This window comes from Paramisgurnus dabryanus, chromosome 6, assembly GCF_030506205.2.
Source record: "Paramisgurnus dabryanus chromosome 6, PD_genome_1.1, whole genome shotgun sequence".
Classification (NCBI taxonomy): Eukaryota; Metazoa; Chordata; class Actinopteri; order Cypriniformes; family Cobitidae; genus Paramisgurnus; species Paramisgurnus dabryanus.
In genome coordinates this window covers 26,512,560-26,584,648 of record NC_133342.1, presented here as the reverse complement: position 1 = coordinate 26,584,648, position 72,089 = coordinate 26,512,560, and the positions used below count along the sequence as shown (strand labels likewise).

The following is a 72,089-nucleotide window of genomic DNA, read 5'->3' as shown; positions in this document are numbered from 1 at the left end:
GTTTGTTCAAAGTTAAATACATTTTAAATATTAACAAGTCTTTATCTTTACAGAATAAAACTATACAATAACAGCCTCATGCAAAGCATTCTGGGAACCAGAAATCATCATCAACCTTTTTCTGTTTTTTGCTTCAGATTTTCTTTCCCAGAATGTTTTGCTTGATGCTGTTTTTTTAGTTTTACTCTGTAAAGATAAAGACTTGTAAATGTTTAATGTTTATTTAACTTTGAACAAAATGTTGCCAGTAAATAACATAAATTTAAATCTATGGTAAGCTACCGGCAACACAGCTGCAATAACACTGTAATTTCTACGGAATGTTTTTACAGTGTACAAACATTCCATAATTTCAGGGTTGTATAGATGGAATTCAGTCATGTGACCTTTTACGTCATGCCGCTATCTTGAGGACCAGTAGGCTACTGACAAGCATTGGCTAGCTTGCAACGATTTACGAATTTCTTATCTTTTACTGTCTATGATCCTTACGGATACAGTAAAAGGCTACGAAAGCCCTTTGAAGCTGCATTGAAACTGTAAACTGTTGAGGTCCAATAAAGTTTATTAAAATGAGAAAAATCCTGGAATGTTTTTCTCAAAAAAATTTGTTTCTTCTTGACTGAACAAAGAAAGACATAAACATTTTGGAGGACATGGGGGTAAATTTTCTGGATTTTATAAGCATTTTCCAAACAAGCAGTGTTGTGCTGCTAATATATAAGCATTTTTGTTGTTCTTGTATAGTAAGATTGTTTAGGGCTTTGTTCATTGCTTGCTACAGCTGCAGTTTTTGTGGTTGTATTACAGAGATGTACCAAAGGAACGTACCAAGGCTATATGTTTTTTCTAGCTGGAATTACATGTGATCACCCCCCTTGTATTTCAGACACTCTTTCATCAGCGCTCGTCTGGTGCCGGCACTGCATCACTGTAAAAAGTGAAAATTGAATTAACTTAAAAAATTACTTCAATTGCTAACACCTGAAAAAAATTATTTTTGTCACTTTAAATTAAAAAATTAAGTGGAAAAAGCTTACATGTTTTTAGGTGTTTACAATTGAAGTCTTTTTTTTATAGATCTAACGTTCACTATTTGCTAACAAATGTAATTTTGTTACCTTCAGGAGTAGCCTATAAGAGCATATGGATGACCTCAAAACACATAAAAAAAGTATTAATGCTACAAATATTACATTTTGCATGGGTGTTTATGTTTTAAAGGCTAGAATTTTCGATTATTTTTACAGCCGGACCTGGATCCTTTATTTGCAAGAGGAAAGCATTTCACGAACCTAAAGGCTAATTGGCCTCATTCTGACCAAAAGAAGAGGCCACTGAGGCAGAGCGCTTCTTTGTGACATAAATAAATGCACACAATGCATACAATTAATGGCGGTTTAACCGTGAACAAGGACTAATTTTTGTCTTTTTCCTTCAACCGCATCTCAGAGACAAGAGAACTTTCTAGCAATTACACCGTTACCATGGTTATTATGAATATTTCCAGGTTATTTATGCACAAAGTGCCAGTCAGACAGAAGACTCACCCATTAATTATCTTAGCCAGGTTATTTTGCCTGACTGCAATGCGATTTAACCGCATGATTGTAATCACCACGCTTGTAGATCACTAAAATGGGTGATTTTTTGAGGTGACCGGAGACACGGTATCATCAAACAGACAGAGCCACAATAGACCTTTCTTCGGCAATGTCATTGACATTGTTTACCATTTCTAACGTTCAGTCACTGTGTGGCAAAGCTAATTTCGTCTGTTTCAAAGTGTAATCTCTGAGCGACAGATATTTCTTGCCATTATTCAGGAAGTAAACCTGTCAGTTTTATTACAGGTACACCTGGTGTGCGGCACCTGCTCTCAGAGGAGTGTTTCATATGACATCTTTGCCTTTCAAGATTTTCATTGTCTGAGCAGACAGAGTTGTGATTGTGTCGCCCAGGCTGCTGTCTGCACAGCCCGCCCTCCATTTATTACACAGCAATCTTCGGCTTTCGTGAGCTGTGAGTCCATCCGTTATTTTGTCTGCAGTGAAGCATTTTCGAGCAGACTTCCCCAGGATTCCCCAGTGCAATAAGACCTAGCAAATTGTTTCTTACGATGTTTACCTTGGCCAATCTTTATAATTAACCCATAAATTAGCCATTGTCTGATTTTAAGTCCCTTGGAGGTGTTCTGGAAATGAGCTGGTTAATTACCTCATCATACCTCTGGCTAGGAGCTACAAATTAGGAAAAAGGAAAGGTTTACACACTTTAAAGCATGGTAATAACATCTCCCACTTCCTAGTGAACTATGGAATTGCTTTGTGGATGATAAATGTTGGTGGGGGAATGTTTTTTTATTTTTTATTTATGCTCTTGTAAAGCTCTGTGTTAGCAGCACAAAAGGTAATGGGGTCTAAACCCAGGGAAAACACATGCTGGTGAAAAAATTGTAATTCACTGTAAGTCGCTTTGGATAAAAGTGTCTGCCAAATGCATAAAAGTCCAATATTTCGGATAACAAGCAAAATAAATAAGTAAATTACTGTAGTTTAAAACTTAAGCGTATCAACTACTATACTGAGATGATAGCTTCAGATCCTTCAATTCTTGCCTGGCTGCCAAAACTCTCTTCACGTGATCCACGTCTCTCCTCGTCTTTAGGAAACTGAATATTTTTTGTCTTCAACAAAGTATTTTGTTACCATCGGGCCATGCGCACAACTGTGAACCGCATTTGATGAAATCGTCTATAATTTCCAGAGACAACTATAAGTAAGCTATCGTAAAAGACACTTGGACACTTTGAAAACCTTGCTTTGTTTTATTTAGCATCTAAACCAGCTCAACACAGAAAAACAGGCTCAACTGATGAGGGTTTGAACTATGTGTGTCTAAACAATTGAAGACAGGGAATTGTTTACAAGTCTTCTGCCACTTAGCATCCTAAAAATAGTTTACTTTTTGAAGACAATGTATAAATCGTCCTATTTGAACAATTCCAATAATTGACAGCAGTGCAAACATACGCAAAAATATACAAACATAACATCAGTACTTAGGGTTGGACACCCCTCAATTGCTTTCAGCTTTTCAGAAAAAGTTTTCTTTGATAATTACAATATAAAAGACAACAGATAACATGATAAGAATGGCAAATTCAACAACACACTAAATGGCCCCATGCATAACAGCACAATATTTGTCCTGATTGTTCCAAAATGATTGTTCTCATTTGGCTATCAAGAACTCTTCACTCCGGTAAAGCAGCCCACAGCATGAACATTAAAGTAATGTTCTTTTCACTCTGCATGAAAACCAAAACAAATCAGGGGGCATTCAGATGGAGGCACACTTTAAAGATAAACCAATGACAGGTGAAGAATGGTTTGTTTTCAGTAATTGATGCGCTAGATGAAGGAACAAACACACAATACAACAGTAGTTAGTTACTGAGTTCAGCCTCCAGATATAGCGTACCTGCTCTGCTAGCCTTGCCGCTTGTAAAGTGGAAAAGGGCGCACTCACATTATCCCAACCAAACCGTGCCTGAGTTCAGTTGACTAGTGTGATCGCTCTGTACCGTGGCACGGTTGGGTTAATCGAGCTTGCAGTGGTGGGCTTGGGCGCTGTTTACTTGGGCTCAAGTGCGACCACTCACCTTCATCTGCCTTTATAAAAATCTTCTGATGCGTGCAGCAGGGTTGTGTGAATGTCTGAGTTGCACACGTGACAGATATGCAGATATTCCTAATGATGAAAGCATGCCCAAGTTAGGATCAGTGTGAGTGCGTGCTTCTGGAGCAGTAGAGATGAGGGACAATCGTGCTCGGGCACAGTTTGGTTGGGTTAGGTATGATATGAGTGCCTTTTTCGTGTCACGAATTTCTCGTGTTTTATGTCCGTTGCACGACTTTCTTTTTCGTGTCATTTTCTGTATTGTTTTCTCATTTTTTTCCTATTTTCTTACCATTGTCGCTTAGGATTGGAGTTAGAACATAGCCTGTAAAATAAAGATGGACGACCCCCGTTCGCTCTCTTCCATTGGTGAAAAGTGAAGCCGCCAGTGTCCCGATATGGCGCTGACATCTTGGGTCTTGAGTCTGCGCAGTAGCGATTTCAGGACCAGTCCTACGCAGTAGTGAGCAGGATGTAAACCCGCAAAAGCAAGGACCCGCCCTCGCTCTCGCAGAATGAACATATCACAGCTGTCAATCATGACGTGACACCACCGTTTTTATAGCATTAAATAACTAACTAAAAACAAACGTATTTTAAAAACAAACACTTGAATTTACATCAGCATTATAAAAACTACAGTAAATGACAGAAATCAGCTTCGGAAAAAAAATGAAATTAAATTGTTTAGTTGGTATCATGTCTCATTGAATAACATGGGGAGGTGGGGTTTATGACCTATACTGGGACCATGGGGGGCGATCGAGACGTTTTGCCTTCACTTTTCAGGGCTTGTGCGGCACGCTTGGGTTAGAATCACTTTCTGTAAAATTTTTAGACATCCTCCTAACCCAAGCCCCAACTCTTTCCCCAACTCCAGGCGAGAATAGTTGTAAAATTGGAAGAAAAACATGTAGAAATCAATACATAAAAGTACATCCTAACCCAAACCCCAAATCTAACCTCAACTCCATGCGAGAATAGTTTTAAAAGCTCAAGAAAAACATGTAGTAACCAATACATAAAAGTACATCCAAACCCCAAATCTAACCCCAACCCCAAGTGACAATGATTTAAAAATAGGAAAAAAAATAAAAAAATACATAAAATGACACGAAAAAAGTTGCACCGTGGACACGAAAAATCATTTATAGAAATTTGTGACACGAAAAGGCACGAAAAAAGCAGAATGGACACAAATAAATTATTACAAATTTTCTTTCCGTGAGATCATGTTGAAATTTTCACTGACAGCTGTGTTTGGACAGCTATTAGATGTCTTTTAAAAAGCACTAGCAATTGCTTGCTGTGTATGGCTATTTAATCAAATTTAAAATTGTTATGCCAATGTCCAGTTGTGCCTAAAACATAGAAATCTAAACATAAATGTGGTATTTTGACTTGTGGCCAGGTTATGTCCAAAATTCTTTGCTTGCACCTTATGTAATTTTTCATTCCTCACCACTGCTTTTAGTTTACTCTCTGGGTGATATTTTTGCATAACTTTTTGCATGTTTGGTTTTATTTTTGAAAATATTTTTGCATAATTTTCCTCAACCAAAATGACTTTTTTTGCTTTGCAACAATGCACCTTGGTCAAATCTATAGAAATAAAACAAAATGGCTGACAAAAACAGCACCATTTTGGTTAAAAAGGCACAGACATATAGCTAATGCTGAACTAACAAGTACACTTGGGCTCATTGAGAAAGGGGCCAGTCAGCAACATCGCTGCCTGTGAGAAATGCGGCTAGATAACATAAAAGAGAATAATGGAAAAGAGAAGTTTGAAGTATGATTGTAAGGTCTTTGAAATCTTCTAAAGGTCCATGATGAAATGAAAACACTCTTCCTTGCAACGTAAAATGTTAAGGAAGCAGAATTAAGGGTCGTTGTTTCTCCTAACAAAATGCAAAGTTTGGAATGCAAAACCTGATCCTCAACAAGACGCTCCAAAGAGCAGCCCTTATGTTTATACCCCAACATTTTCATCTCACTCTGCATGCTTCATATCAATGTCAGAAAGAGAGCTCAGACCGAGAGATCTGATATGGCCGCTCCCCCTCGCAATCTCTCTCAATCTCTTTTGCAAGTGCATCATAAAAATGGGGGTTTTGCTGGAGTAAATTAACAAGAGCCCTTGATATGCAGATCAGTGCCTATTAATCAAAGAAATGAGATTAGGATTTCAAATGGGGATGAAGAAAGCCTCCATTATCTTGCTGGAGTGTCATGTTTAATAACGTGGAACGGCGGCATAATTCACAGGCATGCCAGGCCCAGGAGCAGAGACCAACCCTCGGCAGGCCCTTGCTCTGCGTCAGGTGACCCGGGAAGCTCGCGCTGGGGTGAGGGGATGCACTCGATGTGGAGAGAGAGAGAGAGTATAGAGAATCAAAAGAGCATGCTCCTACGGGAAAGCAGAGGCCCCTGCTCATTTGGCTTTGATGTTAAAGTGTCTTGCCGCGCTCTGTGGGCTGGGTCTACGCACAACATAAATAATGGTTGTCTAAATGTAGAATCTGCTCACTCATGCATCTGTCGAACAGACATACGCGCTATGCCTGCATGCGCTTTTGCTTAACACGGCACGGCACGGCCTGGGGTTGAAAATCACGTATGCACATCCGCCATCTGATCGCACAGACGTATGCAGATGTTTGTGCAAATGTATACAAAACAACATTTGCCTGTAGACATCATTGCATTTGAGAGGGAAAGCCATAGTACCGCCATTTGTTCCTAAACACACAGAATATCTCGCTGCCCGGCACACAATTGATTTTGACAATCTTTTCGCCATTGGGAAAAACACATAATTCACTGATGACTGCAGGCCTGCACTGCTCAGCTCCTTGGGAGCCACAGAAATTATGCTAGCATTAATGTTTAATATTGCCTGGGACTCAGGAGATGCACATGTGTGCAAAGAGTCCTTTGTCTTTGTGTCAGGCAAAATGTGCTTCGAAGCAAAGCAAAATCATTTCAAGTAGAGCACAGAGAGAAAGAGAGAGCTTTCCCTTGGTCACCTCATGGTGAATTCAGTAGAAAGAGTCGAAAAGATGCCGACTGGGCCGGAAACAAACCAGTCAGGCCCCTGTAAGAGCTGACCTGCACAATTTCCTTACATCTGCCCAGTTTACTAAAAACAACATTTTGCAGTCTTTGAGCTGCTATTGTAAATGTTAGTTTGAACCTACGACTGTAATCATAAAGTAGAAGGTCAGATGAATGTATAGGTCTGATTGTAGCACGTATTGCGGTGAGCAAAGCTTTCATGAGACAGATTTTATGGACTGAGCACTGCAATGCAGCTTTTAACCCAAAACCGGGATTCAGATTATTATAAAAAAATAAATATTTGATCTCTTTAATGGTAGTTTGATTAACGTAGGTTCAAATGTTCATGGAATGGAGTCATTATGCTTTAAATGCATACTCAGGACTTTAGAGAGCCAGAATGTTATTAGTGCGTAATTTTAACGTTGTCTATTTTTTGCCATCTGTTTACTGACAAATAAATTGTCAAAACATTACATCATATGTTTTATTTATATTGGAATTCCTAATGGGGTATTAGGATGGTTTAATACTATCTTGGCGAAAATGTAGTTCACTTCCATACTGTACTTTATGTTCCTTAAAGTGCTCTATTTTCGCCCACTAATTTTGTACCTGATATACAAAAAATCTACTACCTCTTAAGATGTTCTTAAAGAAATATATTCTACTTTCATAAAAAAATCCTGAAAATTTATTCACCCCCATGTCATCCAAAATGTATATATCTTTCTTTGTTTAGTCAAGAAGAAATTAAGTTTGTTGAGGAAAACATTCCAGGATTTTTCTCAATTTAAACGATCCCAAACGAGGCAAAAGGGCCTTATCTAGTGAAACGATAAATAACGAAAAATAAAAAATATTCACTTTTAAACCACATCTTCTCGTCTTGCACTAGCCGTGTGATGTGCTAGCGTGACCTTATGTATTGCATGATCACGTCGAAAGGTCTGCGAACTACCGCTCAAGTGTTTACAAGTGTGGAGATAGCCTTAAAGGGATAGTTCGGCCAAAAACGATATTAAACCCATGATTTACTCACCCCCAAGCTGTCCGAGTTGCATATGTCCATCGTTTTTCAGACAAACACATTTTCGGATATTTTAGAAAATATTTTAGATCTTTCTGTTCATTAAATGTAATGTTACGGGGTCCAGCAATAGTCCACGACCTTCAAGTCCAAAAAAGTGCGTCCACCCTTCACAAATTAAATCCAAACGGCTTCAGGATGATAAACAAAGGTCTTCTGTGGGTAATCCGTGCGGTGTTGTTGTAGAAATATCCATATTTAAAATGTTATTAACGTTATAAACTACCTTCCGGTAGCGCCGCCATCTTAGACTCAGGAGAGAGTATTAGCGTAGTGTACGCACTTTTCTTAGTGACGTATGACAAATTCGGAGGGCGGGGGCACAGAGCAGCAGCAGAGAAACTCTGTACGCTGCGTAAGCTCTCATCCTGAATGCGCATCACTCCAAAATGGCGGCGCTACCGGAAGGTAGTTTATAACGTTAATAACATTTTAAATATGGATATTTCTACAACAACACCGCACGGATTACCCACAGAAGACCTTTGTTTATCATCCTGGAGCCGTTTGGATTTAATTTGTGAAGGATGGACGCACTTTTTTGGACTTGAAGGTCGTGGACTATTGCTGGACCCCGTAACATTACATTTAATGAACAGAAAGATCTAAAATATTTTCTAAAATATCCGAAAATGTGTTTGTCTGAAAAACGATGGACATATGCAACTCGGACAGCTTGGGGGTGAGTAAATCATGGGTTTAATATCGTTTTTGGCCGAACTATCCCTTTAAAGGGGACCTATTTCATTGCTAAAAACAACATTATTTTGTGTGTTTGGTATAATACAATGTGTTTGCGTGGTTTATGGTAAAAAACATTATTTTCCACATACTATTGGAATTTTTGTAGCTCCAGATTTCACTCTCTTTCTGAAATACATGGATTTTGTGCAAAACTCATTGATCTGCAAAGCTCTGTGTCCCTGATTGGTCAGCTAATCTGTATGTTGTGATTGGTCTGAATACCTCTGACGTCATCCGAAAATGTGATGCTCCTTACCATGTTTGAAAGATTCACTCACAATGCAATGCTAACAGGAGTTAACTTACAGGCTGTTAGTCCAAGTGGGAAGAATTATGATAATGTCGGTCTTTACTTATCACCAATCACAGGAAGTAAACTGTTGCCTACAATCCGTGTGTTTGTTGTAGTCTAGGAAAGGATATTTATGTTGGAGACGATAACTCGTGTCATCGTTTACTTTGGGGTTTGTACCTTTTGCATATCATAACATCACACACCAAAGAAATGTAAAATCGTGAATCAGACGATAGGTGCCCTTTAATTAACAAACAGAGCCCATGTGTTTAGCTTTTCTAAATGCTAGGTCATCTATGCTATGTGTTCAGCTGTGGCCAAAAGTTTTGGGAATGAAACTCTGTCCCTTCTTGACACTATCCTTCAAAACTCTTTGCCTCACTGTGCATGCAGATGAACTTAAAACTTCCTGCTGCCATTCCTAAGCAAGCTCTGCACTGATGGTGCACCGATCCCACAGGTGAATCAGCCATAAATACAGAATGGTACAAAAACATCCCCCAAAAGTAACCTTTCACAGCTATCCAAGAACAATTTGGTGATGAACAATGCATTTCCAGCATGATGGAGCGCCTTACCTTAAAGGAATAGTCTACTCATTTTCAATATTAAAATATGTTATTACCTTAACTAAGAACTGTTGAATCATCCCTCTATCATCTGTGTGTGTGCACGTAAGCGCTGGAGCGCGCTGCGACGCTACGATAGCATTTAGCTTAGCCCCATTCATTCAATGGTACCATTTAGAGATAAAGTTAGAAGTGACCAAACACATCAACGTTTTTCCTATTTAAGACGAGTAGTTATACGAGCAAGTTTGGTGGTACAAAATAAAAAGTAGCGCTTTTCTAAGCGGATTTAAAAGAGTAACTATATTTTATGGCGTAATAGCACTTTTGGGAGTACTTCGACTTGGCGCAGTAACACCCTCCCTCTCCCATTATGAGAGGGAGAAGGGGAGCGGACTTTTCAGGCGAGTCGAAGTACTCCCAAAAGTGCTATTACGCCATAAAATATAGTTCCTCTTTTAAATCCGCTTAGAAAAGCGCTACGTTTTATTTTGTACCACCAAACTTGCTCGTATAACTACTCGTCTTAAATAGGAAAAACGTTGATGTGTTTGGTCACTTCTAACTTTATCTCTAAATGGCAGCATTGAATGAATGGGGCTAAGCTAAATGCTATCGTAGCGTCGCAGCGCGCTCCAGCGCTTACGTGCACACACACAGATGATAGAGGGATGATTCAACAGTTCTTAGTTAAGGTAATAACATATTTTAATATTGAAAATGAGTAGACTATTCCTTTAATGCAAAATTTATAACTGTGTGGCTCGGGTAACAAAACATCAAAATTTTGGGTCCAGAAAACTCCCTAAACCTAAATCCCATCGAGAACATGTGGCCAATTCTCAAGACAAGTTGGACAAACAAAACTACAAGCATAAAGTATGCAAGAATAGGTTGCATTAATCATAAGTATGGATGTGGCCGAGTAGTTGATTGACAGCATGCCAGGGTGAATTGCAGAGGTCTTAAAGGGACAACCCTGCAAATATTGACTATTTTTATAAACTTAATGTAATTGTCAGCCTGACACTTAAGAAATGCTTGTAATAACTTTAGTATACCATAACATTTGACAAAAAAATCTAAAAAGTAACAGTAAAGCAGCAGACTTTGTGAAGATTCATATTTGTGTCATTCTCAAAACTTTTAGCCACGGCCGTACTGCTAACTAGCAGCATTCACTTGTAGCAGATACACAAAATTAAAATGTACAATCTTTCTATTTCAAGAAAACAGACAAAAAATATCACATGCTCTGTATTCTGCATATAGGCAATAGTTCACTGATTTTTCAGCTGTTTTGTGTGTGAGCAGCAGGGCTATAACAGGAGTAAATGTGAAGAGTCCTGATCTACATCCTGGTACAGCAGATTGGGGTCAATCTTCATGTGAAAAGCGGTAATACTGATTGGGCATTCAGACACTGATAGCACACCTAAAGACTGATTTCAGCCATCAAATTACAGTAAGAAAAGCCAGAAACCTTACAAAAAACACCGAATGTTAAAGCATACAAGCTTAACATTTGACATTTTTACATTACGCATTTGGAAGATGCTAACTTAAAGTGCATACAATACAAGTGAGATGTTAATAAATAAATAATATACATGGTTAACTGAGAAAGTAGTAATCAAATCAATCTATGTATTTTAAAGTGAGTCGACCCTAGTTATCAAGCTGGAACAGCAGGACGTTCATATTAGGTTGATGTAGGGGATGCACACAGATGGGGTCTCTCATTTTATTACTAAAGCACCAATCCTGAAGCACATATACCTCTTCTCTGATAATGTGAACAAACACAATTATGCCATGTTCTCACAAACCAAATTGTTATACGTTAAACAACAGTTAGTTCTTCAAAACTGATTGGACAATAGGCATAAGACATGTCACTGCTTTGTATCACTCTGCATTAGTAACTTGGAAATTATATTAAAGGGGACATATCATGAAAATCTGACTTTTTGGTAAACCATTCTCTGCAAGCTTGTGAAAAAATAGGTCATTGAAATTTGGCTTCCCTTGTGATGTCAGAAGGGGATAATACCGCCCTATAATCTGCACTATCCAATCACGGCACTGCCATTTAATGCAGATATCAACTCATTTGCATTTTAAAGGACACACCCAAAAATGGCACATTTTTGCACACACCTACAAAGTAGCATTTTTAACATGCTATAATAATAAATTATCTATATGGTATTTTGAGCTACAATTTAACATATGTACTCTGGGGACACCAAAGATTTATTTGACATCTTAAAAAAGTCTTGTGAAATGTCCCATTTAATGATACTATGGCAAAGTTATTCATTTTCTCAGCAGACAAATTACAGAAACTGAGCACTACTGTCATAGTTTACATTTATGTAGACAATTTTTTACAGAGTGACTTACAGTGCAAGATATACATTTTATCATTATGTACATTCCCTGGGGATAAACCCATGACCTTTACATTGCTAATGCAGTACTCCTGAGCTATAGGAATGTGAAAGTGAAGAAATGCACATAAAGTTAAAAGTGCGTGTGTATTGTGGGGACATTTTGAGGTCCCCATGAAAAATATAAATCAAACAAAAATTATGTTTCTTGAAAATGTGAAGTATGAAAAAAATGTTCTGTGATGGTTTGGGTTTGGGGAATAGAATAGAATATACAGTTTGTACATTATAAAAACCATTATGTCTTGTCCGCACAAAACATGGAAACCAGAATGTGTGTGTGCGCTCAGGTCAGTATGTCTCATCTATAAAAGCCTCACTCCAATCCTTAGCAGATCTTCCTGCTGTCCAAAACGAAACACAACACACATGATTACCTCACATTAGCCATCAACCTTACTGACACCTCATCCGGCAGGCCGCTCTGATCATGTGAGTGGCTGTGGGAGAGTTTCTCTAAGGGCTCAGAGGGGAAGCCGAGATATGCAATGGATGGGGATTGCTAACCTTTTTGTTAACCCTCTTTGTGTGAAAACCATGGCTATCGTAAAACATCATCATCAGCAGTTCATTTGCTGATATTCAGGGCATGTGTGATTACAGATAGGCAGCGGTGAGGATGTCTCAGACCCTCTCTGACTGATTACTAATTACACCTCAGACTATAAGAGAGGACAACGGCTTGTGCAGGAAACACGCTAAAGTTCACTGCAGAAAAAAAATATTATTGCCTTGTTTTTAATAAAAATGAAATTTAAAAGTATTTAAAATTGTGTCTTTGACTGTAAAATCCAGGCTAAAGTCTATCAATCTATTAATAAGATTTGGAGTATTACGATCATTGATTTGACTATAATTTCAATCTTTTAAATGGGCTTAGTTAAAGAGATACACCACATTTTTTTTATATTTTACAAAGTTCTTACCTCAGATTAATCTTTTATACAATGTGTGCACTTAATCTTTGTACAGCGCATCATGTATGTGTTAGCATTTAACCTAGCCCAATTCATTTTACCTCGTGTACAGTAATATTGACGGAAGTTTGTGCGAGAGGGGGAGTAGTCAGGATTGATGATATTACTGCGCGCCGAGGTCGAAGTGCTGCAAACTTAGTCCTCTTCTGCTATACAATATAGTTCTCAATTTTTATCCGCTAAGAAAATCGCTGCGATTTTTTTGTGCCACCATACTTACTTGTGTAACTACTTATGTACCAGTCTTTAAACAGGAAAAACAAGAATGTGTTTGGTGGCTTCTAAATTCATCCCTGTTAGGAATGAATGGGGCTAGGCTAACACATTCATGACGCGCTGTACAAAGATTAAATGTGCACGCATTGAAAAAAGATAGGCATGTATTCATTCGTCTAAGTAGAGGACGTCTAAGGCTATGTTTACATTGATGCGTTTATCCTTTAAAACGCGTAACTTTTGCTACGTTTATGCCTTTCATCTACACTACATCACCGTTTTTGACCCTCATAAACGGATTCGTTCGCAAACGCTGAAGACCCTGTTTTAGTTTGAGAACTCAGACGTTGCGCTGAGTGTAAATGAACGTAGACGGAGTCTTATGTAAACGAACAGCTGATGTTAACGTGACAGCGCATCATTTTCAAAGTAAAAATTATTTTATTCATGTAAATGGAGGTTTGCAAGTTGCAACGGAGGTTTTGGCAAAAATATCTACCAACCAGCTATTATAAACGCTATATCGGATTATTTTAACATGTATCCTTATAGATAATGTCTGTTTTATATTTATGTTTGAGTATTGTTGAGTTTGAATATTGTTGTAATTTTGTTTATGTTTTGTTTAAATTTAGTTAGCTAATTACGAAAGATAGACTGTAATTTTAAACGCCAAAGGGCGTTGTAAAGACCAATATGAAGGGAGAATTGTAATGGGTCAGACATTATTTTCGAGTTTAATTTAAGTTTTGCTTGCTACTTTAAAATGAATTTCGTTTCATATAATTTGTCTCTTAATTTTAATCGATGTTTTGTTGATACGTTTTGTGAATATAAATTAATAAAAACAATAAACTCAACGTCATTAATATTTAATGCTTGTTTAGCCGCTTGGCTTTTAGATATATCTGTGTTGCTAGCGGAGGACGTGCACGGACCTCGCACACTTTTAAAAATTAATGCAATAAGCATTTCTGTAGGGCCTATACTTATAGCTAAACTTCACCTCTTTCTATGTTTGATTGAAGTTTGCATTTGCTGAAATTTATTTTTGCTTCAAGTTCATTTAAGACTGTTCACTTGAATGCTTTCTTTTTAAATCATAAAGACCTTTCTGTTTAGTTATAAAATCAAAATTAACCTATTAATATGTTATAGGGGGGAGCTAGAACAGTATAAGACTTTCCCAAACACATTTTTATAGGTTCAAAAATAGTGTCTGTTGTAGTTGCCAGCAAAGGACCCATGTATGACTTTTTGTCAATATCGCACACCCCTAAATGCGCAAATGTAAGCTATAATTAGAGTAATAAGTTATTTTACACTTTTATGCGCATGCCCAGTTACGTGATTGGTCATGTTTCATGCGTTTATGGTGGTGTATAGTGTGGATGAAGATTCTTTTTAAAATGCTAGTATAAACAAGGATCGTTTTCATTTTAAAATGCCGTTTTAAAACGCAAATGCTCTAATGTAAACAGGGCATAAGAACTATAGTAAAATATTGAAAAACAGTGTTTCCTTTGATATTAAACATAACAATGTTATATTTTCCCAGACTGTTCTTTAAATTATGTAGAATGTTTTTATGTAGAAAACAGTAAATCCCAAAAAACTGACTTTAGCTGGGTTTTCATGCAGGGTCACATGTCTAAAAATGACAGGGACATGAAGACTTGCGTCACACGAGGCATCTTCCACTAACATGCTTTGCATAGTCGGAGAAATGTGTGAATATCAAATAGAAAACGAAACAAGGGAGGTAGATCTTCTTCAGCTCTTTACGAGCATTGCAATTTCTGTCAGCCTGCTCATCATGAACCACCACATAAAATGGGCAGAGAAAAGACCAATTGCAACTTACAGTGACAGCAACATTGAACGATGGCCTTCATCTGACATCTCACAACGAAAAATGACATTTAGTGAGCGCAGAAAAACTCTTGTCTTTTTACTGTAATGGACTATGGAATGCAAAGCGTCCATTTTTATAACGTTTCATTGTGGGAAATATACATCACATCATGTGAAATGTAACCTGGGGATATTCTGTCAAATGAGTGGCATGTTGGAAAGGATTTTGTGCTGCTTTTACTGAGACAGCAAAGAGCATTCAGGCATTCGTATGAGTGCAATCAATTCTTAGACCGCATTAAAACAGAGACTCGAGGCACAAATCCAAAGCCTGTTCTGTGTATTCAGGAAATATATTACTCAAAAGAGAAGCTATTTTTGAGAGGCTATCAATAGTACAAATATTAAAACTGCATTACATTTAAGATGTAATTTGGAAGAGCACTTCAGTTTTAAGTGCCTATAATGTTGCCTAATTTAATGCAGGAGTCTAGAATACACCAGTGCAAAATTGTCTGCAATTCCAAACCATTACCTTCTCCTGCATTGAAAGCACATTTTCACTGTTTTGACAGATGTCACTAAAGTGACAGAGTGCTTGCGATGTATTTTTGGAGTACAACTGCTATTCAATTCAGCACAGAGCTGGCCGGACCAATTTTTCTGAAGAAACCGTTGAGCTACACTGCCCATTCTCAGTGTTAAAACAACTAAAGTTGCTCAATAATCAACTGTGTTTTAATCGCAAAAAAAATACTATTTAATTTCAATAGTGATGGCTGAGAGAGGCCAATGCACTGCAAATAGAAAAAACACAAGCAAATAAAAACAGCTTCTTAAAAACGACAACACATGCTCTGCAAATACTAACAACATAACCAAATACAGAAGCGTCCTGTAAATAGTCAAAACACAATCAAATACAGAAATGTGCTGCAGATGACAAGTGTTTCAAGGGGACTGCAAAAAGTAATGCACCCAGCTGTGATATTTCTTAAGATGTTTTAATGTACCGTCACATAGGTACTGCCAGATTAAAAGGACACCTATGGTCCAATTTACAATTTTACATTTCCTTTGGTGTGTAAGTGTGTATTAGTAAATGTTAATGATATGCAAAAGGTACAAACCCCAAAGTAAACAATGACGCGAGTTATTGTCTCCAATGTAAATTTATAACAAACACACAGATGTAGGCAACAGTTTCCTTAGATTGGTGATGTAGACAAGACCGACATTATCATAATTCCTCCCGCATCGTACTCACAGCCTGTAAGTTATCTCCAGTTAGAGTTGCATTGTGACCGAATCTTTCAAACATGGTAAGGAGCGTCACATTTCCTGCTGATGTCAGAGCTATTCAGGCCAATCAAAACTTACACATTAGCTGACCAATCAGGGATACAGCACTTTTCAAATCAATGAGTTTTGTACCAAATCAGTGCATTTCAGGAAGAGAGAGAAGTCTGGAGCTACAAAAATATATGGAAAATAATGTGTTTTTGAACCATAAACCACACAAACACATTGGATTATACCAAATACACAAAATAACGTTGTTCTTAGCAATGAAATAGGTGCACGTTAAATCACATCACACACAGAGAGGGAGAGCAGGAGCAAGAGACAGAGAGAGAGAGAGAGAGAGAGACAGAGAGACAGAAAGACAGAAAGACAGAGAGAGAGACCTGCAACTGTAAAAAAAATGTACAGTGTTAGTTAAGCAAATGTCATTCATATTCACCCAAATAATTACTTAGTGTCCACATTATGCGTTTATTTTATATCACAAACACCCAACTACTTAAAAATACCTTTGTTAACCATTTGTATTTATCAAATACAAAGTAAAAAGATGGTTAAACAACGAATAAATAAATAAAAACTGTTTTTTGTTCAAGCTAACATGTATTAAATAGAGGACAGCTGTACTAAAGGCAGAGCCCTAAATAAGACCCTCCCCCAGCTGCGCTGTGATTGGTTGACCTGATCCAATGAGTGGTAAAACAAATGAAGTGTCACACTGGGAGATTAGATAAATAAGTGAGTGGGGAGCAGAAGGTGGACTCGGGTTTATTTCAATTTGGCCAGATCACTAGAGCATTGCAGGGTCTCAATCCCTAATGACCAATGGGGGAGGGGAGATTGTATGAACATTCGTTTGTTAAGAGAAGGGGAGAATATACAGACAAATGGTCCAGAGATAAAAAAAGAAGAATGATAAACAATCCTTGGGACCACCACATTTAAAAAAATCTATATTTTGTATATTTGTGTATGTACCATGTCCACAGTTATCATGTTCTCTCTGTCTTCTTGGTGACATAGCTTTGATAATAAAAGTTCAGACTAACAAAGTGATAAGTCTGAGGGAGTAGGAGTCGGGAAAGTCAGTCAGCAATAAGTTAATCACAGTCACAATAAAGAACTGCAGCTGAGGAGACAAATACAGCAAGTTCTATATCAGATAAATAATGAACAAAGTGACTGATTTTTGTGTGAATCAGTTCAATGTTTTAGTGTCCCTCCATTATCAAAAGGACTGTTTATTGATTTTTAGATTAATGATTGTTTTAGTGGTTTTGAAGTGTACACAATAAATGATATTAGACAAAACATTACAAGGAAGGCTTACCATACAACACTTTATTTTATACAATGTATAGGTTCCATTTACTATACATAAATGAACAATAAACATTTGCTAATCTAAGTAAGAAAAAACAACAAACAAAATATTAGTTCTATGAACTAATATTAACCAAGACTGATTGTTATTGTAAATGTGTGACTGTCAGCTCATGTCAACTAATCCAGTAATCAATTAACCCTAATGAATAAGACCTAATTGTGAAGGGTTAGGCTACCTATTTGATTTCAGGTCTCTATTCATCAAGAGGTCCTCGACTGAAGGTTGAAGAGCCCTGATTTGCACAATACATAAGACTTACCAACTGGAGAAAAGTGAGATAGCATTTCCACCGCAAGTATTTCTGCATTTGGGGTCCTAATGCAGCCAGAGCGTAGTACATATACATCGCCACATGATCAAATGTGTTAATGTGGCCAATAAAGAATGCTGGGGGTGAGAATAGGCAGGTTACACAATAGCGTATACAGTCTTAATGCAAACAAATTTAAAATATCAAATTGTATCCATGATAGGCTGTGCAATTCAATTGCCTTACATCAAGACTATCCATTTATAAAGCAAGACACCACGTAGTGGTGTGAGAATGCAACTGCAACAATATTAATCCTTAAATACAGTGATACAAACATAAATCTCTCTGAATAATTGCATAATGTATTTTGTTAGTTTTAAAACACCCAAATACCAAAACTTACTCTGCTTTATTCATAAACAGTTTGGTCCAGAATGAAAATAATTATATTTTATAAATGTTTGTATTACATATCATATATTCAGCATAACTGTGATCATTCAGAGTGATACATTAAACAGACGATACAAAATACATTTCAGTATTTCTTAGTATTTGGTGTGTTGCCCTTTTGCTATTATAAGCTATGGCACCTAAGCTGATGTTTGTATAAAAGCTGATGATCCTGAAGAGCAAGGGTTAAGAATTATCAATAAAGTACCTCATTTGTCTTAACGAAAGCAGTCAAATTAACATGAGTAAAAAATTAACATGGTCAGAGTCAAGTAGCCTACTTTACAGTTTGATTGGTGATCTAAAAACAGTACTGAATATGTCTTCATCATCATAATGTTTCTTTTTTTCATAATATTTCTTGGGACTAAACCAGATGATGAAAAGGTAACATAGGAAGATAAAACTGACAAGTATAGGAGAATAAACCAATAACCATCAAGCTGTCGTCTTATCTGTGAATACATGAAGTCTTTCATTAGTCTCTTAAACTCTTAGGGGTGGTTTCCCGGACAGAGATTATCTCAAACCAGGACTAGGCCTTAGTTTAATTAGGGAATATAACTAGTTTTAACAAACATGCCTTTACTAAAAACATTACTTGTGTACATTTTGAGGCAAAACAAAGGGCACTGATGTATTTTAAGATATGTCAGTGCAAGTTGTTTTCAGTTTGGACAGCTCTTACATTTATTTTAGTCTAGGACTAGTCTAATCCCTGTCCGGGAAACCGCCCCTTAGTGTACTTGTTAAAGTAGATAATAAGTCTAAGCATTTTATAAGTACCAATTAGTCAAATATGTGTTGATTTAAATGTGAAAAACGAAACTATTTCCTTAAGTTAAATATACTGTAGCTTGTATAAATATTTCATGAAATATTGAAACAGTACATTGAAAAGATATGAAAGTTTGTGAAATACCTCCGTTCTCTAAAATCCCTTGGACCTTGGTCCAGTACTCTTTACCTTGCTGATGGCGATACGGACACCTGATACACAGCAATGCACATCAACATAGGTCCTCATTCATTTATAGACATAACCTACTTTAAAAACAAATGAACACACACGCACAGACAAACAAACCAACAAAAACAATTTATGAAATACTTGAATTCGCGTAAAATATATAGGAAATTAAACGAATTACCATTGCGCTTGCTATGCTCTTGAAGAGTGTTGAAATAGCGCCATCTATCGGGGAACAGTGCTACAACTCGTTACGGGGCGTAACTGTGTAATAATGAAACAATGCCAATTATGAGAGCTATTTATGTTTCGAAAGAGAGAGAGAAAGAGAGAGGGAGAGAGAGAGGGACAGAGCGAGAGAGATAGATGTTTTAGTTTTTTAACATATTTTATTCATTTTTATATATTTTATTTTATATTTTGTCTCGCATTTTAATTTCCAACCTATTGTTTGTTATTGTGTTATTTTCTTGTTTAATGTAATGTTTTGGCAATATTGTAAGTGCAAACAAACATGCCAATGAAGTACCTTTAAACTAAAATTGACAAATTCTGTATTTTTATTTTTTTTAACATTTCTTCAAACCTTTATTTTAACATGTATTTGTTTATAATAAATATGCATACTGTTTCTTTCCAAAAAACCCTTTTACCGTGCCAATAAAGCTATTTGAATGTGAATCTGAGCGCAATGGGCCATAATGGGTCACTGATAACTTAAGCAGTTTACACCTCCTTTCTCTAAAGCAGATTACCCAAATCCCCAACTATTTTCAGCAGATGTGTAACAGTTTTGTAATAGTGTTTATATTTTGTCACTATAAATGTGTAGAAGGAAATGTATTCAGCTTTTGTATCACAAAATGACCACGAGGTCCAAACAAGAACATTCCACATGGTGATGGAATCTTATTTTAAAAAGGACATTACTCAGTAGATGTTGTATGTCATATGCTGATGTGAATTTATTTTGGAACTGGGTTGTGAACAATTGTGACACTCCCTTAGTTAATATTTCAGACATTAACAAATAAGCTGTTGTAAAATGACAATATTAATAAAGCTCTTTGTTTCAACAGACACAAAGAGTTTAGATATCCAAACATGAGGGAATACTGATATGTACTGTATAGTGTATAGCTGACCCCTCTGCTCAGCATCTGTATGCAGACCCCTGATCCAGGTTTAAAGTGCACACTTCATTAAAAGCATTGAGGAAAAACACTTGATATACTTGATTTCAAAACCCACAACCATCAGAATTCCCACATTTAAGTTAAATCCAAAGATTCAAGATCAGCTCTGTTATAAAAAAAAACATATTTTCATATTTAAAAAAATAACTATAGAAATGATTTAATAAATCCACAAAAACCCCCTATCAGCATATTCACATAGTCAGAAATTCTGTACTATTGTATAGGCCCTAACGCTGTGTGTTATACAAGCTATGTTTTTTATGAGAATGCTCTGTTGGTTCCTTTGGTTTACTTATTCTTTCATGAGTGTTATTGTGTGGATGATGATGATGATGATGATGCTCATGCTGGTGAGGATGAAGATTAGATGTTGGTTGTTCAACAGCAGGCTCTGTAAGTTCAACATGCCGACTATTGTCTCCTGTGGACGTAGTGCTATGGTTGTTTTCTGCTGACATAGTTGAATTAGCACTCAACTAAAACAGAATACAGAGTAATGAACATTTGTAAATATTTGGTTAATATGACAGAAAATCAGAGACTGTTATATACAGTAACCCCAAATAGCATTTGTATATTGAGGCCACCTTAAAGTGTATGAATTACATAAAATTAGATGCAAAATATTAAAAAGTGGCATCAGAAAAAAATAATTAATTGGTTTCTTATCAAATAAATCATGCACCTTTTCTACCAAGTTTTATTTCAGCATGCCCAACATTTTTATTAAACATTTAACAGTACAGCTGTTGTTGTTTAGGAAAAATAATAATTTTCTTATTCAAATCAGTGCTGTACAAACACTCAAGTTTTATAGTCACTAAATATTTCCGCATATAATGCACTCACTGAACAGTTGCATATGTCTTTGTGATATGTGGCTCTGATGGCAGCTTCTACATAAGGGTAGTGAAGAAAGCTGTATGGCAGTACAATATGGAAGGTCAAAAATCCACATCTGTAGAGAAGAGAAATACAAAGCAAGGTCCATAAATAGTAGACCTTATTTTTCTTCATAACAATTTAAATAAAAATTTAAATGAGTCATGTTACCCCAACTAGTCAAACTGGTCATATAGTGTGTATACAGAGGTTATATGTGTCTTTTGTTCATACCTATCATACACCAAAAAATCATCTTTGTCTCCCTCTAAGATCTCCCAGACATCTTTTTGCAGTGGGCCCTGCTGATATACAGGGATACCCTTGGCCACCCTTCTCTTAAGTTCCCAGTACATGGCTCTGGACATTGCGTCCTGCTCATTGACAATCAGAAACGCAATGTCAGTCAGATTGCCACGGGCCAACTTGTCACGCAGTTGTCCAACCCTTAAAAAAAAGGAAAACAAGTATGTTGAGTTGATCAACTTCAAATATAGATTGTAGCTGTAAAAATTTTGCACAGAAAATGAAATACTTGGCCACTTCTACAACAAGCACTGTAAAATTTTTTGTAATTTTAATGGAAAAATAAAATGTAAAAATGCAACGGTAATGCATTAATTGGTTAGTTTACTCTTAATATATATATATATATATATATATATATATATATATATATATATATATATATATATATATATATATATATTTATACAGTTAAAAACTGTAATATATTTAACAATACAATTTTACAGTAAAATAAAGTTAAATGTATGTTTTTTAAAGTAATTGGTGTGAATTACGATTTTTTTTATAGTGAAAATCTCTATAATATTCAACGGGATTAAAAATGTGCTTTAACTGTAATTATTTTTTTAATTATGTTTTTAAAATAAGTTAAAAATAAGTCACTATAAAAAATGGTGAAAAAAGTAAAAGGACAATTCCCACAATTCTCAAAACTTTGCCATATAAAAATGCAGTAACAAATCGGGAAATATACAAAACTTTGCTGCAATAAAAAAGAAAATGCCACCATATTTTATTACAGTTTTTAACTGCAAAGTTGTTGACGTGTTTTGTATTTTTTACTGAGGATTTCTGCCAACCACAGCTGCCAGTTTTTTTTACGTCAAAAACTATGAATTTCTTTACAAAAATACAGTAGACACAGACAGATCTAGCTCTGACCTGGCGGCCTGCGTGAGACAGAAGTGTCAGGTTGCTTTAAGAAGAACCACAACGACTACATTTCCCAGAAGCAGTTTCATCGGAGCTTGGTTACTGATCTCCCAATGAGGGGCAGGTTTACAGATCCTGGAGCTTGTGTTTTCTTTCTCCACGAAAAGTGGTGAAGCATCCAGCAGACATAAAGAAGCAGACAACCACAGAGGCCAGAGAGCCTGCATTTTGCTTGCTTAACTTCACCCACTTCAAAACTAAAAAATAAAAAAATAAGCTCATCATTGCGTAACCTACAAATGTATATGTCCCAGAATCAATTATTTTGATGTCAGCATGTTAATTTATTTAAATATTTAATATATAATAAATGAAAGAGAAAAAGAAAAAAACGCACACAAACCTTAACTGATGTTCCTTGGCTTCCCCTGGATAAAATAAAGAAATAAGGGGAAGTTATTTGGTCCACACTTTTTAAGGTCTCGTTTTGGAGAAGTCCCCTCCCCCTCAACAAACAAAACAACCCAGTAAGAGATTGTGCTTGCACATACTAGAAAGTTGTCAGAGAGTTCTTTCGCGTATGTGAGTGATTCAAAGATAAGTATGACACACTACAGAAAAATTAAGTAGCATCTTCAGTGTAGGACAATATTATGGCATGGGCGAAGAATATTAAACATTTATTGATTAAAACACATGAAATCAGATGATAGCAATAGTTAAGGCAATATGCAGTTATATATAACACACAGTTTTATCCATATAATCAAAATATTTATAAAGGAGATTTTGCTTGTTCTGAATTCTCTAAAAAATATTTTACCAGATGAACAGCTCATAAACAAATGTTTTGGCATCCTAAAAATAAAATTTTAGTTGACATTTGGGGAAGATTTAAGTGAAGGCAAAACTATAGCTGGTTTATGAGTAACAAACTTTTATTTGGATTGTTTTTCTCTCCAAGTGCTACTGTTTGCTTGAGCTAAACATTTGTTGATCGCATCATGTGGAAATCAAGTATGTCTTCATAACTTGCTTTTCTGTTCAGATTAAAGGGAGTCAGATTAAATTCTGTCATCATTTTCTCACTCGCATGTTCTTACAAACCTATATAAATTTGTTTTGATGAACACAAAGGAAGATATTTTGAGAAATGTTCGTAACCAAAAACCGATAGGAAAAATAATACTATGGAAGTGAATGGGGCTTAGTAAGGTTTGGTTTCAAACATTCCTCAAAATATCTTCCTTCAGAAATGTATACAGTTTTATAACAACATGAGAGTGAGTAAATGACAGAATTTTCATTTTTAGGTAAACTATTCCTTTAAGATGTTCAAATAAATTTAGATTTTATTCTGTACAGTTCTCATACTGAAAAAAAAATGGCAAGTATATTTTTGATGTCAATAAAAAACCTGCCTATACAAATTTCCTAACAACCCATGTTAATAAGGGGTCCAAAAAAGTTCAAGCTAATTTACAAAATTTGATCTTGCACAATAACACGGACAGGGCAATTGATTTTTTTGTTGTTTGCAAACAACATTGGTTCACTGGTGAAATGATTGGGCCAAAGTACAGAAACTGATCCATGGAGCAACAACCTTTAGTACAGTAAAAAAAAAAAAAAAATCAAACCACACAAGGGATTGTTGACAATGCTTCCAAAGTATTTTTATTCCTTTTTAAATTCATAGAAACTATATTTTAATTATAGTTGCTCCTCCAAAAACCTAATTGATACGTTTTTTTTTTTGTACAAACTTAGTAATGAAGATTACGATTTAGATCTTTAGAGGGAGCACCACCTTAACAATTTTTAAGAAACAGTTGCGAAAGCAAACATTTTTCTGGAAATAATAATCTGATAAATGAAAAAAAAAAAAAAACTGTTCAGACAGGTGTGAAAATTCTAGTTTAAGAAAAAGATGTAGCCAGAAGTTCTGGTTTCCTAAAAGAGTTTAACTATTCAGAAATATACCCTCAGTGCCAGCTGCATTTGTCATGTGGCTCTATAAATAAGATGTGAAACTGTTAAAAGTCTTACACAAAATACCAGATACAGAATTACCCTTTAAATAGTGACTTCAAAGTAGTCATGCCAATTTTAACATTACCATTTGCCAACAACACCCTCTAATATAGGCATGGCCATGTTTCTTTAATATCTCTTAGCCAGTTGCAAAAGTCTTATATTTGGAATGATAACTTTGTTTCCACACCATGTATTGACTAAAAGGATTTTGACGGCAGCTAAAATATTACATATATAATATCAAGAATTTTCTAGCAAGACCGAAATAGTCCTTTTCTTGAAAACATGAAACAGTAACTCAGAAAATAGTGAACCAACTTCAAACTGTGCAGAATTTATACAAACGGTTTTAAAATGTAATAACCCAAAATAAATTAATCCGGTTTACAGTAATGTCCTCTGTGATTTTGACTATACAGCATGGCCTTTGGCGTATTTAACAGTCAGTTCAAGCATCAGTGCAAATTCTTACACAGAAAGTGTCTTATGTCATAATTCCAATGAGTCCTTCATCACTCGTTGTGTTGCCTTCTGGACTGTCACAAGCGGTTATGATGCCTAGGCCAAGCTCTGCTAGTTCATCCTGCATGCTTGTGGTCACCATCATTTTGGGCTCCAGGCGATTACACAGCGTCCTGTATGAAGGCAGGGGATAGCCCAGTTCCCTTAGGTATTCATAACCTTTAACTCCCACTGCGCAGCGAATTTTTCGGGCTGTCAGTAAAGTATCATGTGACCACACCGCCCTTCGAGAACGCTTGGCTAATGTTAGGGCGCGTATCTGATCCTCATACAGAAACACCTGCAGTCCTTTTTCAATTTTGCTCAGCTTGTAAAGACGCTTTTTCATCTCCTCTGCCTGTATGAAAAACAAACAAAAAATAAAACACACTGGAACAAATCCTACGTATCTATGAATGGACAAAGAACATGATTCATAGTTAAAGATAAAATCACCTCTCTCTGTAGTCGGACTGTGTGTTGCTGTTGCTGTTCCAGTTTGGTTTTGTAATGCTGACAGAGAGAGCAGGGTCTCTCCTCCTCTGACCTCTGAGCTCCATCCTCCTCTGAATCCACAAGGGGCTGTCGGCGGGCATAACCATGGTCTCCCATGTTCAAGTCCTTCTCCACTAAATAAATAAAATGATATATTAAGGTGCCAACAAAGTGACTATAAAATTAACAGTTCATGCAAAATGTTAATTCAGTCATTTTTTATTCACCCTCAATTTGTAAGAAATCATTCATTTGGTGTTGATATGGAAAATCAGGAGTGTGAGCAAATAATGAAATAATTTCAATTTAAGGGTGGACTGTTTTTTTTAAGTCATAATATCATTGACATTACATTTATTTCACTAAAAAGAAACCTTCCAAACACAAATATATGGCTGCACAATATTAAAGATAAATGCAATATGCTATAATTAATGCACTATATATATATATATATATATATATATATATAAAATGCAAATATGATAATGCAGTAAAAATAATTTTGTAGTCATACCAAATTCGTGTGCTTAGAATGTGTTCAGTAAAATGTTCTTTACCTGGCTCGTTTTTAACAGGTAACACCATTTGAGGGGTAACGGGAGAGGGAGGGTCGGGCACATTGAAAAGCGTTGGTATCGCATTGGGTTTGAGTTTCCTTCCCCCTGCTGGTGATCTAGCGATCTCTTCAAACTGGCTTTCTTCAAAGTGATCCTGCAAACCATTGAATAAACACTACTGTTAGATCAAGAGGATACCAGGAAGACTTAACATTTTTTTCGGATCCTGGTTTAATAGTGTTTAGGATACTTGTGATTACTTGCCTGGCACAGTCTCGAGCAGGGGGTCGGTACAAAATCACGCCGACAGTTTACAAGCCACTTTCTCATGCGTATCGGGTCTTTCGGAAAACGAAAGAGCTGCTTTCCTATAGATGTCGAGTTTGAGCAGTTTGGAGCGGAGCAGCCACCCATTTTTATTCACAGTAGCCAAATATGTAACTTATCATCTGGGCAAAACAACACTGACACGTAGAGGTCTGCTAGCAGAGGACTTAGCAGGTGTACTAATAAAAAAACTTTCCACTTCAGAAAAAGAGATTGTAGTTGTTTCAACGGACGTAAACAATGGGTCTACATGCGATCTATTTAATGCACCGAGTGTAGCGATACGACAAATAAAGACAAATATGTTTAACTAGTAAGTGAAATGCTGAGTTAGTTTGAGCCAAAATGGCGCCGGTTACTTCGATGGGCGAAATTGATGACGTGAAACCTGTGCGCTGACTTTACATATGCCTGCATACAATTCGTTCATTTTTACACTTTTTAAAAATTATTGTAAAAAGTTCTGCATTTAGAGCATACTTATGTTGTTCACAGTAGTAAGATCGTGACTTTGACGATAATAGTAGTATTTTATTCAGTTTTATATTTGAGATAAAAAACAATCGGCCAAAATGGGGTCCACCTTTGACCGTGACGTAAACTTTATCCGGAAAGAAAATAGATACACATGGTGCATGAAAGGACAATTTCGCAAACGTGATTTATAAAGAATTGAATATTAGTAAATTGAGAGAAGAGATCAAAGCAAACAGTTGTGTAATGAAACCGCAAACAATGTGCTTATACAATATAGTGTTTGATCGTTGATAAATTGCCGAAATTATCGTTTCGGCACATATACATCAGACGTCTATTTATACAAACAGAACATAATTGACAAAACCAGTGTTTTTTTTTTATTTTTTAAATGACGTCTTCAATGATAATCCCAGTAGTAGATGTGCAGGGTAACAATTTCACGGAGTTGTGGGCAGCAATGGTGTTGGCCATGAAAACATCATCATTCATTGCTATTGATACGGTAAGATCGGTCACAGCTTTGTTTATGAAAAAATAAATACTCTGTAATACACCAATACATTTATCATGTATGCATGCTGGTCTCTTTCAGGAGCTAAGTGGTCTTGGATCAAGGAAAGCTCTTCTAGCAGAGTAAGAAATTATTGTGACTTAGATTTTTCTACAATGTTATCTGACACCTTTCTCATCTGTGTTTTCATCTTCCCTTTAAAGATCCATTGAAGACAGATACAAAGCCATATGCCATGCAGCTCGCACCCGATCTGTACTTTCTTTGGGGATTGCATGTTATAAAGAACTTGACAATAAAGTAATTGTGCATTTAGCATATACTTTACCTCTTAGCAGACTTGTCATTACATTTATTCATTCATATGTTCTGTTTCTAGGCAGACAGCACATACCTGGTCCAGGTGTACAATCTAACCTTGCTTTGCACAGAGGAGTACATCATTGAACCTCAGTCAGTGCAGTTTCTTGTGCAACATGGATTTGACTTCAACAAACAATATGCTCAAGGCATTCCCTATCATAAGGGTAATGATAAAGTGAGTATATTTGAACATATTAATGTAAATTAATCATAACCTTTAATTAATCAACCTTTCCATGCTTGTTTCCTTTACAGGGAGGTGATGCCCATGGGGTAAACATGCGATCATTCTTTGTAGAGCTTCTTAGGGCAAACAAGCCTTTGGTGGTCCACAATGGGTTAATAGACATGGTCTTCTTGTACCAGTGCTTCTATGCCCATTTACCTGACCGACTTGGCACCTTCACAGCAGATCTCTCCCAAATGTTTCCCTCTGGCATCTACGACACAAAGTATGCAACGGAGTATGAGCTGCGGTTTACAGCTTCATACCTGGAATACGCTTATAAGAAGTGGTAAGTCTCTATATGCATGTGTTATACAGAAGTGAAGTTATAGGTAATGCGTATATGGGTGATTCTCACGAAATTCAGATTTAGACGGTGTCCAGCATCAGAATTTAAAAAAAAACCTTGAAGCCAATTTTTTTGCACATATAAGATTAAGGTCTGAACTTGCTGTAACCATTATTTTTAAAGGATTTAAAAATAATTCCTATAGAATTATTTAAATTTTTAAGATTATCATTACCAAAAATGATAATTACCGCAACATGATATTACATTAAATATATGCATTTACAAACGCATGTTTCAGTAACTAAAAGGATGACTAGATACTATGACAAACAAGATTTCAACTTTTATCTGGAGAGAAAAAACAATAACTGCTTACCTGGTAGCCATCTTGAGTGTCACAGTCAATTATGTCCCTTCCCTTCCAACTATTTTTTTTTAAATGTTAGTTCCCTGAGGGCTTAAACAATGATTGAAAAATTTTGCGGAGGATGAGAAAATTGCTCTTGGACACATTTATATTCCTTATTCTTGTCTCTACATTTACCAATGATTACCACAAACCGCATGTTTCTTTACTGTAAATGTTTACAGTATAACATGCACTGAAGCTTTTTATTTTTTAATTATAAATTTTCCATGTTAAAGAACTCAAATCCAGTCATGGACACTTTGCGGTAATGAAAAATGTCCCCTTAAATGTGGAAAAAACAACAAAATTGGTTTGATTGTCATTTGAAATCATGTGCAAAATAGTACATGAAGAGATATTTGTAACTATATGCTTCTTATTTTGATAGCATTTAATTTTTATCCAAATGTTTCATGACACCTCATAAATCTAATTTCAAAGAAAGAAGAATCACCCATATCTGTTCAGTACCTGAACTGTAAAGTATCCTTGTCTTCCATAGTAAGCTGGAAAATTCCAAAGCCATCGAAGGTGGTAAGAGTGGGACTCACGTGTTCCTGGAGTTTTGTAAATATACGGGGAACATGCAGAGCTACATAGACTACAGGCCTTGTGTGGACAACCAGAGTCACGATGGTGCCCTCAACCTCTGTGTTCAGTTCTCTGTAAGTTCCTTATGTTATTTTTATCTTAAAACTTGCAACAAACCCAAGACAAAACAACCAAATATTTGGCACTATGCAAAACTTTTGTGTTTTTCTGTTCTGATTGTAGTCATATGGATGGTGTCCTAATGGCTCTCAGTGCCCCATGTCCCATGACACAGACCTTATAATCCTGAATGATGAGAAGAATAAACAGGACAAGAGAAAGAAGAGAAAGCGCAAGGATAAAAAGAAGGATTCTCAAGGGCAACCAGACAGACCACCAGATACATGCGAATCCCCAGAGGGCAAGCGGACGCACATGGAAAACATGGAATTGGAGGTAGAGGTGAACCTACAGGACCAGGCAATGCCCAAATGTGAGCCAGAACATAAGGAAGTGCCCAAATGTGAGCCAGAACATCAGAAGACGACGGTTAGTAATGAGGCAGAAGATACTGTGCCTACAAAAACAACCAGCAAAAATGGGACTGATAAATCTCAACCAGAAGCCTCTTCTGTGGCTCCCGAAACAACAAAGGAAAAGAAGGTTGAAGGAGGAACACACAGAGCAGGGTTTGATGCTTTCATGACCGGCTATATTTTTGCTTTTGCCAGAACTCTTACGGCAAAGACAGAAGAAAACACCTCAGCTGCCCTCGTCCCTGAATGTCTCAATAAGCTGTTCCTCAGTGGCAAATCTATTCCTTTACACGTAGCCAAAAGCACCTTCTCCAAATCTTCAAAGGCTCACGTGCACAAAATGGAGTCTATCTGGGGAAAAAGCTTTGCTGTCAAAACCGAACAAAGTGCATAGAAACCTTATTTTCTAGACTTCTTTCTTTGTGCACATTTTTTGACTAATAAAATTTAAGTTTTTACATTTAAGTTTTGTTTCTGTCTAGTTTTAATGATTTTCTTTAAATGCAATTCTAAGGAAATAAGCCTGAGTTAAGAGGCAGTCGAATGAAAAGGTAAGTAGTAGCATCAAGAAACCATAAACTGATAAAAGATAGGCCATAGTAAAAGCCACAAAATTAGAACATTTTAAATTTATTTTAACAAACAGCTATACACACATACATTTCAACAATTAAAGCCATATAAATGGGAAAAATAAGTCCTTTGATTCATCTTTGATAGAAATATACATCTCTGATTCAGTTACAAATCTAAAATCTATGAACGCTCAGAAAACAGGACCAAAAAAAGCTGAAAAACTTGAGTATTTAAGTATAAACTAGCAATAAACAACTCCACATTTACATCTCTATTTATCAAACAATATTAACAAAACAGTTTACAGACACGTAGTAAGACAAAGTAAAACCTTTCTCAGTATAAATATCAAAATAAATCCTCTCTATAAAACTATCATGCCTTGGGTTAAATTTATTGCATAGAAATGTAGTGACAAATAATAGATTAAAAAGTTCAAACCATTAACTTATTTCAAGTGCAATTACGATTTTAAGTAGATACAGACATGGACATTTATAAAGACCTGAGAGGTCATAATAAGAGTGAAAACGATTCGACTTGTTTTGAAATAACTATGGCACAAACCATTAGCGGAGGTTTGAACATCACATGAGCTTTTGCAAGTGTGAGATGTGATACAACGCAACGAAAACTTGGAATGTTTGTAGAGTTAACTTTTCTACGCCCATGCAGTGCAAAAAACACCCACAATTATCTCCTAAAGGTGTGTTATTCAGTAATCGGCCAAAGCTGCTTAAACGTGCAGGTTATATTTTACAGTTGGTGGACAAAAGCATGTTTAAAAAAAGACAACAAAACAAAATTTGTGGTATGTGCAATCGATACCATATTCAATTTTAAAGGGAAGCAAAAGTCACAGACGGTGTCTTGTATTGTGCCCTGTATAAGCCGACATCCCATCTTTCCCACTGTATGTGTTTTTCATAGTGTGATGGGTGTCTACTAATACATGAACTGGATCGGTATTTCAAACCCGTTTCTTGCTCTCATTTCCTTAAAGTCACAAGGAACAATATCTTTAACCATTTATATATCACATCTTGAGAGACGGTCTGTCGCAGTGGAAGCTTTGCAGGCCGTGAGGACGATCGGACAGTGTGGTTCCACAGACATGCTGAGAGTAAGGGAGTTTTTATTTGAGATCAACACGTCTTCCTGGTCTTCAGCCTCCATTTCTTCGCCAAGGCCACCGATGTTTCCGTTCAGCATCTGGGTGAAGATTCTGTCCCTCTCATCCGCAGGGCTGCCTCTGCTGCTGGAGCAGTCCATGGCCTCAGCCTCTCCGCTATCAGTGGGAACCAGAGATGACCAACTCTCTACATCTCCTTCACTTCGTGGCCTGTATGGAGGGATCTCCGTTATCGCATACTTTTTAGCCCAGCCGCTGTCACCGCCGGTCTGTCCTGCCTCGCTTTTGGGTGCGGTGTGTGATGAGAAAATTGCCTCCGAGTAAGGCAGATGAGGGGAGACGGGGAGAGAGCGACATTGCCGACCTGGCAGCTGCCAGGGATCTGACCAGGAGGCGGAGCTGTTGATGCCTGTTGCTCCCGTGTTGGGTTGTGGCTGGTATGAACTCTGACTGCCTTGGGGCGAGTGCAAATCAAACATGAACGAGAAGACAGACTTGCTGGGCATGTCGTAAAATTTGATCTTGCCTCCTTTTAAGTCCTCTCTAGCATTGAAAGGGTTGACTTTTGGTACCTCATATACGAACCCCCTGGGTCCTGGGTCGTAGTAAGGGTCCTGGACGTTTACTTTGCGGACAGACTTTCGAGCAAAAATGTCAGACTGGCTGCGAGAAAGCCAGATGCTGCGACGTGGACGCGGTGACTTGGGTGGAATCTTATCATCCTGAAAACCGTGAGGATTTAGCCTCTTTATACCCTTATCAACTGGACCTAGAAAAAAAGAAGAAATTGAGATCACAGAAGTTTCTATTCATATTTAAAGCTAAACGTGTGTTTTTAAATTATGTTGAGTATTTTTGAAGTGTTTATTGTACATGGGCAATTCCATGCAAGTGTTTTTAACCAAAAGTAAAGTTTTAACACAAAGTTTTTTACCATGCTGATATTTCAGATGTCAATATTTGGTGGCTAAAATACCCATGCAAAGTCTGTGTTAATGTTATCAAAGCATTTTTATTAAATTATTGTTCATAGTTAAAGGAAAACACCACAGTGTTTAATATTTTACTATGTTCTTACTTCAACTTAGACAAAGTAATACAAACCTACTTTTTTTCAATGCGTGCACTTAATCTTTGTATAGCACGTTGTGAATATGTTAGCATTTAGCCTAGCCCCATTCATTCCTTAGGATCCAAATAGGGATGAATTTAGAAGTCATCAAGTACGTCCATGTTTCCCTGTTTAAAGACTGTTACATGGTGGCACAAAATAAAAGGTGTTGATTTTTTAAGCGGATAAAAAATGAGAACTATATTGTATGGCGGAACAGCACTTAGTTTGCAGCACTAATTTTTTATCCGTTTAAAAAAATCACCACGTTTTATTTTGTGCCACCATACTACTACCTGCTACTCATGTAACGGTCTTTAAATAGGGAAAACATGGAAGTGTTTGGTGGCTTCTAAATTCATCCCTGTTTGGATAATAAGGAATGAATGGGGCTAGGCTAAATGCTAACACATTCACGAGGTGCTGTACCAAGATTAAGTGCACGCATTGAATAAAGAAAGGTTTGTATTAATTCGTCTAAGTTGAGGTAAGAACATAGTAAAATATTGAAAAACTGTGGTGTTTTTTCTATAAATGCAAATTTTAAAATGGTCACATCCATAATGGAAAAATGTCACATCTATATCATTTTTCTTTCCCATAAATGTGCATACATTAAATTAAATAAATAATAAATGCTCTTTAAAAGAGCCATACTTTCTTTATTTGTTGGGTGTTATTGCTTTTGGTTTGTGCCTTTCAATTCACAAAATTCCTAAAGTATGTTGTCTCCCCAAATTTTTTTTTGTCACATCCGTAACACATGCATGTTTCCCTTATCTAAAATAGAAAACACGTAAATAGACTGATACTTTTCTGATGTCTATCATCAGGGGTTTAGGAAAATATAGACAGATGGTACAATATATTGGTAATAATGCATTCTCTGATAATTCATATTTCAAGTTTTCACCGCCAAGAAAACTTCAAGAAATGTCACGTCCACAACACATCATTTTTGGACGTACTCTAATTCCAATTTAAAGGACAAGTTCGGTATTTTACACTTAAAGCCCTGTTTTCAGATTGTTTATGGTGAAATAAAATGCTTTTGACTGAAATTTCGACATTTGCGGCTGCCCTGAGAATTTTCGGATGTTTGTGTTTCATCTCACACCTCTACAATGGGTTTAATGGTGCTGTGGAACAATCCTTTCAAAAATGCATTAAACTTTCGTTTACAAAGACTTGAAACTCACCGAATGGTCAGGGGTGTTTACTGATTTGCTCACACAAAAATCGCTGCAAAAGATGCTTTCCAACAGCTGTTTTAGCATTCGTTGTAAACTTGTGGACCTATTTTTCCAAACGACTCACACCGTACATTCTTCCGCTTAGAGCTTGAATAATAGACACTCCAGCCCAGATGGTGGCGCTAATCCGCCATTGCCAATTGCAAGAATAGAAACAAAGTTCCCGGCGCGGAGTAATACCGTACCTCACAGCACAACTAATACAAGTCAATGGAGTTGGCAAAAACTACGATAAAACCTGTTGGAATGCGTATTTTGCAGCGATTTTTGTGTGAGCATATCAGTGAACACCCCTGACCACTCGGTGAGTTTCACGTCTTTGTAAACGAAAGTTTAATGCATTTTAGGAAGGATTGTTCCAGTGCACCATTAAACCCATTGTAAAGGTGGGAGGTGAAACACAAACCCCCCAAAATTTTCGGGACAGCCGCATATGTCGAAATTTCAGTCAAAACCGTTCTATTTCATCATAAACAATCTGAAAACAGGGCTTTAAGTGTAAAATACCGAACTTGTCCTTTAAAGCAACACTAAAGAGTTTTTGCTCTTTGCTTCCCCTACAGGTCAGAAGCGGAATTGTTCATTACCACTGTCGTAAATAATGCAGAATAGCTGGCTCTGATTGATTTGTAGGTCTGCCGTAAAGCAAGTTTTTGTAGTTTTCACTCGAACTACAGGACCACGACCCGACGGTTGGAAACTTCTTTAGTGGTTTTGGCCGATAGAGGGCTGCAAAGCGAATGTGAAAGTGCCGTTTACCCTGTTTCAAGTGGATGAACGACTGAAACTTTTTTTGGAAACGTTATTTTAAGGTTAAAAAAACTCTTTGGTGTTGCTTTAAGCTGAAATAAGAGATTTATTAAGTTCTTTTTTAAAAGTGTAAGTTAGGGGAGAGTCACTGATTAGACGACCAATAAAAGACAGGAGAATATGCAACTGTATTGTCATTACCTTTAATGATACTAGAAGCTAATTTTAGAAGGCCATTTGAACACTAGGGGGTGCCAAAGTAATACTAGTTTGAGGGAGAATCAATATGTGCAAGGCAATGATCTTGCCTGCAAACAATAAAATGCAAAAATATAGCGTCCTACATCTAATCTAAAACATTCCTCTATGCATTAAAATATTTTAGAGAAAAAGGTACCACAGTCGACAAACTACACTATACAATTGTGTTTGTGAAACAAAAACTTGAAAGTAGTGGTAAACTGTATAGTAAAGTGTTCATGTATAGCTCAATGGTAAAGCATTGCGTTAGCAGTGCAAAAGGTTATGGGTTTGAACCCAGGGAACACACATGTTAATTAAACATGTATACCTTGCAATGCAATGCAATGCATGGATAAAAGCATCTTTCAAATGCATAATGTAAACTTTTCTGATCAAAAATATACCCAAAATTTAAGGGAAGTATACATGAAGTGTTTGCTGGTTATCTGACAAATTTAAGCAGACTCTAATCTTGCCAGCCACACGTCATTTTTTTTTTTTTTAATTACTCAAACTCCTGTTTGTACAGGATGTAAATTAGCGCAAAGCGGAAACAGAGCTACAAGATTACAGAGCAGAGGGAGCAAGTAAAACTTTAAACCAGACACTGTGCATTTTATATAAAGCAGCCCATGAAACCTTCTGGATATAAGAAAGTGCTACTGCCTTGCCTGCTTGCTTTCTAGCTTCTTCTAAGAAATCATTGTCCCTATGGTATTACATTGAGGGTTGAAGGGAGGGTGTTGGATGGTATGAGCAAAGCCTTTGGGATGACTCGATGTGCAAAGCTCTCTGTCAATGTAACACCAGGATTTATTGCTTGCAAAACTCCTGCAGTTGTTCAATGCACATCAAGGCTTTTGTGTTAGTTAGCACCACAAATGGTGAATGAATAAAATATTATTGAACACACAGCTAATTATTTATGTTCATATTAAAAAACTGCAAAGCATGCATAATACAAGCATAAACATAAAAATAGGTATGTGAGAATTAAAACACCTTTGGGGATAGTTTTTTTGTCCGCTTCCCCCGCCGGTAACAGCATCCTCTCCCTCTCTAAATCATCAGCTTTCAGCCGTTTCTGGATCTCCTCCAACTGTTTTACTATGTCTGGGAATGAGGGCCTGAGCTTTGGATCCATCTGGGGTATATGTGGAGGCAACAGGAACATAAAAATACATCAGCATCTAAATTTGGAGTCGCACTAAGGTTTCTATCCCAAGAATGCTACGCTGGACAGAAATTGGTGCAGAATTGCTTTACAGAAACTAACATTGATGATGACGACATTTCATTACAATAACAACAACACAGAACTACAATACTTTAGGCAGTGTAGGAAACTGGGAACTAGTTTTTATTCAAAACTTACTCAATCCACAAGAGGATCTGAATTTGTGAGTCTAAATTGAAAGTAATAAGCAGTGCAAAATAATGCAATGATTAAAGTTATTTTGTTATTTAGTTTGTGTTGTCCTTGACTCAATAACAAACACTATTGTGACCAATGTAGTCTGATTCACAAATGACTCAAGCCGTATTAGTGGTACAAATGACTCATGTAAGCTCCCTCACCCCATTGAAATGAGTCTGCAATTGAATTAACAACTGAACTTTGGTCAAATTAAACTTAAAATAAACCAAGAACTGTTTTGCATTTAAAAAACAACGGTAGTATTGAGTTTTGATACTTGGAGTCAGATTCCAGACCAGAATCATCCCATTTTCATTTCTAAAGTGCCAAATATATTTGACCCTTGACCCAAAACTGTCATAAGTCGCACAGGTTTTTTTGTAGAAATAGACAACAAATACATTGTATGGGTGTTCAAAATGATTTTTTTGCTAAAAATCATTAGGATATAAAGTAAAATTCATGTTCCATGAAGATATTTTGTAAATTTTCTAAATCAAAAAGTATTTATTATCAGTAATATGTGTTGCTGAAGACTTAATTTGTACAACTTTAAAAGGCAATTTTCTCTTTTGCACCCTCAGATTCCAGATTTTAAATAGTTGTATATCGGCCAAATATTATCCTATCCTAATAAACCATAAATCAATGGATAGCTTATTTATTCAGCTTTCAGATGATGCATAAATCTCAATAAAAATTTCTCTTATAACTAGTTTTGTGTCCAGGGTCACTATGATTTGATAAAGACAAATTCTCTTACATTGCAGCAGTTAAAGGCGAGTTGTAGGTAGTCAGGGGGACAATCTCCAACCATATGCTGAAAGGCGTGATAATCCAAACCAAAGTTCTGCGATAGGGAGAGTTGCGGAACAGAGAAATAAAAACCTTATCTCCATTCTTAGAAATCAAGCCTTATAACCTCAAGCCACATAGCTTGCTCGAAAACATTTATATGATTATATGATAAGTCATAATGTTAAAATAGGAAGTTACTTACCTCAGTGCGTGGTAGATAGTCAGGATCAGCCTGTATCCTCGCAATGATCTCACATAAAATAATTCCATATGAAAAGATATCAGCCTAGACATGAACACAGATGAATGATAATGTGCTCCGATACATGCCGAACAGAACCACATTGAAGTGCAGAAGAAAGTCTAACCTTCTCATTGTAAGGCTCGTCTCTTAACACTTCTGGAGCCATCCAAAATGGAGAACCCACCACAGACAGCTTCTCATCAGAACTAAACACACAGACACATAAACAATAATTAAAGTGCTTAAATGCCAACGTCTAAAAGCCTACAAATGCTAACACAGGCTACATAAATACATGTACTTAATCGGGGTAAGTCACAATGGTCAAACGTGTCTGATCAGGGTCAGGTGAATCTGAAACCAGGAGCCATTATTCGACTGCTAGTTCAGCCAACCCACAGACTTGTTTTATTTGAAAAAATGTAGTCAATTATGCATTTATAATGACCAAATATCACCTGAGAGATCAGTTAGACCTGCAGTACTTTGATCAGGATGTCTTTGATGTGTTAATGTGTTATGTGGGAATAGGTTTTCTTTGAGCTGCTCTGGTATTATTAGCTCTCTTAAAAGTTGACTTTGGACGGTATGTTCTTTCTAAATCAGACATCCACACACCCCCACTGCCCTTATCGCTTGCGTCTTACTATTGATTTAACAAGTAACACTTTACAATAAAGGTCGTATTTGTTACCAATTAGTTAATGCATTAGCTAACATGAACTAGCAATTGTTCTACAGCATTTCTCAATGATTGTTCATGTTGATTTCTGCATTTACTATTGCATAAAAAACAAAACAAAGGGGCGGTTTAATGAACAAGGCTTATCCTAGTCCCAGACTAAAATGCATGTATTAATTTAAGAACCCATTGTAATGACATATCTTAACCAAGCGTGCTGCACAAGCCCTGAAAAGTGAAGCCAAAACGTCTCGATCGCCCCCCAGTGACTGGTCATAAACTCCGCCTCCCCATGTTATTCAATGGGACTTGAGACCAACTAAAAAAAATTAATTACACTTCAATTATCTTTTTTCCAAACCTGGTTTCTGTCATTTATTGTAGTTTTTATCACGCTGATGTACATTCAAATGTTTGTTTTTAAAATAGGTTTGTGTTTAGTTAGTTATTTAATGATATAAAAACGGTGGTGTCACGTCATGATTGACAGCTGTGATATCTTGTGATATGCGCATTCTGCGAGAGCGAGGGCGGGGTTTCGATTTCGCGGCTTCTCTTCCTGCTCACTACTGCGCATGACTGGTCCCGAAATCGCTACTGCGCAGACTCAAGACCCAAGATGTCAGCGCCATATCAGGACACTGGCAGCTTCACTTTTCACCAATGGAAGGCAGCGAACAGGCATCGTCCATCTTTTTTTTAACATCTATGATCTTAACATATAACAGTGTCATTGTTTTGTCTCAAGATGCACACCAGTGTTGTTTTTGTAAAGTTTATTTGTAAAAACTACTTTCATGTCCTAATATAACTGAGGCCTAGTCCTGGCTTAATCTAAACCCTGTGCAGGAAACTGCCCCCAAGTGTCGTAACATTTGTGTTAACACGCACTACTGTATGAACTAACATGATTAACTGTATTGACATTTACTAACATTAACATAAATTAAACGTGCTGAAAAACATTTATTAAGATTTCGAGGTAAACAGGAGGGTCGCTCACTTTACTCTTTAACACTGCAAACCACCATATTCATGAAGGTAATTTCTGCATATTTTATTCAGTTCTTAAGTTGGAGGGACAAGCATTGTCTCTGTTGCCTTTTACTCACTCATTAATGGGGATTTTCTCAGCCAGGCCGAAGTCTCCAACAACTGCAGTATAGCCATTCTCATCTGACTTGATCAGGCAGTTCTGAAATTATATTAAAAAACAATGAGTATGAGAACATATTGCTCATCCTGTGGGACGGTTTACGCTTGAGACTCAAACTGAAGTCAATTAGAATCACTTAAACAGAAAGTAATGATGTACTGTGAAAGCCAAGGGGTGAATCCCAGAGCTTATAATTACGCGAAATCCCAAAAGTGATAATGCAACAGCTGGGTTACATACAGCATGTCAGTGCATGCCATTAACATAAGAACATGAAGACTAATGCTTACTGATATACTCCTGTTTATTATTATATATATATAAAACTAGTGGTCAAGTGTACCTTGTAGGTTCTCACTTGGAAAGTCTGCAGAGAGGTAAACTTCACCTTATAGCACGTTGATTTACCAGTCAAGCTATAGACCAATTTAGAGGAAACGTCACAGTTACGTCACTGCAAGCTGCACGCGCAATGTGGTTGCAGAAAAACAGTGGAAATGAATTAGACACGAGTGAAACGAGCAAGATAACTCACTAGAAAATGTCCTGTTGTGCTGTTAAGTGTCAGAATAGGAATGCCAAAAAAAGATGGCTTTCATTTTTATAGAATACCATCGTCGAAGACACCATTTGAAGATAAACGTAGGTGTTTATGATTGCAATAAGCCCTTAAACGGACAGACTGGAGCGATGAAATCATCTAGAAATTTTTTCATATTTAGAATAGAAAATAAGTAGAGAAGATGTCCGGTGGTCTGTCGTTCCTTCTGTGAATTTCTTAGTGTTTTTATCACGTTATGTTTATAATTTATTTAGAATACGGTAAATGTTTTGTTATACTGAAAAAGCAATAATATCAAAAAAATATATTTTTCATAATTTTTTTCGTTTTCTATTATTTCTTTTTATTTCCTTATATCTTAGCTTATGTCTTCTTCCTGTTTGTTCTAAAATTATTATGTTTATATACTTAATAAATATATAAATATAGCCCACACACACACACACACACACACACACACACACACACACACACACACACACACACACACACACACACACACACACACACACACACACACACACACACACACACACACACACACACACATACACGATGTAAAGTGTTATTTATATATAAACAGGCCTTTTTAATTTGTGTGTAAACATAATACTTTTATAACATATTTATAGCCTACGTGTTGGTCTAAAGCTAAGGAAGAAATTATTGAAAACAGGAAAATGATGAAATATTTAATAAACGTTATTATATAGAATACATGATAGTATGTACTTCAGCGATTCATACTGTAAAAATAATAGATTTTGCAAAAAAGAAAAATACATATAAATTACATGCATGCATATCAGTAGCCAAGCCATTTTAACTTTTTATTTATCTAAAAAATAAACATAACGTGATTAAAACGCTAAAAGAAACATTGGACTAAAGGGAAACATAGGGGAATCAGACTTTGACAGAACACCGGATCCACAACAATCACAGTTTAATGCTAAAACACTTCTCACCGCTACTGCAGAGATATCACTTTCTGCAACCAGTTTGGCTCCGCCCACAAAAAACCTCATCTCTGTTTGCAAACACGAAAGTGGTTTATAGTTACAGTATTAAAGTTTACTTCAATATATTGAAAAGCTTGTCTTGTTTTGGGTGCACTGTGTAAAATCTGGCCTAATGCAAACCCAGCTGCAAAAGCTCAATTGGGTTCAATTGGGCCTTCTTTGGACCTACAATAACATTTTAAACTCAAGCAATGTGACTTTCTGTATTAAGTCTGAAAAGTAATTTGTACTTATTACTCAGCTCATTGGAATGCTTGATTCTAGGGGTGTAACGATTCATTCGTTTTCTCGATGCATCGATTACAAATCCTGCCGATGCATATGCATCGATCTTGAAACCTGGATTTTTGAATCGTGAATCGTTTGTTTCGATTTTATATTTAACAATCGAATGAATCGTGATTATATAACGAATATGATGGATAATAAAAAATATATAAATAAATTTTAAATTAGTTACATCTGCGACGTAAAATGAGCAGTGGATTACGTCACTACTCTTCAATTTGCGGCGCGCCTGTTTGCTGTCATTTGAATAAACACAGCAGACAGTGCACAAATGGAGGGACACGAAGGAGAACAACGCACCAGCCAACATGAGATCAAAGGTTTGGGATTACTTCAGTTTTCACGAAGTAAATTGAAAGACTGTCCGAAGTCCGTTGCAGTTTGCAGACATTGTAAATCTGAGTTAAAATACATTGGAAATACAACGAACCTTATTAGCAACCATCTCCGCAGATGCCATGCCATTAAGATAGACATACCTGCACTTAAAGCAGCTAGTATTTTAGGGTCAGACGTGAGAAGTGCTACTCCTTTACACACTTTGCTGTATTTACACACTTTGCTGTATTTCCTAAATGTTCAGGAAATGTATGCAATGTTTACAATAAACGTTTATGGTGCATTGAATATGTAGAAGTAGTATTATTTTTCTTGGTTTACTTGCTTTAATGTATTTTGAGTCCTAAGAAGTTAAGCTATTAAACTAAAGTCCTGAATCTAGTTAATGAAAATCTATTAAATGGTCATGAATTTCCCAAATATTTCTTTTATTTGCTCAGATGCAGATGTATACTAATTTATAGAACAGAATCGTTAATATTCGAATCAAATCAAATTTTATTGCTAATCGAATCGAATTGAATCGTTCTGGTTAGCAAAAATCGTTTTTGAATCGAATCGGAAACCTTTGAATCGTGAATCGAATCGATTCGCAGTCTACCCAAAGATTCACAGCCCTACTTGATTCTGATTGGCCAGTTGCGACATTTGCAGATTTGTTATTCCCAGATTTGAACAAATGTTCAAAATTATGAACTCATGGTAACCCAGATGCTGCAAATAATTTGGACAAGTACAGTTTAATATTACACAAAATGTAATATAAATATGTGTCTTTTAATAACATATATGATATTATATTTACAAATAATTCAACCAAATAGCGTGTTCGTGACATTTGAACGTCTTCTCCTAAAAACAGTAAGTAAACGGGTTTTCCTTGCAGAAGGTCTGCATACGTTAAAAAAATAACTACATTTTGGGAATAAAAAGCAGGATAATTTAGACAGAGACAGTTGTTATCGTAATAAATGCCTTATCCACTTCGCGTCAAGTTTTGATCATACTGTCGGCAGCTTATTTCTGCGATAACAACTGGCTGCCTATACATTATCCTGTACATATGACGATGATTGTAAGCAATAACAAAAATTGCCTTTACCTTGGATGTGAGATCTCTGTGGAAAATGCCCTTGAAATGAAGGTAACTAAGGCCCATGGCAATGTCTGAAGCCAGTTTGACCCGCGTGGCCCAGCTCAGGTACTTATTGCTGTCCAGCAGCTGTTCCAGGTTGCCACCATTAATGTACTGAGAAAAATAAAGATAGATCATTATCATAAACACCACAGGACAATCCTCTCTGAAGTCTTCATTTATTTTATTGTGGGATTGTGAAATAGACATCACAAAACTGAATGGTATATGTGCAATAGGGATGCATTACGATTAATCTATAGCAGAATAAAAGTTTTTGTTTACATCATATATGTGTGTGAACTGTGTATAATAATTATATATAATAAGAAATAAATAAACAAATAAATAAATATGCACACATGCATTTATAATTTTAAGAAAAAATATATATTTATATTTATATATAATATAAATTATAAATAAATATAAAAATGTATATACACATGTAAACATTTCTTGAATATATACCTGCATGTGTGTGCATTTATCTATAAAAAGTTATTATACACAGTTCACACACAAATATATAATGTAAACAAAAACTTTTCTTCTGCTATAGATTAATCGCGATTAATCATTAAGCATTCCTAATGTGCAATTTTCTTTAAAACCAGTTTTTGAGCATTTAACTAACTTGCTTAATAGTAGCCTGATGTGTTCATAAGCAGATCATCCGTGTCCTAATTTTGGGTTGTACAAAATTATCTATGCTGAACTATACTCCCACTTATATTTACCTAACAAAATAAGCCACGGCTGACTAAACCGAGAAGACTTTAGTAAGCGTTCACTGCTGTGTAAAAACCAACAGAAAGTGGGGAGGGTCAAGTGAAAATGACAGCACCTAAGAAACTGGTGGCGCCATGGCACAGCTTAGGTTGTCAATAGACCTGCATCTTTTTTAGTGCTTCCTACCATATAACAAAGATGATCATCAATTCGGGTCTAAGAAACTTATAGTAATAGCACAATGCGAGACAAGCAAGGAAAACTGGATAATAAATGTAAACCTTTCCAGTTTAGCATGAAAGTTATTATATTACAATAGTGACATTAGGGGGGTAGGTGACTTGGATTTCCAGAGCTAAATATATGGTGTGCACACGTTTTTACCTCCTTGGGCATGTCTATTTTTGCTTCGTTTGCTTCATTCAGCAGACAGGACCCATCGTTATATGTATGGGTCCAAACTAGTTTAGAACAAACATGGCACTTTTGCAATTTATTTAGCACTGGAAATAAAATACATACGTACTTACTACATACAATACAGCAGGAATCTCAAATTCATCTTTCTAAAATCAAGAGGAGGTGCACTGGACATATCACATGACATCTTGTATAAAGCCTTTGCGCATGGTAAAAAATGCTAGGTTATTTTCAACCCAGTGTTGGGTTAAAAGGGGACAATCTCATCCCTCTGTGTTGTAAATTAATTAATGCTGTGTTTCATCCCAAAATGCTGGGTTGCCCATTGTCTAGGTCAAATATAAAAAAAATCAAAACTCCTCAATAATTTTTATTTTTTCAAACAGAAAAACTGTTCTTATTGGCTTCATTTTGCGATTGTGTTGCGCATGTTCAGTATGGACATACAAGTTGCCCATCACTGAAACCATATCGCGTCTAGTTAGGACATGGTGCAAGGGTTACCCCTCTAATTCTGCTGCCTGCACCATTTGATCTGCGTTGACTATGAGTATTGCCTGACTGATAAAACAGAGGAGAATGGCACAGGCACAGGTTTGGTCACTGATGTGAATCCACTACTTTATAGGTCTCAATACGAGCTAATCCTCTGGGTAAAGCAGTAGCCTGTGAGTGGCTGGGTGCTGATGCAGGCTAAAGTAGAGGATGGTGAAAACCTTTATGTGGGTTGATTTCCAAGCCGCCGATTGACGAGAGACCTTATCTGTAATGCCATCAACTCACTCAACAGCCTTCAGATGAGTTGTCTTTACAGCTATTTAGCAAATGAAAAAAATCTTAATAGCACGAGCAACAGAAGGCTGTAGTGGCTTTCAATAACAGTATAATCCTTCAGCAGGCTAGACCTTTTACTGTCAACATGCATTAGACAAGCAGAGTAAAGGTCATAGGGCTAATGGCACAAACAATGTGCAATTGGCCCTGCAGTAGTTTAAACTCTACTGCTCATACTAACAGGGGCTTAACACTTGCTGTAAGTAAACGCTATGTCACACGCATTTAAAACAGCTGTCGGGGTATTAAACGTTTTAATAAGCAGACTTTTAAAAGCTTAAAGGTGCCAAAGAATGCATTGCAATAATATATAAAATTTTTCTCTGATAACCACATAGAAGGTATGTGGCTTTATTAAGTGCAAAAATATCCAAAGATGGTTTTACATGTCCATTTACAACCCTAGGATTTGCCTTTAGAATTAAATTGTATATAAAAGGGTCGTGAATAGGGATGCTCCGATCAATCAGCCATAGATCTGAATCAGTCGATCATTGCATTAAATGACTCGACATTTGCTGATCTCAGGAACCAATCTTTTTATTTAGTTTGGTCATCATAAGGCTCCTGAATGCGGGTGCAATTTAAGACCATTTTTATGCAGTGTGAGGCTTTTTACAACCCGTTGCTCATGTGCGACTTGCAAATTTGGATTTCTCTCTCTGGCTTTACAGAGATGTGTGTATTTTCTATGAGGGCGTACTCCGGTCCTAACATGCAGTGTGACACATCTTCACATCCCCATCAAACATAGTTTTGTCCCCCTTCCTCATTTTTTTTTTTTTTTGCATGTTTGTCACACTTTAATGTTTCAGATCATCAAACAAATTTAAATATTAATCAAAGATAATATTATTATTCATCTATGCCTAGGTAAATACAGTTTTCCTTTCTATGGCACCTTTAAGAACTAGATCTTTATGCAGCTGCATTTTCTTCTTCTTCATCAATACCGAGATTCCTTAGGGATGTTAAGCATGGGGGTTAATGGCAAATAATCACGATTTGTGTGTTTTAAAAATGATATACCATACACATCATAACACAAAAATGTTAAAGGGGATGTGGAATGCTAAAGATTTTTACAAATTTGGCTTAATTTAACTAGCTCGGTAATAGGATGAAGTAGCCATATCACCTAATATAGATTGATGCAGTTGCACTGGCATTTTTATTTGATAAGCTTAATGCATGTATTCTGCTTTGGAAATAAAACCACTCTCCTGTGTACTAAATGTTACTCATTAGCATTACTGTTTGTAAAATACCATTCATACAGCCATAACAAACACAATCTGAAATATAAAAATACATCAAGCCTTAAGGAACTGCTGTTAGTGTGGCTCTCTAAAAGAAAACTTCCCCTTTAGCCAATCTAAACAAGTAAACGACTAAAGACATAGTTTTTTATGTTTTTTTTTGCAGATCAATTAATATTGTTTTGTTTAATTTGAAGATCGATTACAAATCCCAGAATTAATTTGCAGAAACTCCCTATTTGAAACTATAGTATTTAGTCACTTACCTCTGTGAGAGCATGAAGCTGACCTTCCTGCACACAAACCCCCATGAATCTACAGAATCACAAACAAAACAACAACAAAAAGTTAGTTTAGTTTAATGTTCAGCAATACACAAGTACTGCATAAAAACTTCAGCATCTACTGTACAAGTTAAACATTTTATGGAACATCACCAAATGAAACATTAAACGAAGCATAATGGTAACATGGTAGAGTAAAAACTGGGGCATTGGCAGGATTATCAATGACTGAGCTGTGTTGACATTCTAGAAGGCTGTTGTCCAATAGGTATTTATTATGCTCTGTTTGTTTTATCAGTCAAAAAGAGCTTTTACAAATTATAATATGAACTCAAACAGGTCTATGGTGTTGTACAGCTATACAATGGAGTGTCTCTAGTATACATGAGTGAAAAATTATAATGTGAACAAGTACAGTGACACGGTAAAGCAGGATTTGTGCCATGAAAACAAAGAGTTAACTTCTACATCACTACCCGCTTTTGTACAGAGAGTGCAAACATGTTATTTTTCTGATGTACAGAAGGAAAACAAAATGCTATAATTTTAAATTGAATTGGACATTTAGTGACACCTGCTCTCGGATTTGCACCCATTTGTGCATCCATGGGCATTCTGGTCTGAAAACAAGGTGTCAAAAGGTAAAGACGTCAGTTGCGCGACAACTCACCTTCATCTGCCTCCGTAAAAAGTTTTGATGCGCGCAGCGGGGTTGAATGTCCGAGCTGCGCACGTGACAGATCACTAAGCAATATGATGACATGTGAGAGGGCTGTCTGTAATCGCGCACCAAACGACTCCGAATAAAAAACACAGACTTATCATTACGGTGGGTTCCAGTGTTAAGAGAGAGCTTTACTTCCTGCTTTTTTCAAAACAATCGCATTTTAATGACGAAAGCGCGCCCGGACTCGGATCGATAAGAAGTACAGTGTGAGTGCGTGCACCTGGGGGAGTAGGGAGGGGTGACAATCGCGCTGGGGCTTGGTTTGGATAATGTGAGTGCGCCCTTACAGGACTTTAGAAGGTGTGAAAAGCTGCTTGAACTGTAGCGCGGTAAGCAGATTTTTTTTTCCTTTTAAAAGTGCTAATATTGCATTTATTTAGATTTTTTTTAAATGCTACCCCACTGATTTATTGTATATGATGACTTTGTACCTTTGGATATGGAGATGAGAACCATTTTAAGTAATATTTTTCAAAACACTCAGGGCGCTGTCCAAATGCTGAAACCCTCTCTACACGTTTGTAAAATCTGCTGTTTGTTACAAATAAAGTATTTTAATTATGCAAACCTTTTTTTGTTTAGCAAATTTGTAAATTATTCTTATAAAACCTTTTTGAAAATACAGTGATCATGCATCATACTTTATCAGCAATTAAAACACTGCTTAACTTTACTCCATTACTGAAAGAATGACATTTAAAGAGAACCAAAGCTTTCATTTCAAAAATAACAATTTCAATAAATAGAACACTATGCATTTTTTAACATCAATCTTAAACTGGTGGTCTTCTTCCTCTGCTAGTTTTTCTGCTTACAAACTCCGTCATGTAAATAGCCAGTTCCCTTTGGCGTGAGCGCACCTGGCTTTTAAAGGGGATGAGAGTTGAGACTCTCAATGGTTTATTAACGTTTTGCTCCAAAACGCACCCATTACTCATTACAAGAATAGGAACAACCCTTTTAGACTGTGCACCAGGCGCACAGACCATTTTTTCCACCTTCAAGCTAGCAAAAGTGGATTCGGAAACACCCTTTTAGACTGTGCGCCAGGCGCATTGACCATTTTTCCGTCTTTAAACTAGCAGAAGTGGATTCGGACACACCCTGTTAAACTGTTTGCCATGCATTTTAGACCATGCAGTGAAATAGTTAAAATACTAATTTGTTCGCAGCAACACAAACAAATCAATGTCTCTAAACGTTTGTCCCTACAGACTCATAAACCCCAAGCATGGCTTTTATTGGGGCTTTGTTTTAAGATTTATTTGACAAAGACCACCCATAGCCCTCTCCTGTATGCATTATTGTCTCTCCGCCCCATCAACACAATACAACAATGGTGAAACTGTAAGATACACACGGCGTCATGGTCTCTCTCACCTTAATCCACCCACAAACTCAAATTCTGCTGTAAACACCAAGCCAAGCACCACACAAATAGAAGGAATACCAGATGTATTTAGGAAGACACAAATGTGCATAACAACACTGTTTGTAATACAACTACATCACCATTCTAGGTTGCCGGCTGGTAGACAAACATTTTCTCTGATGCCAAACCCATTTTATTTTAGATTTTATTGTATTTTATGATTGTTTTGTACGGTACTTTGGTCAGCATATGGGGTGGTCACACTAGACTTTGAGCATGCAAATATGGGTGGAGAGTGCTTCTTCCATCTTTGCTTTACATTAGAAAGAAACGTCACACCTTGATGTACAAATTTTCTAGTGGTCACGTCTTCGCAGGTCAGAATTTACCACACTTGAACTTTGGTACACAGCAAAATATCTTCACACGCGCATTTGCATGCATATGAACAGACGAAAACTTTTTGGTGACCGCCTCTTAAATGTTTAGAGCACGACTTCAGCTTGGAGTGAGATCTACCAAGGGGGAAGTGTGCACAGAGGGTTGGCTATTAACTTTTTCCCTGCCATTGACGAGTTTTCTTGTCAGTTTAAAAAATTTCCTTAACAATGACAGTTTCCTGACGAGTTTTTACGGTAATCTGGAATTCCGCTATTACCCACTAGCTCTAACCCAATTTATAAAAAAACTGAAGCAAAAACAAATTTTTCGACATTTTAAATTCCATGTATGTTTTGATAATCATTCTGAATCCGATCTCTAACAAAATTTCTTTGCAAAAATGCAATTATTTAAGCTTTTTGCTCAAAATTTGGTGTTTTTGAAAAAACTTACCCATATTTTTCCTGTTTTGTTTTTTTGAAAGCAGAGGGTTTGTTCTTTCATTTGATATATTTGTACGTTTATTTATTTATAGAAAAAAATTGATGGAAGGAATATTTTGAAACTTTTGTAAAAAAAAAAAAATTTCACAAAAAAAAAAATGCTGGTAAAGAATGATTTTATTAATATTATTATTTAGTAAACGATTATTGAAGAATTTAAACTAAATTACTAAAGTAACCATTTGCCAAACCACTTATTTAATTATAGTGTGAATCTTTTGCTATTTCTGTGTTGAATTGTTGGAAAAATCTACGGAAAAAAGGTTTACAATAAAAATCAAATTAGATTTTAGAAATTAAATCAAAATGAAAGCTTTTGCTGAGTTTATAGTCCTGACCTTATAGTCTCTGTTATTTTTTTATCAAATTCTATTACTTTTCCTCCAGATAAAAGTGCCCAAAAAGTCTGATCTAATTAATACTGGTCTCTGTAAAATGTATGCAGATGACAGCAGATTTGATTCAGTTCATCCGGTTCATCTATTGTTTGTCAAATATCAAATAGTTTTTACTCTTATTAAAAACTGTCACAGCAAACATCATGCAGGATTGTAGTGCTCACAAACACGCACACGTGGGGGTACTCAGTGAATATTATTTAAATTTTATGAAAATTATTTAAAATGTATTATTTGGATATTTAAATCTGCCGGAATGGTCCAACACTATACATAAACATTATCTGACCCCATGCTCTGTTTCAGCCCTAGGTAATCCCACCTGACAAAACTCACTAGCTTAATTTAGCTGATATGAAGTAGTAAGACGACGGTTTTTCCAAGGGCAATGATCTCAATGTAATCTACACTCAGGATGTAGTTTCAGTCCATGCATTGTTAATGGATTTCTGACCTGATTTCTGTGGAACGGATGAGGAAAAGGTCATCCCTGCATTTCCATCACAAAGTAGAACAAGAGATTCAAATCAAAAGCCCCACTCTTTAAAAGACTGCATTAATTTTGAGTTGCTGGAAGCACATAAAGGGAGACACACTCCCTGTTCAAAGAAAATCTAATATTGATATTAAGCTACATCAGGCACTGCTTTATATGAATGTTGAAAACACATGTTAATTTCTTACAAGTTTGTTTAATTTCCTTTTATTGGCAACAGTTCCTTAGTTTCTTATTAGCATAAACCACAACTGCAAAAAAGCAATAAAACCACCAACTACATAAAATAACCACACCGAAAGACTATCTGCAAAACAAAGCCACGGCCAAAAATTTGGCATTACTGTGGCCTGGCTTTTTCTTTTTCACTCAATAAAATATAGTTTAAAAAAAATCCCCCAACAATAGGTCCAACACTAGTGCTCCGGCCCTCCAGGGTAAGATTTGGGGAACCCTGCCATAGGCCCCCCCCAATGTAAAAATGTCAAACTTTTCTGCAAAAATAAATGTTTATAGCCAGGTAAAATTTTTTTTTATATATAGCTAATTGTTACCTTCATGACAAGTGTGAGGGGTGTGAATTTTTTTCATATTGATAAGGTAGGAAAGACAATATTAACTCCTGTCACCATTGCATTGTGAGCTAATCTTCAAAACATGGTAAGTGTGTCATATTTCCGGCTGAAGTCAGAAGTATTAAGGCCAATCACTATGTCTGGCCAATCGGAGAACACAGCACTTTTTCAGAACGATGAGCTTTGTATAAAGTCAATGCGTTTGAGAAAGGCAGGGATTAATGGAGCAACAATAATGTACGGTATGTGGAAAATAATGTGTTTTTTTAACCATAAACCACTCCAACACATTGTATTATACCAAATAATGTTTAGCAATCTAAAAGGGGCTCTTTAAAAAGGGGGGGGGGTCTTTTCGATAGTTCCGGACTGACTTCCTGTTTCAATAAAAATTACGCCACCACATTAAATAATGCTGTGCATTTCAAGGCAAATCAAATATTTGTAGATAAACAATGCTTCAACAGATTTACAGAGAGGTGACAATACACACAAAGAAAGAGAGAACATTACTTACTCTGTGCGTATACATTAAAAAAGGTGTTATGCTAAACTGTGCAAACCTGAGAATGTTGGGGTGGGAGAGTCTGTTCATAAGCTGAACCTCTCGTAGCATGTTGGCACGATTACTGCTCAGGGTGTTCATCTTTAGAGCCATAACCTGACCCGAGGCTCTGTGACGCACCTAAAAAAAACAGACCACAAGCCATTAATAATAACTCAATAATAAAAGGTTATTGAAAAAAAAATACAAACCTAATCATTCAAGTTCTTATATGCATACATAATGCATCTTTAAATAAATAAAAATTGTATCTCAGCCCATCTCACATGCTATGTTTTTAAGGATCGTTCCTAACAGCTGCTGTTATGCAATTGTACAAAATGTTCATTTTGTTGTTTCTTGAGTGCATTTCGGAAATGACCCACACCTTACCATAACCTCGTAAATTAGCTTCCCAGGTGTCAAAAGAAACAATGCAATGTTATAAAATCAGGGCTTCTCAAACCTGTCCTTGGATGATCACTTAAAATCCGATAAAAACTGAAATATCTACCCAATTAGATTTTTCACTCATCATGGCTAAATTAAGCACTTTATTAGGGTATTCAAATGTAGAAGTGTAGCCTACTTTTAAAAGTGCAAAAGCCACAGAGTAATATTAATATAATCATTTAGATTTTTATATTTTAAGCCTTAAATAAAATGTCTTTAAAAATGTCAAATTTGCTAAATTGCAGTTAGCACCAATAGCGATTTCCGATTGATTGTGCAGCCCTACTATGAGCTGTTGGTTGTAGTTCTGGAAAAGTATATTATGTGAAAGATAACACGGGTATGGAATTGGAACTCGGTAACTATGCAGACTAGAGATGCATTAATGTTTCACACCAAACAAGTCATTATCATTTTTCACGCCAAAAATTTCATTTTGGTGAATCACTGATGTAGGACAGTTTTCTTTTGCGCAAACATTTAATAAAACTGAAAATGTGAAAAAGCACAACAGGACCCCTTTAAATTCCAGGAGAGAAAGAAAAAAAAATCAAGCCTATAACATTAGACCTGCAATATCACTTAGGGAAAATGTCAAATATTGCCAAAAATTCTAAAGATACTCGTAAAACAATCAATATATATTCTATCACAAAGAAATAAAGAAAAGAAAGAGAGGAACACTGCAAATCACAAGAAGGTCAGTTAGACATTTCACAACATCTCTGAAATGTGCATTTGCAGAACTGTTTCTTAGTTTCCCCTTTCATCTAGCTGCCCAATAAAGAGTCATTCAGGAAAGAAATATCAACCACAGGATGTTTTCACGACTGAAACAATACTTTTATATCTCTAAAACGCTGACTTTCTAAAACTTTATGCAGAGATGGAAAATAAGACACAACACACATTCAGGAACCAAAAATTTTAAATCTGTTGTTAACATTTGCGACCCCCCCAATCATACATCCAGTTTTATCAGTGCTGCCCTTGCTGCCAATACTTGATGCTAACATAACTAGGTGATATAAAATGCAATCGATATGTCATTTTCCGTTTTGGAATCCTTCCCATAATCCCCCTCCTGTTCTATTTTCCCCACCTGCAGTGAGAGCCGCCTGCTAGACATGGACCCAGATGCTGCATCCTCAATACAACCCAAACTAACAATCTGTTCTACTATTATCAGCTCAGCGTGTCGTCCAATCAGCTTGTCTCCATGCATCAAATCCAGTGTCTTAGGGAAATATTGCAGTTCCGCAAATGAAGACGGATTAGAAGATTATGCAATAAAATTATTTAGGGATTCTCTGCCTTGTAGTGGGGGTGTTCAAGATATTTGTTCAAGCTCGTGATGTGGGTATAGATTCGTAAGTCATTTGTTCCAATCAACAGGAAAAGGCCATTGTTGCATTAGCTTCCCAGACATGTTCACAAAGAAACAGCAAACACAGTTGGCATTTGGCTCATTGCATTACCCCTACATGAGCCACATGCAGACACCCCCTGCCTGTCACCCTAAAGCTATACACTCCTAAATCTTAGCTACCTGTGTCAAGAGAAATAGCATAACAGATATTCTCATACAGGATATGCTGCATATCCAAAACAATAAAATCTTTTACATGTAAATAAATACATATTTCCCAAGTAATTGGTTTCTGGGTTGCAAACTATTTTAAAAAGTATTTCTACAAGTAGTTACTTATAAAATAGCAATTTACATAATGAGTTTAAAGTTCTTCAAAGGTCTGAGCATTTGCATATCCTAGACACCAACCTTATACAAAAAAGGCTATACCTAGATGCTGGAGGCTGTAAAGACAGATTCATTGCTATGCAGAAACAAATCTGTGTGCACAAAGCACCTAAACATAGTCTGGTTTGTGTTATCTTGTTGTCAATTTGCGATATTTGGATTACATTACCGAGGATATTTTTGGAAACTAATATGCTGTTTATTGTAAGAATGTGTGAAAGAGCTGACTGCTATGGAGGAACTGATAACGGGCAGCATGCTGAGACACTGTTCTCTTAAGGCTTTTTTGACCTTCAACATTTTATTGAGTTATTCAGTGAATATAAACCCCTAGAGCCTACTGTACTACTGATGCTTAGCATCATGGGTCGTCTTTGATTCACAACAATGTTAGAATCATAAGGATATAAGGTGCATGGAATGGCAAACTAGATTTAAACAAAAACGTTAAGCCACTTAAATCAACACAGTAAAGCAAGAGGTTCAGGAATCGCAACTCTCTAACATGACACCGTTTCACATTTCCTTACATAACAAAATGTCTCTTGTTTTCTAGCACTGATGCTTTGTGACCATAAATAGCACTTAGTGAGAACTGTGAAGATACTGGTAATTAAGCCACTTAACCACCAGCTCGCTATAATCTATGTAAGATGTCGCTGAAAAACCACTATATCTATAATAGTGTTTAGAAGTAGTTTTTACTGTCACAAACCAGAAAAGCTACTTTAAGCAAAAATGCATAAGGGACTAATAAAAACGCTTAGGTTACTCACGTAACCCCGGTTCCCTGAAATAACGGGAACGAAGCATTGCGTCAGTTAGCTGACGCTATGGGGGAAACTCCTGTTTACTCCGTGACTGAAGCCTATTGGTTAACGTCTGTACAAAGTACAGACCAATGACGTTTGAACCCGCGCGCGGGAGGAACGCGTCCCTATATAAGCGCGGTTCAATCGTCAGCAGCTCATTATTATTCGACTGAAGCGCGCAGCCGAATAACACTCGCTGCGTAGACGTTTGTAGCACGGCAAGAGACGCAATGCTTCGTTCCCGTTATTTCAGGGAACCGGGGTTACGTGAGTAACCTAAGCGTTCCCTTTCAATACGGTTCACTTCGCATTGCGTCAGTTAGCTGACGCTATGGGGGAACGTAATCCCATCACGCCGTGCATACACAACGTACTGAAGTGCCTTACCGGAGAGACACTGCGTGTGGCCCTATACCCGGCATATTCACAGCTTTAAAAGCAAATGTGTAAGCACCATATAAATTGTTGACGCGCACACGGTGGGGTGTTAAACGCACCGGGGGCACATAACATAGCACAAGACGGCGAGGTACGCGCCGCGGCTGTGCGAGATAAGTAAATTCAGAGTCACGTTGGTGAGCTCGCTGAGCGCACCGTGGTGTACACATAAAACGCATGAGCGTGCATGATTGAGCCGAGAGAACCTGCGCTCGTAGGGCAGGGACGTCTAAGCTGTACAATCTGACAACGTAGACGGCGAAGACCAGCCGGCCGCGTAGCAGATATCAAATATAGATATAGATACCCCTGTAGACCAAGTTCATGAAGAAGCCAAACTCGCACAGAGTGGGCTCTATATAGGACATAGCTCATAGAGGGGCGTGAGCCGGTGCGATGGTTTCAACGATCCATCTAAATAACCACTGTTAGCAACAGACATACGTAGTGAGTGATCTGCGCAGCTCACGAACGGCCGATCTGACTATAATATGCGGCAGAACGGTTCGTAGCGTGGGATTATACAGATACCACAATAGTGTGAACCCCGGTGCACCCTCGAGCGCATCGGGATGCATATAGGTAGTATTATAGTGCACAGATCGGTGAGCTTTCCAAGCGCGCCGTAAATGTGTATTGACTATAAATTGCACGGGCACAGGTGAACACTTGAATACATCGTGAATGCATATAGATGAATCAGAGTGTTATAATGCACAGGCCGGCAAGATTCTCGAGCGCGCCGTCATGTGTTCTGATAATAAATTGTGCGCACACGGGTGAACTCTTCAGTGCACCGTGAATGCGTATAGATAAATCAGTGCACACAACGCGCCGTGAATGTGTACAGATATGATTGATGAACGTAACGGTGGGCACCCAACGCACCGTGAACGTACACAGATGAACAACAATGTATGTGTCACAAAGCATAACACAGCTGTGTATACAGGTGAGCTTTCCCAAGCGCATCTTATTGTATACCAAAATGTTATAGCGTGTACATGTGAGCTTCTCTAAGCGCACGGTGGACGCATATAATTAAAACCCATATCGTGCATACAGGTGAGCTAATGGGCGCACCTTTAATGCAACAAACCTCAGTAGTGCGCGAAGCAGGGATGTCGAAGCTGTAAACTGACAACGTGGACGGCGGGGACCAGCCGGCCGTGTCACAATTGTCAAATGAGAAACCTCTAAGACCATGCCCATGCTCTAAGACAAGTGAGCATAATTGTCACGGGAGGTGATAACGTCAACGATCCATAAATAGCCTGTATTGACAGGTGCTCTAGTGAGTGATCTGTGACGCAGATAAACAGCTGATCGTCTGATGTACGTCAGACGTATGTGTCATACAGGACCTTGGACAGTTCCAGAGCGCTGTGCCTCGGGCACCGTCCGCATCTGAGAAATGACAGGCTTATGAATAAAGTGAATGGCCAGCCGTAAAAGCATGGTTCGCTGTTACCGCCGCCGTCCGCATCTGAGAGATGACAGGCTTGTGAATTAAATGAATGGTCGGTCGTAAAAGCGTGGTTCGCTGTTATCACGGCCACATAGATATAGGTAGGGGAGAGAGCCGCCGTGCCTCTGTAGTGAGGAGAAAAGTGTTCCCCCGGCGATTCGCGGGGGGTTTTTACTTTCAAATGTCACTAGACAGAATGGATCAGACTTTGCATAAGGACGCCTCGTGAAAGGTGTCCTAGCAGCTTGTGTCAATGTGTCATAAGGCACGTAATGTAGGTCGTGTCCCACGGATGCCATCTCCGCACGCCCATCGTAATGGGTTAATATTGGTAGTTTAAGCATGAGATGCGTATCACCCTGATTGAACATAGCTTATAAAGCGATGCAATGGGTTTATAAAGGAGATGACTCGTCAGCTTGTTCAGGGGGCGAGATCTCAGTCTGGTTCGGTAAATAATGAAACCACCGTAGATTGCCCGACCGCATTATCACAATAACACGGTCGAGAGTGCTGCAGTGCTAAATCATCCTCATAATGTACCGTATTCACAGTACAAGGTGATTTATATGAGACAAACGGCGTTCCACGCGCCGAAGGCTGATTGCCGTCGTAAAGCGTGTTCAACCCACAGCAAATGCTGGGCTAGCTCGTAATGACAGCACTTCATGCAGCCGTGTGTAACTTAAGCAAGCTTCCCGGCCGTCAGCTCGGGGCGGGACCTTTGCTTAGTCAAACTGAAGTGGACTTATGAACAGAATGCCACGATATTCAGCTCTCTGAGGCTCGTTAGAGGGGTACGTGTGCCCGTCTTAAACGAGATGCCGCGCGCGTCTGACTGTGCGCGCGCTTTAAGCTTTGAAACTTATTGTGGCGGGTAGCAAGCTCACTTGAGGTTGATATTACCCTTAATATCTCCGAGTATTGGAGCGGAGGTGTGAGCGTCTTCGGATCCGCTAATATAAATCAGCTATATGGCCGAAAAACGTCATAAACCGCTTGGCTGTAAGCCTTTGAGTGGCCGTCCGGAGAGGGCGCGATTCAAACGCTTGGAGCCATGCAAAAGTCTGAGGCTGTCCTTCCTCTAGGAAGAGAGAATAACAGCCGTAAGACCGTGCTCGTTTGCGCCATCAGCATCGTAGCGGAGAAACTGAGGTGGGCTGCGAGCGAATTTGGCAGAAAGGTGTTAGAGACACCGTACAGTCGTGGGGTGTCAATACACAGTATATGGCCAAACCGGGGTCTTTTCGGCTAGCGTCGATAGAATTATGGACAGCGGACCGTGTGTGCGTATTACTGATTGCTTGTCAGTAAGGCGATAAAGTGTTTAGAGACACCGTACAACCGTGGGTGTCAATACACAGTATAGTAAGCACGGAAATTACTCTTTTTAGAGGAATTAAATACCGTTCGCCACTATAGTGAGGTCGCATAACCGACAGTATTACACAGTATGTTTGGATAAACAGCACACAGAAAACATTACAGGGCAGTCCAGCCGAGGCGCGACATAACCCCTTTTCTCCCAGACAGTTTCGTTCTCTGTTGATGCAGCTGTGCTGCGGAGACCAGAGCTCAGCCGTTCAGGTGCACAAGCCTCAGTAGTGACGGTGACCGAACGGCTCACGGAGCAGGGTAGTATGTCTAGGTGGTTTAATGTCAGACTGAACCCATCGCAGAGAGGAAGTCTGCCGTGAGGCCCGCGGTTTTGCCGTTTATTAAAAGGGCAGAAAAACCGGGTATATATATAATAATGTACCAATATTCAGCGCACTGATATAGGACGGGACTGAATAAAGGGAGGTATTCGGGCCTCAGTATATTATAAACAAATTCGTTCTGCCTCTGATTCCGTCTAAACCAGAGAGAAATTACCAGGCAGACGAAAAATGAGCTATCTGAAGTGAGATCGGCTCAGGCCAGTAAAGCTCTATAATAAGTGTTTTAGCGCTCCAATAGAGGCGTGTCCGCCTTATCGAGCAGACGAATGAGATCGTGCCGCTCCAGGAGGGGAGGGGCATGAAGCTCTCTTATAATGAGTGTTCTTGGTGCTCCAATAGCGGCGAATCGGCCCTATCGAGCAGACGAATGAGATCGCGCCGCTCCAGAGGGGAGGGGCATGAAGCTCTGTAATCGTTGAACACTGGACAGCTGCATTTAGAGGCAGCGAGCCGTAATACCGCGTGCTAGCTAAGCCGTTAAGAGACCTCACCACTGTGGGGAAAGGAGCGAGGGACTCCGCGAGCGTGGAGCACGAGTGGCTGTGCTATGACAGAGACAGGAGCAGACCGCCCGTGTTTGCTTGTCGTATGCATCTATCCAGGTCTACGGTTCCCCGCTTGTTCATCTCAACAAGAGAGGAACGGCAGAGGGGAGCAGCAACACAGACAGAACAGCCAAGCGTCGTGACGGTATCACCCGATGCACTCGGGGGATTAATATATGTGCCAGAGATCTCGCCACTGAATGTAAGAGGAGCGAAGGGACTCTGTAAGCATGAACGGTTGCGGTGTGACAGAACACAGGGGGGGTTAGTCCGTGTGTGCTTGTCTATGCATCCATCTAGTCTCATGGCTCGCCGTGTGTTCATCCCGGCGAGAGAGGAACAGCAGGGGGAGCACGAAACATGGATAAGACAACCAAAGCATAAGCGCGGTCCCGGCGTGGGAGGTGCCAGACCGGTAACGCGCTCGGAGGAAATTCATAGCAGAGAGGCTCACCGAGCCGCTGTGCTGGACGCTATTACAACAGCGCCTGCTCTTTTAGCTTATAGCTTTATATTAAAAATATTGATCTTACCGGGCGGCCGCAGGGGAGACCTCGTCAGGCGTGTGTCCGCTGCACAGGGCTCGTACCACGGCAAGCGAAGGCTATCTTCGGTTCTCGGCCGGAAAGCGGCAGGGGAAGACGCTAGACCTGGACTCTGCTATCTTCGGTTCTCAGCCGGAAAACGGCAGGGGAAGACGCTAGGCCTGGACTCCGCTGCAGGGCTTTTGTCAACGGCGAGGTAAGGCTTCTTCTTTTTCTTCGGAGCAGCGAGAGGTTCGCGCTGAAGGAGAAAATAATGAGCTGCTGACGATTGAACCGCGCTTATATAGGGACGCGTTCCTCCCGCGCGCGGGTTCAAACGTCATTGGTCTGTACTTTGTACAGACGTTAACCAATAGGCTTCAGTCACGGAGTAAACAGGAGTTTCCCCCATAGCGTCAGCTAACTGACGCAATGCGAAGTGAACCGTATTGAAAGGGAACAATAGGTGTGTTCAAGATCATCCGGCGCCGCACAGACTGATCAGAGAGGTTTGCCGCTTCCCGTCGAGGGAGGATCTGAAGAAGGATCCGTCAAGCCGGACACCTGCTGCTTGCCGTAGTGACGTGTGCGCCATGTTTCCTTTTTTAATCACGAATAAAGTGAATTAGATGGTGAATTTGATAAAAACAAACCTTTAATAAAAAGTTACAATCAGAAACATGTTTGAATATATCGAATATTTGAATTACTGCTTATACTGTATGCCAGACAATAACGGGAAAGAAGCCTACAGTAATAAATTCCAATATAATAGTTTGGTATTTTGCTTTTTATTTTTATTTTATTACACATTGTTAACACAATAGAATATATTTATGCATATTAACGTGATTTTTCCGGTTATAAAAACATGAATTTATAAAGTTTATTTGTTGAAATGAAGGTTGGATTAAACATGAAACCCACGTGATCGTTGTCATCAGTGAGGCGACTAATCACGAAGAGCTGTGTCATCATCAGAACTCAGTGCAGCCGCTCTGGAGAGGCTGCACTGGCTGAGCTAGCCGGCTACTCTCGAAACGCTTTCATGGTACTTTAAAACCATATGACACAGTCACATCCATTCAGTGCCAGCTCAAGTCGGACAAAATTACGAACCGACATGCACTGCTTCAAGTAAGCTGCCGATCGGTCTGCGCAGCGCCACATAAGGTCGAACACACCTAATCATTTAAAGCAAGCAATAATGGTTTAAAAAAATAGGAAAAAATGACATGAAAAGATGCACGATATTAAGTGAACGGAAAGGAATGGCAGTGTTTCAATTACATTGATTTATTTGTGGCACCCTGCCACAGCATCACACTGGCTGCCACAAATAGATTTTCATGATTCCCATTTACATTTTTATTTCACAATTTAAAATGGTGTAATTCATGGTTGCGAGCACATGCATGTTGCCTTGACAGTGAACAGGTGGAAGTGTTTTCAATGTGCGTTCCTCCGTAAACTATATATTTCGTGTAAAAGTCAACAGTCATGGATGTTACGGGCAGTGTTTATCATGACTTAACGAAAGGTTAGAAGTTGTGTTTCCACCACACACACTTTCTCTTGGTGTGAGTCTGTGTGTGAGCTTTCTCCATTCTTTTGATGCTGTATGCCAGCGCACATGTAGGCTGTGTAACAGCAACAGTGTATTCTCTCATATTTCTGAATTTGCCCTAATTGTCTGTGCTATACACGATACAGTTTTATTGTATCTCAAATTTAAAATAAAAAAGGGCTCATAACACAACAACCCTGATGAAAAGAGCAACAGCAGTAAGGCATCAGTGTAAATGTATGGCGATTTTGTCAGACAATGTCACGTTTATAAATCAAGATTTTAGGAGCAACAAGAAACAGCAGTTTGGATAAAATGCGAGGCGTTACTGGGCCATGTTTAGTCACTATTTTATAGTCTACCCTATTTATATGCAATTCATGAGAATGGGTTGGAAAAAATAAAATGGAATTCACATATCTGCACCTTCATGCTTGACTTGTCAGTTGGATTTCAGATCACAGCAAGTTATACTGTAAGGCTAACTTTCTTAACACCACACCAATACCACAGGGATCAGTATTTGGCCCTATACAATTCTATAGTTCACTTTGTACTAATAACTAATAACATTCTAGTCTTCTATTATCACTCCTATGCAGGCGATATAAAAGTTTCGGTTTTCTTCTCACCCTTTCAAATTTCCTCAGAAAGTCTTCATTCCATCTAACCCGTATGACTCACCAACTTAAGGTGAATCATAACAAGAATGACTCTCTTATCTTCCTAACCAACCACCCTACAATAAAACAAAATCCACCCTAACCCATTAAACCAAAACAGTCTCATTAGACATGCCTTTTTATTTTTCTTATCAATGTGAGGTCATACTGATACTGCCCCGCCCACAGCCACTGACAGTCCTGCATTACCACAGTTTCCACCCTGAGCAAGTTGTACGCTGTACTCCATATCTTATTACTGAGATACTATTGTCTCTGACTGTATTCACAGGAATCTGATCAATATCAAGGTACACACACGAAAACAGCATGTTTTGCTCACACCCAAATAGAGGCATTTTGTACATGATCCAGTAAATGATCTGTGTGGTATTTTAAGCTGAAACTCTAAATACACATTCTAGGCACACCTGAGACTTATATTACATCTTGTAAAAACTGACATAATAGCCCCAGAAGAACTATAACAGCTCTGCGTGATTTCCCTCATTTTGCTAGGACAGTATCAAAGTGGTTAAGACCTTAAATCTAGATAATTTGTTGTCATCAAGCAACCATCTTACCTTGTAGACTTCTGAAAAAAACCCAGACCCAATCCATTCACAGACAAAGTCATCAAGTCGGGTTAAGCAGGAAAAGGCACTGATGAGGGCCCGATAGGAAGAGGGACAGACTCGGTCCAGCTGTGGCGGACCGGTTTCTGCTGCTCCTCCTCCTCCGCCATCGAGGTCCTCCAACCGATCCGGTCGTGTGGGAAACCCAGCAATGGAGTTGCGTTTGCTCCGCTCCATTGCTACAGGTGCACAACTAATGTGGTACAGTGCAACTCAGTCAACGGCTCACATTTTTGAATGTCCTTTTCAGACCTAGTGGGGAGCAAAAAACATATACTATGTTAACCATGGGATGTATGTAATAAGCTAGTTTCAAAATCACTGGAAAGTTGACTACTTGTGTCAATTTAAAGCGGTCAATGATCTTTGAATAAAAGCAATGGTTCTGCTAATGTACAAATATGCAGTACATTAACAGATGACCTCTTTAAAATCTTAAAAAAAAAAAAAAAACGAAATCAGACATTACCCCGTTTGCCCTTGATGGGGTAACCCCTAACTGTCTTCATAATGACTATTTTTTCAATAAGCTATTAATAGTTACAATTACGTAAAGTGGAAGTAAGGGTTAAACACACCTGTCAAACAATAAAGAAGGAATTTATCATCCGCAAGAGGAACATATATGAACACAGACAGAGCCAAAGTTCAGAAAAGCACAACACACATTAAAATACTAATAATGACAACTGCAATAAAAAGAAAACAACTAGCCTACATTCTCTGCTTTATTTCTTATTAAAAAACGCAGAATTAAGTCATGCACACTCAGTCATTTCCCCTTACTCAACCTAAAAAAACAGAGAAACTGTACCTTCAACACTCAATATTTAAGCTTTACATAAAATGGGCAGAACACAAAACAGTGGTTATAGTATCTAAACACTGCCCCGCTTCCATTCTTGCCATGCTGCACCTTTAATAAAAAAAAGATAAAAAAGACCAAACATTTATGCAAGACCCTATGGCGCCTAACAGATGGCTCTATTCACTAAAGTGTGCTATATCAACAAAGTCCATTTCTGTAGTATTCTAATATGTTACTAAAGCACAAGTCATATGTCAGACCTCTGATAAAAGTCCAAGTGAGCAGCCTTTCAGCTTCCACCTTAGAAAATACCACGCCATGAAATTAATTAACAGTTAAAAACTTTGTGTTTTATTTTATAACAGTTTTGTTTACTACTTCAGTAACATCTATTCAAATGCTGTCAGTCAAACTTCGCCCTAAATGATTAAGCAAATTTCGAGGGCTGCCTTAAGGGCAGAAAACGTGTTCAGCTTACAGTAATTTATAATCTAACCTGTACATAGGTCTTTCATATCTCCAAAAATAACACTCTGAAATTCAAGCCAACATTAACTTAGTAGTGGAATCAAGCTACACCAAAACATCACAACAGTTTGCTGACTCTAAGCAATACAAAGTAATTGCCAGTGGTTATTTTGATCCAACACTACTTTAATTTCTGACTCATGGTATCTACTGTAACAGCTAAGCAGCGCCTGCTAAAACAGCAAACAAATGACAAAGATTAACATTCATTCCAACAGAGGTTGTAATAATTTCAGTCTAGGTTATAAGCATTTACAGGACTCCCCACCAAAGGACTTTAAGATGTGAGCAATGTGATGAGCGTGCCTGACATACCAGAGATTTGATATTTAAGCAATGAGTACTTGACTATCTTGCATTTTTCTGCTCATACCTGACATTTCTGCATGCATTTGAACTGACACACATTACAGTACGGTTTAATGGCACAAAATATATTCAGACATGAAACAGATCATGTAAGATATTAAAGCAAACGTCCCCATAAATTAAACATGAACGATCTCCGCAATGTTTTGATGTTGGTCACAGCAGACCATCTTTTAACTTGTGAAAATCTTGTAACCATGTTTACACGCTGGTCAGGAAGCGTAATATTTCACGCTTTTCAGCGTTACTAAGGAAGCCAACAGTAAGCTGACAAGAAAAACAACTCGGAAGTGCAAGTGTTGCAATCGGAGATCGCATTATTGATGTCGACCGAAAGTAAACCCTGTTGCTGCATCACTGTTGCCTGAGCTGCAAAACAATAAGCGACAGAATACAGCTGAGGATAGCGATCAGGTGCAACAGCATGCTGTCATTAAACTGCTACACATATGCGGGTCCCAAAACGCTTTTTAATTGTTTACTGACACAAGCGCATGCTTATCAAGTTACTTTATAGCTAAAGCAAGTACTTCACACAGGCACCAATACCAAGGCACTTTATCCCTAACAAAGTTCAATGTCTTACCTGGTAATCAGGATCGAAACGGAAGCTGACGGTCGACAGGCCTCATTTAGTCCCATTGCATTTTGACCAAAACAGACGAGGCCCGTGCACTGTGATCTTCATATATATTTACATGCAGAGATATTAGCTTGTTTTGACCGAGCCTCAAGTGGGCTAAATTTAAACTCCTGCACGAATTAAACTGCGCGTTACGCTCCCGTGAGCTTCTTGAAACTTAATTAATGCACAGTATCATAAATTCTCGATTGAAACGCATAAGTGCGGAACATGCACAAGCAGAGAACTGCGTATGTTTTGTCGCTCTGTCCACAAAAATGAAGTGGTCAAGAGAAGATAAACAACGCGCGAGATCTTTCTTTATCCTGTCAGGCTCAGCTGTTCACCCGGTTTGTATATCTCTGACTAATTTAACAACCAGTTAATTCCCAAATGCGTTAATTCCACTTAGGTGCTAGTAAAAATGCAGTAAAGTAAATTCAAGAGACAGCCACTTCCATAACAGTTGCCTCTCCCCACGGACCAAACTTACGTTTTCATTTGATGGAGATTGATGTCTGCGTCCGCCATACAGATACAAGAGAGTTCTTAAACTGTATTATTTTGAACCAATCAGTGAGGAGGCGTATTATTATGGGCGGGTATTGCTGTTGATTGATGGGCCGTAGCACCAATCAAAATTTTACAGAGTGGAACCGTTGTCCAATGGTGTTTCTGAAGCTACGGCATTGTACGAACACGGAATATCCATAAACAACACAAATTAAAATTGTTAGCAGTCTTTTCAACATGTAATTGTATTTTACTTGTAATAAAATATAAAAAAAGGTAAAAATGTTAAAAACAAATTAACTCATTAATAACATTTATTCATTTCCCAAGCAAAACAAGTACTAACGCATTATGGATCAGCTGTTTTGGTCGTTAGATTAATGCGTTACTTTGATTTTACCTTATGATTTTACCACAGTTAAAAGGCTGCCTTTATATATATTATATTTATAGGGCGCCAATTATGAATTATAATGGCGCCATCTATTGGAACACAAAGAAATGGCAAACAAGATTGGGGTAAATCCCCCCCCCCCCATAAAAAAATCTGTAGCTTGTTTGCACCCCTAACATCACTGGAACAAGGTAAAAATATTGAATAAAATTATGATATTTGCCCTATTTTTAAAGGTTTATTTCGTAACCATATTTAAATGTGTTTAGGCAACTTAATAAAATTGGGACGCACAGCTAAATGTGGCTATAAAATCAATAAATTGAATAACAACTAAAGTTGCTTAAATAAGAGACCTTCCATTCGTCCAAAAACCCTGAATTTGTGCCCTAATTTTGTAAATTCCTACCCAAGGGGCAATGGGGTTAATCTAATATGGTCAGTCGGTCAGGAGCTTACTACTTGATTATGTCACACTAACCTCACTCTGCTGCATGTAACCTTGCAGATACGTGACAGGATAACAGAAATGAGAAACGTTATACTTTCAGGTATGGTACTGCTTTGTGATCTCTTACATAAAACCTATAATAACAATTAATTTATACTTTTTTGTCGCTGCCATTGTCTCCTTATTTTTTTAAAGCACTTTTGTCGTCGGTCGTGGCTTTGGTGACAGGATATGTGGAGGAACTCGATGAGAAGTATGTAATTCACATTATAAAGGGCCCACTATCTATCTGTCTGTCTGTCTGTGTGTATATGTGTATGTGTATGAATAGATGGATGGATGATAGATAGATAGATAGATAGATAGATAGATAGATAGATAGATAGATAGATAGATAGATAGATAGATAGATAGATAGATAGATAGATATTAATGTTTTATTGATTACAACAAACTTTTACAGGTTTAATGAATATCGACAGAATGAATTTTGGCTGGTGGAGGTAAGAGAGCATACAGATAGAAAATTGTGTTATGTATCCTTATGTGTAATGCCAGCTGTGTAAATAAGGATGTTTTATATTGCAGTTTTATGCGCCATGGTGTGCATACTGTCACAAATTTGAGCCAATATGGTATGAAGTCGGTGCCGAGCTGAAGAGTCTGGGCTCTCCTGTTAATGTTGGCAAGATTGATACCACAGTGTACACAAGTGGGTTAAATTCACATGACGACTGTGTGTATGTTTATAAGCTTTAATTACATTGAAAACATTTCTAAAATTATATTTAAGATCAGCAACAAGTGCACGTGTGCCATAGCCCATGGGTATTAAAATGTAAGCTGCTATAGCTTGGTTTATGGTACGGCCACATCAGGCCATCGCTTAGCAACCAATGAGCATGCTACTTAAATAGCAGGATAGGCTTACCTGCTGTTTAATGGGATTAGTTAAGCAAGCTTCATGCTCTCATGGGAGTGAGTTTGTCGAAGTATACAATTATTGGTTTGAGCAGTGTCTTGGCCATATGGTACACGTTGTATTTCCAGAAATTAGAAATTCTTTCAGTCATTGACATTTCTTTGGAATTAGCCCTCTGAGTAAATAAAACGTAGCTCAAAACTTATGTTTTATCTCTCCTCCTTTCACTGTGTGTTTTAACATCAATAAGTTATTACATAAACATTATTTTTTAGCATAGCATATGTTGTTAATGTTTGTCTTGCTTCTTCTTTAGGTATTGCTTCAGAGTTTAATATCCGTGGATATCCAACAATAAAATTGTGAGTGTTTACAGAAGCTTAAATATGATCACAATGATGGTACATAAACTATATTGTTATACATATATATAAAGAATTGTTCATGGTGTTTTGACCTTTGACCTATGTAATATTGCTACTTTATTGTAATAAGCTTTAAAGGAGAGCTGTCTTTTGACTACAAAGGTCCACGAACAAAGGATGCTATTATTGAATTCACCAATAGAGTTGCAGGGTAATGCTTAAATGAATTTCATTGTAATAAATTCTCTTTTTATCTTTCATAATTTTTATATAAATGAGTATCTTACTTTGTCCTTTATTGAATCTAGACCTGTGGTGAGACATCTCTCTAGTGCACAGTTATTTCAGCATGTTATGAGTGTCCATGATCTCTTCTTTGTTTACATTGGTGGAAATTCGCTTCTCAAGGTATAAATGCACACAATTTTTTACTGATGGCATAGGTTTAGACATATACAGAGTTTTATAATGTATTTATTCACAGGTCAAGCAATGTTATACATATTCACATTGTACTTAAGAGGTAATTTGTACTGTGTTTGGTATTGAACTTCTACTTATTGTTTCTTAGGCAAAATACCACAAAGCCGCAACCGAGTATGTTATCTACACAAATTTTTTCTCTGCCTCTGTAGATGTTCTTCCAAAAGTAAGGAAAGCTAAGAAAAACTAAACAGATGGTACTTCCTTTAACATCAACAGTTTAATCACATTATTTATTGTCATCACAGGCAGTGTCTTTGGAGGAAGTTCCTGTCGTCGCTGTGTTTAAAGATGGGACCTACCACTTGTACAATGGTAAGATTACCCACAGTAATACTTCATTTTAGTGAGGGATACAGGGTTTTCGTCAAGGGGGGGATTAGGGGGCAGTTCCCCCCCAGATGACACAGTGTGCCCCCCTAATAGTATGGTCGAACTTATTATTGTGCACTAAGAGCTCTCTTCTTCAGTATTTAAAGCACAGGAAAGAAACTACTAAACTCTTAAAAAAAGATCTTTAAAATAAAATCAGAACATTTAATGCATTATTACATCATAGTAAAACATCCCAAAAAAATAGGAAAAAAATAGATAACAGTTCTTAAAAGTTTGCCGTGGTTAGCTTAATGGTGAGTACACTTTAATATAGTTTACATTTATTTACTATCTGGTACATATTGTTGTTATTATTATTGCGTTGGTGGAACTGAAGTCTCTTGTTTACATCACGTATAGACGTTGACGTTGTAGACTGGACAGCCTTGTGTTGGTTTATTTCAAATGGGTTTTAAAGTAGTTGTTGAGTCTGTTTCTCCAAACCTCCCGCCCCAGCCAATCTGGCGATGGTCCTGGAGGGATATGAGAAAATCACAGTCTCTCAGCGTCTTAGCTCTAGGCTGTTTCCCGTCATTGCCTCCTGAATGGTGCCGTTCCATTGGGGCACAGAGGGCAGGTGATAGTGGAATGCCAGGGCATCAAGGCACAGTGTTACCAGGAAAGGGCACCAGTAATGGGAATTAGGGAGGCGTGAAGAGCGGTGCAGGACCCTCAGTACAAAGACTAAACCGTGACAGTTATGCATTCTCAGGGTGTTGGTCTGCTGCACCTCCGCACTGTTGAAGAAAGTCTTATGGAGCCAGTAGTTTAACAGGAATGGATCAGCACACTGGACCAGGACGTGGAACAATGAGCTGTCAGATGAGTCGTCCATGATATGAATAGTTAGCACATCCATTAAGCCAGGTTAAAAGATTTTAACAGCAGCAGATATTACGTACAGCATCTCCTAGATTGTCTAAAAGGAAATATAGAGAAATATCAGAATTTTTAAAGAAAAGCTCAGTTATAAGATGCCTCAGTATTCTTGTTTAGTCACTGCTAAAAAATCAGCATCTTTGCAAAATATATTTTTTAGAGATAATATTGTGATCATCAAGTCATGTGTTTAACCCCTATACAATGTATACAAGCCCACTGTTGAGATGTTTCTGTATTGCTTTACTGAACTGCTGACATTATTTTCTGAGGAAGTAGTGACATTCACTTTCCATTACAGGTATCAAATGACAAAGACAAACATGCTTGTTAAAGCAACCCAAATGTAATAATATTACTGTTAAGCTGGAAAAAACATCTTTCATAAAACACCTGTCAAAATAAAAAAAACACATTTCTATTTCATCAGCATCATATAGGCAATTAAAGAACTTTAGAGCTGGGATAAACATCACCTTAAAATAATTTATTAGAAGTACTTACCAAAGCTCAGCAAAGGTTTTTGCATGTATAAAGGAAACAAATGCAAAATTATAATATAAATGTTAAGGCGTTCTTATTACTTCTTACTATTTTAATCCAACTGATAAAAACAGAAACATAATAAAGCGCTCCAGCTCTGATGTGTCAAGTGGCCTTTCTGAGGGTTTTGTCTATCATCCAACACCCACCCTTAAAGTCAACAGTTCGATTGTGGGCGTACTGTATAACCTGTTTTGCATAATTTTATGCATAGTCAATAAATAGCAACACCTTGTCTGGTAAAAAAAAATTCTTTATTTTCCTTTGTATTTTTTTAAGGAATATACACTGAAGGATGTGTTTTTTTTTAAATGTGCGTTAAGCTTTTAACACATTATGTGTCATTTTAACACATAATGTGTCATTTTGTGTTGATTTTGTGTTCAAATAAAAAACAAGTTGTGTTGAAATTAACACAAAATGTGTTGTTTCAATAATAACACAGAGATGGGTGGATTCTGGGACAACGCTTTTAGTGTGTTGTCCCAGAATCAACATAATGTGTTGTTTTTAACACATTAGTTCTAAGAGTGTATATTAAATATTTCTTAGTACTTTGCATGTAACAGAATATGGTGAAGACTGTTTAAATTAATTTTTTTTATCTAATCTTCATTTTTTTATCATTTATATAGAATTTCTTGATGGGAATTTGTCGTCCTGGATGAATCGAGAACGCTTTCCTTCTTATTTCCAAATTGATAACTTCAGTCTCTACCAGATGGGAGAACTAAGTAAGCCTGTTTTTCATTATCTTTCACCGTGAGAGTGATGCTTACTGTTTAATTTATGTTTTACACTTTGCCTTTTTTAATTAATTCTCTCAGTAAATATAATCCATTATAATTAACACACTTCATTATTCTTCATTAACAGCATTATATGATTGCTAACTTTCTGCTACTAAATGATGAAACAACTTTGACACATATATCTGTGAAAATCATTCTTTGACAGATGTGATTGTTTGAGCATTGGCATGGACTCACAATCTGTCTAACATAAAATGCATAGCAAACAGCAGTGCATATCTGTTTTACATATCTCACTTTCTTACAGGTAAACTTGTTGCATTGGCAGTAGTAAATGAGACAAAGCCATCGGAAGAAAGCATTCGGTAAGAGACTACTGGTAACATAACATTATGGTATCCAACACTAAACAATTGTGTTGACACTAAAAATTGTTCTCCTTCTACTATAGTTACAAAACTCTGTTGGAAAGGTTATCTACAGAATACAGAGATCATTACAAAAAGTATGTAATACATCCATAAAAATAAAAAGTGACATCAGTTTACAAATACAATTAATGTTAAAGATGTGCTTTTATCTCATAGTGATTACCAGTTTGGTTATATAAATGACAATGAATACATCAATGGATTAATTATGGGGTGAGTTGAATTGATTACTTCAGCACGTACAATAGAATTTAAATGTATTCAGCTTTTAAACATAATGAATAAAGTTTTAAATATTGCTTTTGTTTTCATCTCCTTAGAGAAGTCAAGATCCCATCCATCATTGTGCTGAACATGTCTATTGATGGATACTTCCTACCAGAAAGTAAGATTGAAACCATTGAGGATTTGCTTTATTTCCTCAATAGTATATCGGAGGGCAAAGCAAAGGTATGAAAAGTTAAGGAAATTTAATTTCGGTCTTATCATTTTCTACTTATAAAACACAACGGTTTTCTACTAAATCTAAATTATTTTCATTACCCAAATCAGTTATTCGGAGGTAATGGACTACTGCAGCAAACTAAAAGACATTTCTATAAAGCAAAGTTTATTGTGGTGGTAAGACTCACTGCCTTTGTTATTATACTGTAATAGATTTACTTTTATTTCGTGTTATCAATCCATTAACTTACTTAAATATTTACGCCTGCTTTAAAACATAGGTTATGAAAACATGATGTTGATCACATGCTCATCAAATATTTACCTTAGGCTGACATTTAGATCCCTGTTTATCCTTGTATTCCAATCGCAGACAATGTTCCAGACAGCTCCGGTCTTTTCCTGTTTTGTGTGTGGACTGCCGCTGGGTATAGTTGTAATGGTTATCTGGGGTACGTGTACCGCTGTACCAGCAGATGATGAGAGACCTGAAGAGGCTCCGGCAGCCACAAGCAGTTCTGCTTCTGATAGGAACAAGGCAGAAGTATTACAACTTGAGAGCAGAGAAAAGACTTCAGAGGCAAAGAAAGAGGATTAACGTGGACTAATAATATATGATCATATTATGTCTTTAAAATGTTCTCACCTTATAAATATTCGAACATGCCTGCAGCCATGCAGCATTGTTATTGGTCTTTTAAATAACATAAATACACTTCTCTGTGACTTTCATGATATAAAACAAGTCATTAAAGAGCACCTATTGTCCACTTCCTGTTTTTAACTTTCTTTTGGTGTTTAAGTGTGTGTAAGTCAGTGGCAGCTTGTGATTGCTCATCCGAGGGGCGCTAATTCAAAATAAGTGTTCGGAGTGTCATGTGTGTTGCTTGCGTTTTGTAAAATATGTGTTTGTTGTGTCATGTAAAGTAAACCATGTGCATCATGTGTTTTGTAAGGGATAATGTAGAGGCAGCCGGTAGTTATCGGGAAATAAGCCCCGACAGTGTGATCAGGACCCGACGCGAAGCGGAGGGTCTTGTATCACACTGAAGGGGCTTATTTCCCGATAACTACCGGCTGACTCTACATTATCCCGCTTATTACACGGCTACTTGTCACATAAGAAAAAAAACTGGACATGAATATGAATTTGAAACATTTTATTGGCATATTTGTTTTAAATGAACATTTTTATCCTTCCGCGAAACTTTGCACAGATGCATAAAATGATCGTAATACCTTATTAAGATCCTCTGCTTCATACTTGTCTGTCTCCATTTTTTTCTCTTTTAGCCAGTCTTTGAGAAGTTTTAATGCCCATTCTGTATTTTTTTGTGTGTTGGCTTCGTAGCTGTCATGCTCTATTTTGTCAAGTTCAGTCTCAGTAAGCTCTCTGTGTCTTGTCGTGGTTGTCCAGTGTTTGTCACAAGATGGCGCCAAACAGACAGTAATCTTTATTGATCTTTATTGGCGCGGAGCGATCTTACTCGTAAAAGTAGCACCGGCTATGCGTTATTATTTTGGAGCGGTTATTATTTGAAAAGAACGAACCTGC

At 37.5% G+C, this 72,089-nt stretch overlaps 5 protein-coding genes across 6 annotated transcripts; 2 read left to right on the top strand and 3 right to left on the bottom strand.

Annotated features, from left to right (window-relative positions):
* Window positions 1-20,245: 20,245 nt before the first annotated feature.
* On the bottom strand, window positions 20,246-23,115 carry selenop2 (selenoprotein P2). The gene is made up of 5 exons (XM_065276391.2): window positions 22,974-23,115; window positions 22,580-22,827; window positions 21,623-21,835; window positions 21,356-21,464; window positions 20,246-20,982 (listed from the first exon to the last, which is right to left on the bottom strand). Exons 2-5 carry the CDS (start codon window positions 22,795-22,797, stop codon window positions 20,734-20,736), a joined length of 789 nt encoding a protein of 262 aa, XP_065132463.1. The 5' UTR covers window positions 22,798-22,827; window positions 22,974-23,115; the 3' UTR covers window positions 20,246-20,733.
* A 71-nt stretch (window positions 23,116-23,186) lies between these two features.
* On the bottom strand, window positions 23,187-26,577 carry LOC135766888 (uncharacterized). The gene is made up of 4 exons (XM_065276390.2): window positions 26,428-26,577; window positions 26,164-26,317; window positions 25,565-25,737; window positions 23,187-25,466 (listed from the first exon to the last, which is right to left on the bottom strand). Exons 1-4 carry the CDS (start codon window positions 26,575-26,577, stop codon window positions 25,092-25,094), a joined length of 852 nt encoding a protein of 283 aa, XP_065132462.1. The 3' UTR covers window positions 23,187-25,091.
* Window positions 26,578-27,334: 757 nt separating this feature from the next.
* toe1 (target of EGR1, exonuclease) lies at window positions 27,335-30,303 on the top strand. Its single transcript, XM_065276389.2, has 7 exons — window positions 27,335-27,472; window positions 27,563-27,603; window positions 27,685-27,781; window positions 27,861-28,019; window positions 28,100-28,359; window positions 29,274-29,436; window positions 29,546-30,303. The coding sequence occupies exons 1-7, from the start codon at window positions 27,359-27,361 to the stop codon at window positions 30,230-30,232; spliced, it is 1,521 nt and encodes a 506-aa protein (XP_065132461.1). The 5' UTR covers window positions 27,335-27,358; the 3' UTR covers window positions 30,233-30,303.
* Window positions 30,304-30,450: 147 nt separating this feature from the next.
* Window positions 30,451-64,504, bottom strand: tesk2 (testis associated actin remodelling kinase 2). Of its 2 annotated transcripts, none has more exons than XM_065276388.1 (11): window positions 64,476-64,504; window positions 61,605-61,907; window positions 51,091-51,212; window positions 46,058-46,106; window positions 42,514-42,660; window positions 39,157-39,239; window positions 37,487-37,568; window positions 37,321-37,404; window positions 37,084-37,170; window positions 35,906-36,047; window positions 30,451-32,315 (listed from the first exon to the last, which is right to left on the bottom strand). In XM_065276388.1, exons 2-11 carry the CDS (start codon window positions 61,830-61,832, stop codon window positions 31,444-31,446), a joined length of 1,896 nt encoding a protein of 631 aa, XP_065132460.1. In that variant the 5' UTR covers window positions 61,833-61,907; window positions 64,476-64,504; the 3' UTR covers window positions 30,451-31,443. The 2 variants fall into 2 exon arrangements, with proteins under 2 accessions (XP_065132460.1, XP_065132459.1); XM_065276387.1 differs by lacking the exon at window positions 64,476-64,504 and adding an exon at window positions 63,947-64,469.
* A 914-nt stretch (window positions 64,505-65,418) lies between these two features.
* tmx3a (thioredoxin related transmembrane protein 3a) lies at window positions 65,419-71,202 on the top strand. Its single transcript, XM_065275853.1, has 16 exons — window positions 65,419-65,440; window positions 65,536-65,593; window positions 65,804-65,843; window positions 65,929-66,052; window positions 66,579-66,624; window positions 66,758-66,838; window positions 66,936-67,035; window positions 67,199-67,276; window positions 67,359-67,425; window positions 69,543-69,641; window positions 69,967-70,024; window positions 70,111-70,164; window positions 70,247-70,303; window positions 70,411-70,540; window positions 70,643-70,711; window positions 70,908-71,202. The coding sequence occupies exons 1-16, from the start codon at window positions 65,419-65,421 to the stop codon at window positions 71,130-71,132; spliced, it is 1,308 nt and encodes a 435-aa protein (XP_065131925.1). The 3' UTR covers window positions 71,133-71,202.
* The last annotated feature ends 887 nt before the right edge of the window (window positions 71,203-72,089 follow it).

What these genes read in the sequence shown, in the direction of transcription:
- LOC135766888 (XM_065276390.2), bottom strand. Translation starts at nt 26,577, where the DNA reads ATGGGTGGCTGCTCCGCTCCAAACTGCTCAAACTCGACATCTATAGGA. An exon ending in CCTGCTCGAGACTGTGCCAG is followed by an intron (nt 26,318 to 26,427) that starts GCAAGTAATCAC and finishes AATGGTTTGCAG; the next exon opens with GATCACTTTGAAGAAAGCCA. An exon ending in ACCTGTTAAAAACGAGCCAG is followed by an intron (nt 25,738 to 26,163) that starts GTAAAGAACATT and finishes TTATTTATTTAG; the next exon opens with TGGAGAAGGACTTGAACATG.
- toe1 (XM_065276389.2), top strand. Translation starts at nt 27,359, where the DNA reads ATGACGTCTTCAATGATAATCCCAGTAGTAGATGTGCAGGGTAACAAT. An exon ending in ATCATAAGGGTAATGATAAA is followed by an intron (nt 28,020 to 28,099) that starts GTGAGTATATTT and finishes TTTCCTTTACAG; the next exon opens with GGAGGTGATGCCCATGGGGT. An exon ending in ACCTCTGTGTTCAGTTCTCT is followed by an intron (nt 29,437 to 29,545) that starts GTAAGTTCCTTA and finishes TTCTGATTGTAG; the next exon opens with TCATATGGATGGTGTCCTAA.
- tesk2 (XM_065276388.1), bottom strand. Translation starts at nt 61,832, where the DNA reads ATGGAGCGGAGCAAACGCAACTCCATTGCTGGGTTTCCCACACGACCG. An exon ending in AGCTTCATGCTCTCACAGAG is followed by an intron (nt 42,661 to 46,057) that starts GTAAGTGACTAA and finishes TATTTTTCTCAG; the next exon opens with TACATTAATGGTGGCAACCT. An exon ending in ACAGAGATCTCACATCCAAG is followed by an intron (nt 39,240 to 42,513) that starts GTAAAGGCAATT and finishes ATATAATTTCAG; the next exon opens with AACTGCCTGATCAAGTCAGA.
- tmx3a (XM_065275853.1), top strand. Translation starts at nt 65,419, where the DNA reads ATGAGAAACGTTATACTTTCAG. An exon ending in GTGGAAATTCGCTTCTCAAG is followed by an intron (nt 67,036 to 67,198) that starts GTATAAATGCAC and finishes ATTGTTTCTTAG; the next exon opens with GCAAAATACCACAAAGCCGC. An exon ending in CCATCGGAAGAAAGCATTCG is followed by an intron (nt 70,025 to 70,110) that starts GTAAGAGACTAC and finishes CTTCTACTATAG; the next exon opens with TTACAAAACTCTGTTGGAAA.